At 38.3% G+C, this 72,089-nt stretch overlaps 2 protein-coding genes, 2 long non-coding RNA genes and 1 other non-coding gene across 5 annotated transcripts in view; 3 read left to right on the forward strand and 2 right to left on the reverse strand.

Moving 5' to 3' along the window:
• The window catches only part of LOC147494296 (uncharacterized), a 3,876-nt gene extending 3,564 nt beyond the window's left edge, over window positions 1-312 (reverse strand). The window contains exons 1-2 of the mRNA XM_086568095.1: window positions 259-312; window positions 12-173 (exon numbers count right to left, since the gene is read on the reverse strand). Coding sequence (XP_086424221.1) covers window positions 12-173; window positions 259-312 — 216 coding nt within the window. The remainder of the gene's footprint in view (window positions 1-11; window positions 174-258) is intronic.
• Window positions 313-19,197: 18,885 nt separating this feature from the next.
• On the forward strand, window positions 19,198-20,398 carry LOC147494297 (uncharacterized). Its single transcript, XR_015198541.1, has 2 exons — window positions 19,198-19,518; window positions 20,056-20,398. It is a non-coding gene; the product is annotated as an uncharacterized LOC147494297 (long non-coding RNA).
• Window positions 20,399-21,240: 842 nt separating this feature from the next.
• On the forward strand, window positions 21,241-26,090 carry LOC147494298 (uncharacterized). Its single transcript, XR_015199371.1, has 2 exons — window positions 21,241-22,202; window positions 22,294-26,090. It is a non-coding gene; the product is annotated as an uncharacterized LOC147494298 (long non-coding RNA).
• Window positions 21,418-21,520, forward strand: LOC147494299 (U6 spliceosomal RNA). The gene has a single exon (XR_015200555.1). It is a non-coding gene; the product is annotated as a U6 spliceosomal RNA (small nuclear RNA).
• LOC147494300 (myb-like transcription factor family protein) lies at window positions 25,394-31,932 on the reverse strand. Its single transcript, XM_086567027.1, has 3 exons — window positions 31,337-31,932; window positions 26,590-26,798; window positions 25,394-26,180 (listed from the first exon to the last, which is right to left on the reverse strand). The coding sequence occupies exons 1-3, from the start codon at window positions 31,659-31,661 to the stop codon at window positions 25,668-25,670; spliced, it is 1,047 nt and encodes a 348-aa protein (XP_086423153.1). The 5' UTR covers window positions 31,662-31,932; the 3' UTR covers window positions 25,394-25,667.
• Between the last annotated feature and the right edge of the window lie 40,157 nt (window positions 31,933-72,089).

Below are 72,089 nucleotides of genomic sequence, written 5' to 3' on the forward strand. Positions count from 1 at the left end.
AAATCATATACCTGAGCAGCCTTGTAAACGTGCATAGCATCATCTTTGCGTTCAACGAGGTATCCTTCGTAACCACTTTCAACATCAACATCAACAACAGCAAAAAAATTCGGAGAAATTGAGAAAGTAAACCCTATAAATTTTTGTTGATTGAAAAAGTAAACCCTACTTACCTTTCAATTTTAATTGGAATACAGGAACTTCTTAACCAATTTTCAGCTTGATTACTGATTTGAGAAGATATATTGGTGGTTTCACCATTGAAGCTGCAGAGACTTGAAAAAGAAGAGTGAAAACACGAAAATCAGGCATGGGTTACCCATTCTTGCTGGTTCGATAAGATTGAGGTGATAGAGAACTGAATTCAAAAGGGAATTGATTTCTTTTTTCTTCACAAGTTTATTCTCACGTTTCTGACTTTAATTTGATTAAATTCAGCCATTTATTTCGAGTTTTAGTCACGGCTTAAGACAATACGTCCACAACAGGCCTAAGACAACCGACCTCAATTCACTATTCCAATTGTCTCATAAGAGTGACGAACGAATTCGCACTTTCCTGGGACGTTTCAAGACAAAGCTACTGTCCATAGAGAGCGGCCTCAATCATTCGCCACAGTAACCTTCTCAAATACGATCATGAAAAACACTGATCTCTCCAGGTCGCTCACGAAAGAGCACCCTCAAACATTGGCCGAACTATACGCACGCATGGAGAAGTACATTAAGATTGCTGAAAACATTGAAAAAGAAAGGCTAAAGGCCGCAGGCGAGGTCGCTGAGATCTCAGATAATGCCCCGTCCTCCAACAAGCGACCCAGAACAGGCCGGGTCAGCAGACCGGCAACCGAAATCAAACTAAAAGGGAGTTCGCTGTGCTTACAAGATCTCCAAATTACATACTGGAGAAAATAAAAAACACGGCCTATTACTGACCTGAGGTAAAACGGCCAGAGGACACACTAGGAAAGCCATACTACGCTTTCCATAAAGCAAAGTACCATGAGACCAACGAATGACGAGGGCTCAAGTACTACCTTCAAGACCTCATCGAGGCAGGGTATCTCAAACATTATACCGATATACTCGATGGCGACCTGCGTCACAAACTCATGGCTCGTAGGGAGCGAAGTCGAACTCCACCAAGCCCAAGCAGCTGAGCTCGTTCTCATGAGTGATCGTGTCACGAGCGTCGCCATCACTCTTCTGACAGAGACGCCAACAGAACCATCAACATGATCACCTTCCAAGATGACTCGGTCACGTCCTCCAGAGAGAAAAGGAGACAAGTGGGCGCTCTCCACGAAGTCTACCAGTTCTCCTCACAAGCGGCCCCCATCCCACACACAAATGGCCGCAGCTTAGGAGACATCACCTTCATTAAAGGCAACCTCAACAAGGTGTGCCTCCCACATAATGATGTCTTGGTAGTCCACGTTAAAATCAGCGACTGGACTGTCAAACACGTCTTGATTGATCCAGGCAGTTCTTGCGATATCCTGTTCTATCGCACTTTGAAGGAGATGAACTTGCCCAAATCAGTCATGGTCGATCCCATAGCCCCCCTCTATCGCTTCAACGGGTCACGAGCTGACCCAATAGGTGACATAATTCTACCTGTCTCAGTGGGATCACATGAAGACAAGGTCAGTATAAACACACACTTCAGCGTTCTGGATGTCAACTCGTCTTATACTGCTATACTAGGACGCCATTGGATCCACAAGATACAAGCAGTCCCATCAACACTTTATCAAGTGTTGTGTTTCCCCGACCCCAGAGGCATGATGGAACTCCGCAGCAACTAGCTCGATGCTCACAACTATAATCAGATCCACTCAGTTAGCAAACAAGCTAGGGCTTCACTCAAAAACAAAGGCGAGATCACCAAAACCAAGCTTGCAAAAAACTTCATCTCTGAGGTCAAGACCTTGACCAACACCCACCACAGCGACCTTACTAAAGAGCACATCGGGGGCTCGGTAAAAAACGTCCTTCCTGAAGTCCAGACCCCAGAGGTCGCCCTACCCCTTCAAGTAAAAGAGACACCGTAAGAGACCAAGGCCCCGAGGTCGCTCAGCCCACTGAAGCCGCTACTCCGACCGAGACGAATGAAAAAGTCAACCTAGGAACTGAGGACGACCCCAAGTTCGTTTATGTAGGAGCTAACCTTGATCCTACTCTCAAGGCACAACTTGTAAGCTTTTTATCATTAAATAAAGATGTTTTTGCTTGATCGTATATCGATGTGCCTGGAATTGATCCCAATATTGCATGTCATAAGTTAAATGTTAACCCCAATGCAAAGCCAGTTCGCCAACGACCTAGGAAGCTATCTCTTAGGTTCAAAAAAGCAATAAACGATGAGATCGACAATCTCAAAAAAGTAGGCTTCATTAGGGAAGTGGAATACCCTGAATGGATTGCTAACATAGCAGCAGTCCCAAAAAAGAACGACACAGTTTGCCTATGTGTCGACTTCACCAATGCCAACCAAGAAACCCCTAAAGATGGCTTCCCCTTACCAAGAATCAACCAACTTGTGGACCAAACAGCTGGCCATGAACTCATGTCATTCATGGATGCCTATAGTGGTTACAACCAGATCCTACTGGCAGAAGAAGACCAAGAGAAAACATCGTTCGTAACAAAACAGGGCATCTACTATTACAATGTCCTCCCGTTCGGCCTAAAGAACGCTGGAGCGACCTACCAAAGATTGGTCACCGACATGTTCCAGGACATGTTAGGAGACACCATGGAAATCTACATAGACGACATGGTTGTAAAAATCAAGAAATCTGGCGATCACTTAAACCATCTTGAAAAACGTTCTCCATACTCAAGCGAACTCAGATGAAGCTCAACCCAGAGAAATGCATCTTCGGCGTGTCCTCCGGAAAATTTCTGGGGTATCAAGTATCCTAACGAGGGATAGAAGCGAACCCAGACCAGATTCGAGCATTCTTGGATATGCCCGACCCAAAAACAAAACAACAAATACAGAAATTGTTAGGAATGGTGGCCGCCCTAAACTGATTCATATCGAGAGCGTCAGACAAGTACCGACCTTTCCTACAAATCCTCAAGAAAGGTGAACAATTCTCCTGGAATGATCAATGCCACCGAGCATTCTCTACTCTCAAGGAATATTTGACAACACCACCTGTGATGGCAAAACCAATTGATGATGAAAACGCGGGGCAGACTTAGTCAAGTTTTCGACTTATTATCGGGCCTTCGGTTCTCCTCAAAGAGGACCAGAACACAAAGAAACCGATATACTTCACAAGCAAGACTTTGTTGCCAACTGAGAAGAACTACTCCCACATTGAAAAGGCAGTACTGCATTGCTTTATTTAGCAAGAAAGTTCAGGCCCTACTTCCAAGCACATCCAATCAAAGTACTCACCAACCTGCCACTTAAGAAGATCCTTTTTAAAGCCAATAAGATAGCTCGCATGGCAGTATGGGCAGAAGAACTCGGGGAACACCACATTGAGTTCGCCCCAAGAACATCCCAGAAAGGCCAAGTCGTTGATGATTTCTTAGCAAATTTCCCAGTTGACGACCTAAACTGGGAACCAGAAGAGAACGTCCCAACTTCTAAACAACTGGACCCATCAATATGGTCACTATTCGTGGATGGAGCTAGCAACCCAGGAGGCAGTGGAGTCGGCATAGTCCTGGAATCACCAGATGGCTCCATGGTGGAAAAGTCAGTTCGCATCGATTTTGCGACCTCCAACAATGAAGCGGAGTACGAAGCCTTGATCATGGGACTCCGTATGGCGCTAAAGCTCGATGTTTAGGAGCTCAAGGTCTTTAGCGATTCACAACTGGTCGTTCGCCAGGTCGCTCATGAGTATACCACCAATGAAGGTAACCTTTCTAAGTACCTTCAAGCTGTAGATAAATTATTAATATATTTCAAAAGAGTCACCATATAACATTTTCTAAGGGACGAGAATCACCACGCTGACAGCTTTGCCTATCTCGCGACCAAAACACCGAATTGTGACCCTAGGAAACTACTTATCGAGGTAGTCAACCAACCTGCTTACCAAAATGAGCACGTCCTAGAAGTTACCGACTTATGCCTACTCTCTGAATCTCAGATGAGTCAAACATGGATGCAACCTCTTATAGATTATATCTAGCTTAGCATATCACCAGAAGACCGCACAAAAGCCAGATAGGTTCAGTATCAGTCAAGTCGCTACTGCCTGGTCAATGGCAAACTTTTCAGAAAATCGGTTGGAGGACCCCATCTGAGGTGCATCATCCCAGAACAAGGTTAGACGATTTTCGTAGAAATCCATGAGGGAGAATGAGGAAACCACACAGGAGGTCGCTCTCTCGCCCACAAAGCAATCTCACAGGGATACTTCTGGCCACGAATGCAGATTGATGCCAAGAAATATGTACTCAAATGCATTAAGTGCCAAACATTTGGCCACAACATCATTCACCCAGCATGTGAACTGATCAACATTGCCAGCCCTTGGCCATTTCACATGTGGGGCTTGGACATTATGGGTCCATTCATTTCACAGAAAAGCACAGGCTTTCGATTCATCCTAGTTGCAACAGACTACTTCACCAAATAGGTAGAAGAGATTCCCTTGGCTCATGTCAAAGAGTCTAATGTCAGAAACTTCGTTTGGACCAACATCATTACCAGATTTGGCCTCCCCCACACATTGGTAATGGAAAATGGCTCTCAGTTCAAAGAAAAAATAGTCAAAGAATTTTTGGCCAAATGGAAGATCGTTCATGCATTCTCCACTCCCCAGTATGCTTAGAGCAACGGTCAAGCGGAAGCTAGTAACAAAGCAATTCTGAAAAACTTGAAAAAGAAGATCGAAAAGAACAAAAATCAGTGGCCAATTAATGCAGCTAGAAAACATCTTATGGGCTCATAGAACGATAGCTCGTTCTAGTACACGTGAGTCACTATTCTCACTATGCTACGGTACTGAGGCCATCATCCCTACCATGCTGACAATTACAATGACTCGATCAGAGATCGTCAAATCTGGACAGAACGACTCCATTCTTGCTCGTGAAGTCGACTTGCTTGAAGAACGACGCGACCTAGCAGCCATTTGAGTGGCATCCTACCAACAAACTCTGAGGAAGACATACAACAAGCGAGTAAATCCTCGCAGTTTCCAACCAAGCGACCTAGTCTTGAAAAAGACTAAGGATGACTCGAAACTAACACCGACTTGGGAAAGTCCTTATATAATGGAACGAGTCGTTGGCAATGGATCATATTGGATCAAAACCCAAGATGGACAGGCACTTCCACGTCCTTGGAATACTTTCTTGTTTAAGAAATTTTATCAATAAAAATTCCATTTCCATTAATTCTTTCTCTTAGCATTATTCATATAGTTTTATTCAGCATTAATGAACTGCAGTATCCCAATGCTGTCAAATCTAAGAACTAAAACGCTCTCCAAAGCTTAAACGTTCTCAACAAAATGGTCACTCGAGCTCAGGACTACATAGCCCACAGGCTACTTTGCCTTAACACTTCTCGCTAGTTGGAGACCTATATTTAAGGGTGGAATTCGAGCTAAACAAGCCGAGCTTTACCTTGCTCAAGCTCGGCTCGCTAATTACACGAGCTTTAAATTGAGCTCGAGCTCGGCTCATATATTAAACGAGTGAGCTCGAGCCGAGCTTAAACGAGCCAAGCCCAAGCCGAGCTACGAGCCCTTGGTTATTTTACACTATAAATATGCTATTTGAGCTAAACGAGCCGAGCTTCATCAAACTCATTTGTTACATGAGCTCGAGCTCGGCTCATATAGTAAACGAGCGAGCTCGAGCCGAGCTTAAACGAGCCAACCCCAAGCCGAGCTCCAAGCCCTCGGCTCAAATTCCACCCTTACCTATATTTCTAGGGTCAACTAAGTACAGAATGCTCTCTAAGAGCAAAAACATTCAAATGAACTCAAACACGCTCTCCAAAGCTTAAACGTTCTGAATGACTAAAACGCTCACTCGAGTTCAGGGCTACATAGCCTTAACACTTCTCGCTAGTTGGAGACCTATACTTCTAAGGTCAACTAAGTGTATAGACGCTCTCTAAGAGCAAAACATTCAAACAAACTCAAACGCTCTCCAAAACTCAAACGTTTTGAATGACTAAAATGCTCACTCGAGCTCAGGGCTACATAGCCCACAGGTTACTTAGCCTTAACACTTGTCGCTGGTTGGAGACCTATATTTCTAGGGTCAACTAAGTGCAGAACGCTCTCTAAGAGCAAAACATTCAAATGAACTCAAACGCTCTCCAAAGCTCAAGCGTTCTGAATGACTCAACGATCACTTGAGCTCAGGGCTATATAGCCCACAGGTTACATAGCCTTAACACTTCTCATTGGTTGGAGAACTATATTCCCAAGATCAGCTAAGTGTAAAACACCTTCTACGAGCAACACACTTACTTAAGTTACAACGCTCACACAAGCTCAAACGCTTCATAGTACCTTATGTCTCCCTAGACAAACGGGATGTACATTTCTAGGTCATATGCCTACGAAAGTATATGCAACAAGCATTCAGACAAAGGTAAGATCATACTTCAAAGTACACATGCATTTCATAAGTGCAAGTACAAATTGCCTGAACATACTTAGGAAACCAATTCTTTAAAGCTACCGAACTGCCACTTATATGGAAACCAGTTCATCCCAATCTCAAAACTAAAGCAATAGATAAAGCGAACTGCCCAGGTTTCCCCAGGTTATCAGCTCTTAATGTATCTAGGCCGAGCCCCAACCATTTCAAGAAGCGAACTGCCCAGGCAAGCCTAGAAAACCAGTTCTATTATTTTACAACCACTCACAAATTAGAAAAATATTTAAAGAAACCTCACAAAGGAAAAAGAAATGCAGAAGCGATAGTCAAGCATCAGGAGTAACATGCTTATCTTCAGCAGGAATGGTAGCTTGGTCAGCAGGAGCAGTACTAATAGACGGAGCATTACTAGCATCTCCAGGTACGACAAACACATTCGTACCTAGAGCCCCACGTTCACGCTCTCTTTTCAATTCAAAGTACGTCTCCTCCAGCAACGCGTAATCTTGGCACACTCTGTCATATGCCTTTTATAGCATGACGAGCAGCCGACTTGCATTGCTTGGCGTACTCAGTTATTGCTCCCAGTTTTTCTTGCACGACAACCATCGAACTGACCAGCAACGACCTCTCGGACACAGCGTCCTGATGCAACTTTTGCAATTCAACCAGTTCTTTCCTCTCAGCCTCTCGAGCAAGCTGCATTATCAACAGGTCCTGTTTTATCCTGCCCACATCATTTTCCATAGTTTCCATAACTCAGGCGGAGTGCTTCAGCTTATGATACCCAGTAAGAAACTACAACAAAAACATACATGTTACTCTTGCCAATAAAAGAAAAATGGACCAGAGAATAGTAAAAGCTTACCAAACAGCAAGCCATATCCATGGTCTCCACAGTCTTATCCAAATCTTGGTCTTCCAGCATCTCCTTGTCACCTTCCAAGACAATTCCTTCCAGAAGAATTAGTTATGGGTGCCGAGCTGAGGCTGCAGTTAGATCGTTTTACTGCATGCCTCTTCCCCGCCTTCCCAACGCTCCAACCCCAGAGCTCTCCCCAGCAACAACTTTTTCCCTTACCGCCACAGCACGGTCGCGAGCACCCAGGTCAGCCCTACCCCTTACATTCGGGTCCCTGAACACCACACCTCCAGTTCGCTTGCGTGAACCAGAGGCAGAGTGACCCACATTTTTAGATCGTTTCGTGGCCCTCGTTTCAGAAGAGACCACCTTCTGCTTACCCAGATCGCGTGAACAACATGGCACGAATTCAATCTCCTCCATGATGAGCAGAGAGGTCTCCCTCACCCTTCCCATTGGAGGAACCAAAGAGTCAAAATCATCACCATCTGCCCTAGACATTCTACACTCCGTTGACAGCACAAATTTCAGCAAAAGAAGCGTACTAAGCCTACATATCACAAAGAAGAGAAATGAAAAGAAGTTGGAGCAAACCTGAAATGCTAGAGAGCTTGGGCAAGAGTTTCGACAAGAGCTTTGGCAACTAGTTTGAAGAAAGTGACGAACACTACTGATATTAGCTTTTTCTATGTAGAGATTGAACTCTCTAATTTGGCATAAAAGCAACTTAAAGTTCCTTACTCATGATCTTCGTTTTCGTGAAGTTGGAATAAGGATTCGAACCAACCTAAAGTCTAGGACAACTACAAATTAGTTGTTACAGTTTAGGGAACTAATGAGTAAGGTTATAATACTAATGCTAGGTTTCTTTCCTACACAAACAATAAAAAAAAACATTAAGGTTTGAAATCATGCACTTAATACAAAATACAAATTACTAAAGAAAAGGTGGAGAGCTAATCCTCCTCATGTGAAACTAACATTTAGTTGTTGATTTGAAAAGGTTTATTTGATTCTTCCTAGACTCATAGACAAGCCCTAATGGAAGAAAACTTGATCCCTATCATGTATGGCTCATTAAAGAGTTCATACATGCTAGCAAGTGGAACCAAGCAATGACTTATCTCTAAGCTCATTACTTTGATTCCTAACTAGACACTACACCAACTATCATTTTGGGATAGGATGCAGGTCTAGTTGTTCTTCCTAACAACCTGCCAAGCCAACCACAAATATTCTCCCTCACATGAGATGGATTAACTCCCCAAAAGAGAAGTTAGCTCATGATCCTTGGGATGATGAATTACAAGCTAGAAGAACAAAAGAGAGAGAAAGAAGAAGAAGAAAAACCAATTAAACTCACTTGCTTTTTATTTTCTAGAAGAAAACTAAGGTTTCCTCCATTAAAAACTATCACAAGCTTTCTTACCAAAAACTAAAACTAAAAACTAAAAATAGCTAAGGAACTAAAATAATACAAGGTAAGGAAAATAAGTCAAGGGAGTAAATGGAGTGTCCCCCCCTTATTTTGTTTTCTTCTCCATTTGAAAGACATCTCATTTCCTCCCATGTGAAACATCAAACCACATTTACTTCATTTTTATCCACCACATTAAAACAAAGTGACACCTTGCCTTTTTTTTCACTATTAACACCTAATCTAATTAATTACATGCAAGGTGTCAACTTTGCACCAATAATTTGTCATTTTTGTCTTGACATGCTCCATGATTGATGACTCATCCAATCTTGTGGGCCCATAGTAGTGTCCTATGTGTAGTCCAATGGGCGGTCCGGTCTTTGGGCAATTTTACAACTTCCCCCTATCGTAGAGTTCATCATGCGATTGTCCGAAAGCAGCTCACTTGTCGATTCGAGTCCCTGGTTCAAGAGGTAGAAGCTTCGAAGTTTGATGCTTAAATGTGGATTTGGAAGAATTCATATATATGTCGTTCCTCGTGCTTATTGCAGGTTTAAATCATATTTTCATGTTTACTGCGAATACTTGCAAAAGTATGAAAACATATTTATTTCATGATTATTAAACACATAGTTAACCAAATTTATATGTCTCAACGGGGTTTCATAATACACTTTTTGGTGCTTATCACATTACCCCCAAACGGCACTTTGCTTGTCCTCAAGCAAAAAAGAGACATTAAAACAAATAAGTGGCCAAAAATGTGTAGTCCTAACTAATTCTCGTTTCGCAGAGTGCGGTTGCATTGACCATATGCAACAAGGCCTTAAACCACTAGGAATTCCCTAGTGGACGAGTTATAGCCTCATGAGAGTTTTCCGAAGAAGATACTCACAAACTTCATTTATACTACAACGACTCGGTGATGAAACTTCGTTTCCTAAATTAATATCGATATCCATACATCTCCTTAGCGAGGAACGAGGATTGATTTCTTTGAAACTCAAGTTAATATGTATTCAATAATTAAAACATCTACATATAATCATGCATGCAGTGAACTTTTCATTGAAATGTACTAGCGGGGTTGTTTCAATCCTTTGGAGAGTGTACCTAAATGGGTTCTCACCGGTATATGTCAAAACACAATTTCACTCAAAAATTTTCCACTCAGGTTTTGTTAACTCCGATTAATGCGGTGGGCACACGCTTTCCTCACATCTCAATGATAGTCGAGGAGCCGATGTCGATCAATCACGCCTACTACTTATTATCACACCACCCTACTCCTAATTGAGCTAGAGGTCTTTATTAGGTATTGTGGGGCTTAGGTGATAGTGTACAAGAAAATGGAAATGGATAATTAAAATTTACGAGTATGAGAGAATAGGGTCTTCATATATTTACACTAGAGAAATCTTTGTTTTCTTTCCTTCTTCTCACCGAAGTTTTCCAACCTTGTTCTTAAATGCCTTTTTTTTTTTTTTTTTTTTTTTTTTTTTTAACCGGCTTAAGAACATGATTCTATTTTTCTTTCACTGAAGTAAATAACCCCGACTTTTATTTGGGACAAGTCTTTCTCTTTATTCTTTCCACATTTCATCCTATTTCTCATACTCATCACTTAGGTAGGTTCTTTTATTTGGTTTAATAGATAGGTAAGGAATTTTTTTGGTGAAAGTGAAAGGTTCGATTGGAGTGACTAAGCGGTAAAATTTGTAAATGTAAGAATTTTTAGCTATGTCGATCCAAAGATGGCCTAAATTCTCTAGGGTTGGGTGGTGATCAAGTAAGTAGATCGTGATTTTTCTCTAATCGGAAAACTACTCCTCTGTGTCATCACACACAAATCACCCATGTCAAGGTTTTTTGGTTAGATTCTCCACAGATTTATAGTTTAAGTAACTAACCGTTGGTTCCGTGAAACTTCTTGCTATGTACAATCGATGATACTCAAGTACATGAATGTTCATGAAAAGATGTATAAACTATTGCATACATATTATCTTAAGTTTCTTAAAAACAACTCCTAATTCGGATACTAATGTGAGATTTCTAGACAATTTTCATCATTGAAAAGGAAACAAGACTTTGTCACTAAGTACAATTATTATCATGAAAATAAAAACTATATACAGGTTACAATTTGCCTAATATTTGCTATAAGGTTAAAGCACCCACAATAGAATGATGCTTAGTCCTCGAAGTATCAATAATTAAAGAGAGAAAGTACCTGAGAACCGTGAGCAAAATTAGGGCTAGATTGCTGGAACAGAAAGGTTGGAGAACATAATATATTATTTAGAAAGAACAAGAAAATGTTCAATAGCACACTAAACATAGCACACGAAATAAAAAACAATAGCATACGAAACATGAAAAACAATAGCACACCAAACATAAGGTTTAGCTAGATATATGTACAATAGCAAACTCAAGTTTACCATCCAGCAGGATGTGAAGTTCTGGCGTCCTCTTGAAGGAAATGCATTTCCTTAGCATCGCGCCAAAAGATAATAGTCTGCCAAATTTCTGCCCATTCTTCGTTTCCAGCTTTCCTCAAATATGTCTTCATAGTTTCATCCTTCGGGTAACAATGAACATGCCTCAGGTACCGAGCGGGACGCTTCCATTGCCTAAACCTCAATGAACGAATGATTACGTTTTGTGGGCACATAGAATCTACCTTGACCCGATCATGAAAAGTAGCCGCAAACCGTGGGAAATGTGTCTTCATGATTCGCAAGCGGTGACCGGTAAGAGTATATCTTGATCCCGAAAAGTCGCGAGCTCGTTTTAGGTTGGAGATAACACAACCTATGATGTTAAATAATGTATGACCTTGAGCTAGGGCAATCAATACAACGCATAGCGACCTCGTTGGCGAGAAAAATGCCAATCTCTCATAATGTTCAGGAGTACAAATAACATCGCAGTCCCCATGTTCATGGTCATGCTTGCCAAGGGAATGGTGACGTCAAGCCATGCCACATGGCCATTTCCTTCTCATTTAATCTCAAGACCATCACCGTAAGTTTCACGAAATGCTTGCCACTGAAAGGAACGGTAAGAATTATTATAGATGTAATGCCATGATGCAACAGGATCGTGATATGGAAGATCCAAAGTTATTGCAAGTTGTTGTTCAGAAAAGATATGAGGTGTGTCACCAACTTGGATTGTGAACCCGTCTAAGTAGAAACCATGCGCATGGTTGAATCTTTGGTGTGTCTTCCATATTAGCATAAAAGTATGCAGCCAAACTCGGAGAATAAGTTTGGTCAGGTTGAAGAAGTAGGGAAGATCATCCGATGTTTGTAATGTAGTCACGGAAGAGATGACCATAGGTATTGGAATCCATCATAGACTGAAAGGATTGCTCAGGAATGAGTTTGGGAGGTACCACGTTTGATGAAGATGCAATTGATGAAGATGCCATAGTGGATAAAGTAGAGAAATAGGTAACAACAAAGGCAAACTGGATGGATAAATGAGTATGTAAGAGAATAGACCCTCCTGTAAGCACATGTTAAATTATATTAGTCACAACACTAATGATGACAATCCTATTAAGCATTTCATACAAAAGAAGACACAAAAGTAAGACAAAATGCATAATACGACGAAAAAAATGTAATAACATATATGAGTATTTATTTATGGACTTAGTAATAGTAGAAAATTATGGATTGTTATGTTGATCTTGGAGATGCATATCGTGCACCAGACTGTTTAGTTCTTCCATTTGTTGGTCAAGTTGCATCTGAATGTCCCCTTGGCTGGAAGAGAGTACAGTTTGATTTTTCATTAGGAGAGCGTGATTTTGCAAGGACTGAGAATGAATTTCCAAGATCTCCTCCTGTTCAACATCATGCGTTGCTTGACGATCTTGGAAATCCTGAAGAGTTGTGATGATGATATTCTGACGAGCGAGTAGTTCCCTCAAACCCTGATGAAGAAGTTTAATGCCTTCCATGGGATTAATAATATTCAGCATGACATTTTCATCAAATAAATGGTCAGAATTTGAGCTTGGGTCGTTCTGTTCCTCTATCAGAGTATCAGGAGTCCAAAAACCAACGGAGTAATCTGTTTGGAGTACTTTTATTTGTGCTCTTTGAAGGGGTGTCTCTGGAGAAATTTCTAGATAACCCCAACGCATCATAATCTGCGTTACTAAAGTGGGTAGGTGTCGACCTTCTTGTTTTCTTGGTGATTACGTTCGGAGGTGTTGGATTAGACAAAAGTCATCTCTTTGAGTCCGCAAAAATCCCAAAGTAGGTGAAGTTGAGGTTTTGTGACTTCTGATTGGTGTGATGTACCTACCACATTGTGTCCCAACCAGTGGAGCACAACACGTTGATTCTGTTTCAAAGAGCGTTGAAGAACAATGTGATGTGTATTTCCGACTTCGTCATGAGATACGGTAGCTCATAGTAAAGTTTTGGCGGAATCAAATGATGACTCTTGAAAAAGGGACCCCTGGGTATTCACTGGGATTTGAAATATGTCGGAGATCATTTCCTTAGTCAATTCCGAATGTTGTCCATAGGCATTGAAATAGAATTTTCCATTTTCAGATCCGCTAAATTGGTAGAACATCAAAACCAATTCTCGGGAATAACCAGCTGCTGAATGATATAGAAGAGGCGTCCATCCGCGACGTATGATTTCGGTGTCAAAATAAGGAGAAAACCGCCATCTTCGAAAAAGTTTTCAGGTAGTCTTTCTCTGCCGTTATTTTTCGTGGTTGATCCATTGGTAGTATTACTGAAGGAAGGATAGGGAAAATTGTTTGAATAAGAATGGCTGAAAAAGAAGAGATTTATAGCTAATCTATGAGTCTATACCAATCTGGAGTCCAAGTGTAGTTAATGACCCATGTGATTATGAAAACAAAGATCATAGGGGATCCACAAAGAAGTCTTTGTCATGTCGGATATCCAAATACAATTAATGAGATGGTTTAATGTTAGAAAATACGGAGGAAAGTTTCACAGGGTAGTTAGACTTACACGTAATTTCAGAAATGATGATCATAACTCAGTAATAGAATATGGATAGAATAATCAAGCTGCATGTGTGACAAGTGTTATGCGTACCTTGTAGCGTGCGCGATTTTCTCTGAACACCATGTGTATCCATTAATTATTTTGGTGAGTTTTGGATGGCCTTTCTTTGTTATGGTTTGTTTATTATTTACTTATTATTATTTTATTATTATTTTATTATTATTTTATTATTATTTTATTTTTTTTAGAGAGGAAAATACAACTAATATACACAAATATTTAATACGGAACTTCTCCATTTAATACGTAACCCGTACAAATGTGTGAGAATTATTTAACACACCATACTAATATACAAAATGAAAATCAGAAAAAGAGACGGTTACATAAATCTAGATGTTCCGATCATGTTATGCATGAGTGACAAGAGAATAATGATAAACACTGTTATCACGAATACTGTGATAGCCCATTCGCGTTGCTCCTTTTCCCATCGCTCTATTTGATTCATTATGTTCAAGAAATTGAGAATTTGTGAAAAAGAATTTGTAAAGAGGGAGAGAAGGGAATGAGTGAAAGTGGAAAAGGAGAGTTGTATTTATAACTTGATTTCTGACCGTTGGAATCAGTCCGTTTGGTTCTGACCGTTGGGCTTTGAGAGTAGGCCCAATGCATCAAGGGACAACTAATATAGTAGGAATCCATTATTTTGGGTTAGGTCCAATATTTTTTCCCAAGCCCAAATGATTTCCAGAACTTCCCCTTATGCCCCGAATTGTTCCGAAATTTCAAACTTGGAATTTCGATTCGGTTTAACTCCAAATTGAACCAATGAGATACCAAAACGATCGGCATTAAAAATTCCATCCACTGGAATATGACATAATCACATTCAAACTCAATTTTTTATTTATTTATTTATTTATTTACACTTTTATATACAAATGTACAAGACGAAAAGAACGTGTCAACAACACCGGAAATCCAAACAACACATCACAACAGCTTAACTCAGGCAACTTTCATATCGGCTCTGGGGCGAACCCAATCCTGCCAGACTGTGGCTTAACCTTTATGTTATAGGGGCCTAAGGTTCAGGACGGTACCATCCCTGACCAATGTGTAATGGTCTAGTAATAATATTACCCTTAGTACATATGGTATAGCCTCAAACCGCCTTGATCTGATCCACATAGAAAACTGATCGGGGTTGACCTGGTGGAATCCATTGCCCACACGAACTAGGAAATGTCCGATGTTGCATATCACGACTTTCTTTGGGCACGATGCTTGATGCTAAGGGAAAAACGAGTATATACATGTTGAGTCTTTTAACGTCAGATCCTCAAGACGAATGTGAGTCTTTTAACGTCAGATCCTCAAGACGAATAGGAGTCGTTTAACGTTAGATCCTCAATGTGAGTCTTTTAACGTCAGATCCTCAAGACGAATCCCAACCTGTGGGAACAACGGGACGACGACGGTTTATCCCGGCCGAAATGGGTGTCGACAATAATATACCTTATACCGGCTCATCTCGGATAGAAGATCAAGACCTGGACAGAAAGGAGTTTGACAGTTCATACACCACCCCATCCTTTTCACCCGTCGCTTTCGAGCAAAAGTTCTACGACCATTACCTATTCAAGATGGGTGAGATTTGGACCAAATGATGAGTTGGAGTTTGCGAGGAAGAGAATAGAAAAGGGAGGAGAAAGAAGGAGTTGAAATTTTTGGTACCCATTGTTTTCCAGGAGGCACGTTTGCTTCGATTATCGAGAAGACATTTATACTTCGGTTAAAGTAGAGTTTTGTGGACTATGGTTCCGCTTTGCAACCACACACTCTAGGGATTTAAAGAAAAGAAAATAGAAGAGGGGCCGGCTACCCAAATGGTGTACTTTCTCTGTTTAAACACGTGGAAAGAAGTACACCACCGAATCTATTAGTCTATGTAGATCGGTCATTGAGAAAGAGTCTCTTCGACATCCGGAGAGCGCAACTCATGATAATGTTTAAAGGCGTTGGCCATTTACTTGAAATTATTTGTCATCATTTACGTTTTCAAAGAAATAGCCCCATAAGGGGTGACAACGAGAGATTGTGAAAGGACCGGACCATCGAAGTCTTTAATTTTCTGGAAAAATGTGTAATCTTGATTTGTACAACAAAACTTTTTGACCCACTTTGAATTCTTTTCTCAATATGTGCTTGTCATGCACTCTTTTCATGTTGGCTTTATAGGATTTGAGATCATAGGCATCACTCGAATTTCCTCAAGCTCATTTAACTGCAATTTTCTCTTCACGCCGCGTTAGTATTATAATTGAGGCTTTTGATGGCCCATAGAGCCGCGGTGCTCAAGTTCAACCGCAGATGACAATGTTTTCCAAAAACGAGGCGATAAGGAGACATCCCTATAGGTGTCTTAAAAGTTGTTCTCAGATGCCCACAAGGCATCGGATAATCGTAGAGACCAATTTTTCTAGATGGATTGACGCTTTTTCCAAAATGGATTTGATCTCTCTATTAGAGACTTCTACTTGACCACCGGTTTGAGGATGATACTGAGTTGCCACTTTGTCGTGACTCCATATTTCTTTACTAATGATTCAAAAATTTTATTACAGAAATGTTTTCCCCCATCACTAATTATAGCTTTTGGAACACCAAATCGAGATAAAATATTTTCTTTTACGAACAAAATGACCGTTTTATGATCGTTAGCACAACATGCCAATGCCTCAATCCATTTTGACACGTAGTCAACTGCTACTAGTATGTATAGGAAGCCAAGTGAATTTGGAAATGGACCCATGAAGTCAATGCCCCATACATCAAAGATTTCCACAATTAAAATGGGATTTAAGGGCATCATATTGCGTTGAGTAATGCGTCCTAGCTGCCGGCGGCGTTGCATGCTTTGCAATGTTCATGTGCATCTTTAAACAGTGTTGGCCAATAGAATCCACATTGTAGGACCTTGGCCGCAGTTTTCTTACCACTAAAATGACCACCACAAGATTGTTCATGACAGAAGGATAACACATCATTGTGTTCCCAATCGGGGATGCAACAAAATGGGATTAGTTGGTCGGAACAATACTTGAAGAGGTAGGGATCATCCCAGAAATAAAATTTCACAGTGGATAAGAACTTTTTCCGGTCATTACGAGACCAAGATGAAGGGACTTCTTCGGTAACTAAGTAATTTACTATGTCAGCGTACCAAGGAGACGAAAAAATAGAGTACAAGTGTTCATCTGGAAAAGAATCACAGATAGGTTCTGTATCAGTATCAACATCACTGACAAGTCGTGATAAATGGTCCGCAACCACATTTTTGCAACCTTTTTTATCTCTAATTTATAGAGTAAACTCTTGCAAAAGGAGAATCCATCGGATCAACCTTTGTTTTGCATCTTTTTTCGCTAATAGATAACGAAGTGCCGCATGGTCAGTGTAGACAATAGTTGGAGAACCCACTAGGTAAGGACAAAACTTATCCAAAGCATATACAACGGCGAGAAACTCTTTCTCAGTGGTGGTATAGTTACGTTGAGCTTCATTAAGGGTTTTACTCGCATAGTAAATGACAACTGGCTTATCTTCTTGGCGTTGCCCTAGTACAGCTCCAATAGCATAGTTGCTCGCGTCATACATTAATTCAAAAGGTTTAGACCAATCAGGTGGTTGAATTATGGGAGCGGTAGTTAATGCATTTTTTAAAATTTCAAAAGCTTGTTTGCAATTGAAACTGAAATAAAAAACGGCATCTTTAAGCATGAGATTGGTTAAAGGTCGAGCAACCTTTGAGAAATCTTGAATAAATCTCCTATAGAAACCTGCGTGTCCTAAAAATGCACGAATGTCTCGAACTGATTTTGGTATAGGAAGTGAAGCAATTTTTTCTATCTTAGCTTTGTCGACTTCGATTCCGTCCTTTGAAACGATATGTCCTAAAACTATTCCTTTTGTAACCATGAAATGACATTTTTCCCAATTAAGAACAAGGTTTTTCTCTTCACAACGTGTAAAGACTTTTTCAAGATTTGATAGATAACTATCGAAAGAATCTCCATATATGGAGAAGTCGTCCATGAACACTTCCATAAAACGTTCAACCATATCATTGAAAATGTGAAGCATGCAGCGTTGGAAAGTACCAGGTGCATTACAAAGGCCGAAAGGCATTCGTTTATATGCAAATGTACCAAATGGACATGTGAACGTGGTCTTGTCTTGATCAGCAGGGTCAATGACTATCTGAAAATAACCTGAATAACCATCAAGAAAACAGTAATATGCATGATCAAGGAAAGAAATTGGTACACTGAATAACCATCAAAGAAAACAGTAACCTGAATAACTTGCTTCTGGGGAATCCATTGGTTCCATTAGTGAGATAGATAGTCCCAGAAGAATCCATCGGTTCTCATGATTCTGATAATTTGCTTCTGGGGAATAAAAGAAGGAAAGTCAAACTAACTCACAATGATATGTGGAAACACTTGGATAAAGTAGAGGTTACAGATGAAGATGGAAGTGTTGAAACAAAAGCAGTGTGTAAATATTGCAATGAGTCCATGCCTTTCGAATTTTCAGGCGCTCCCCATCTTAGGAGACACTCTGAAGACTGCATTATGAAAATCACTGCAAATATTGGGAAGAAAGTGGAACCACCTACCTTGGATAATCCTGATTTTGTTTTCGATCAAGCTGTAGCTTGTCGGGAAACTGTTATATTTCTTATAACAGGTGAATTATCGTTTCGAATGGGAGAAGATCCTGCTTTTCTGGAATTGACAGGGGCATTGAATCCAGAATTTAAGCCCATTCCATGTAGAACTGTTATAAATGTGCTACTGAAGTTTTTCAGAGAAGAAAGGCCTATACTAAAAAAATTTTGCAAGCCATTCCTGGAAAGATATGCCTGTCGTCAAACTTGTGGACATCAAACAATGAACGGCGATATATGTGCATAACAGCTCACTTTGTGGATAGTGATTGGAAATTAAACAAGAAAATTATTTCTTTTCCTATGCTGGAAGATGAATCGTTCAATATGATCAGTACTTTTGAGGGGATATATAATAGCATTTCACGCTGGAGCTTAAATGAGAAAATATTTACTGTAACCTTAGACAATGCACTGTCTAGTGATGTTGCTGAAAGGCTTAAAGAGGCCCTATTCTCGAATGCTTCAGGCTTGGGTAAGCAGTTATTTTGTGTCTCTTGTGGTACTCACATCTTTAACATTATAGTGCAAGAGGGACTAAATGGATTCCGTCACTCTCTTAAATGCATCAGAAAAACTCTAATACACATTGAAAGTTGTGCGGATGTGCAGCAAAAGTACAGGGAACTGTGCAAGACTGAAGGCATAGATTTCAAAAGATTACCTCCAGATTATCAACTTCATTGGAATACCACTTTTCTCATGTTGGATGTAGCTCTACCATATCAAAGGATTTCGGAATTGCGTTTATCTGATTCTAGTTATGAGTATATTCCTACTGTTCTTGATTGGAAAAATGCTGCCATTATGAGAGATATCCTGAAAGTTTTTTATGAGTCGACCAAGCTGTGTTCGAGGTCCAAGTATGTTTCGTCAAGTTCTTTCTTCCACCAGTTAAGTAATATCTGTTTGGTTCTATCCAAGTATGAAACTGATCTGTCTTATGCAAGTATTATTGGTAGCATGAAATCCAAGATAACAAAATGTTTGCGTGAAATACCTGTTGCTCTAGGATTGGCCACATGCATGGATCCAAGGTATAAAGGTATCTTTTCTGGAAGTATGTTTTGAAATAATTTATGGATACGAAGAAACCCATAGGCCAGGGGGGAGTTTAGAAGTGGTCAGAATTGCATTGAAGGAGCTTTATGATGAATACGAACAAAAACTGGTAGGAAGTCTTCCCATGGAATCTACTGTCGCACAAGAAGAGGATCCAACGTTTGCCATTTTTGCAATGCGTAATAGAGCTTCCTCTCAAAGTAATGCATCTGAGTTGCAGTGGTATTTGGACCAACCTTCACTTGTGACCAGTAACAGAGAAACATTGGATGTACTGGGATGGTGGAAAGCACAACAAATTAATTACCCTATTCTTTCCTTAATGGCAAGAGATTTACTAACTGTTCCTGTTTCTTCTGTTCCTATAGATGCAGCATTTACCACTAGTGAGCAGACATTGAACGATTTCCGCATGAATTGGCCACCACTTATTGGGGAAGCTGCAGCATGCTTGAAAGATTGGTTTGAAGCTGAAGCAGGATCACAGGATGCAAAGTTAGATGAACTTGAAGATATGATGAGAGATTTAGATTTAGTTTCTGATTGTGATCCAGACTTAGATTTAGATGTTTGATTATGTAAATGGTGGATACTATGTATTATGCATTTATGGCGAAGGTGGGCTGCTAGACGACAATTCGAAGCTGAATGGAGTTTTGATGAAAGCAACTGATTATTATCATTTTAATGTTACCTTTGATGTTTTGATTACCTTTTTAACCTTTTATTTATTGTTTCGTCTTGTTCCTTGATTTTCCCCCTTTGCATCAATTTATTTATTCGCGGTTTCCTCCATAACTGATGCACAGCTGATGCAATCAAATAAAAACTTGGTAATGAACCTGATTTCTGTATAACAAGTTTTAGAAATATGGAGCGCTGATGGTATCAAAACCTTTTTGGGAAGAAAGGTGCATTAAGAACCCAGGTAAGATCACTGCTCTGTTATTAAGCTCACATAATTTGACCTAGGACATTTCAAAACTGTGTTGTCAGATCCTTTGCAAGATTGTTGTAAGACAAATTTGTTTTCTTAGTCCACGACCATTGAAAATGTATTACTATACCTTGGCGAACATTACATTCACTAAGACCCTCATAATTGCACAATGATCTATAGAGCTTAAAATTCAGCTTCTGTTCATTCTCTACACGTTCACTTGTGGCTGTCAAAAGGACTGGAAAACTAAGAAATTTCACCTTTTCAATTGAGCCAGGCCAGCTGGGCAATGGAACACTATCCATGCACAACCCATTGCCCAGACGATTTCTTTTAATCACATTCATCGGCATGGAACAAGTACATTTGGAAACTATATCCTTGTAGTTTAGAGCTTCAAGGTATAGTGTTGCACTACACTATAAAACAAAGCTCTTTCTACAATTTACCACACGGTTTAGTACTGAAATTAGTCGAAGGTACTCAAAAGTTAATTTCCATGATCCGTCTCAGTGAATGTATTGTAGAGGTCCTTGCCGCTCTCGCACAATCTCATACCTCATGCATGCAAACGAGCTAGATAACGGCAAACAAAACTGATAGTAAATGATGTTTATATTGAAAACACACGGAAAAACGAACGAGCTATATTAATGCTCGACTCATATGCTCTGGCCAACTTTGTGCCTAAAAGCCTAGAACCAGGTTAACTATATTGAACTTTAGTCCCACATCACTTTCGGAAACTGTAGTAGCTATCTTTAAATTGTTTTGGCAAACAGATAGCTTTGTCCCTTCGGGGACATCCGTTAAAATTGGAACGATACAGAGAAGATTAGCATGGCCCCTGCGCAAGGATGACACGCACAAATCGAGAAATGGTCCAAATTTTTTTCTCTTTCTCATCCTATACAGTGGTCATTTTCATAAAGTAGACTGTTCTGTTTTAGCTCATCCTGTTTAACTAATTAAAACATGTTGCCAACAGTCTTTAAGTCGTGTCTAGTAAGACATATGACATATCATCGCCATATTCACGTCCTGTCATCTCTTTGAACTTGTCATTCACAAGATTAAAGAAAGACAAAAACGAAAAAAACAACAAATTCTGCATCAAGTCCTCATTTGCAAGTAGCTACATAACGGAGAGATTTTGTTCCTAAGTAAATAAATTGGGTTTCAGTTTTACAAATTCTGTTGGCAACATGTTTGATTTCTCCCCCTAACCCTTTGATTCATTTCAGCTATACATGTGATGCCAAAATCATTCACACTTTCTCGTTTAGCAGCTGGTCTGTACAGTTCACCTTTCATATGCTGTCCTGTGGTCCTCATGTCATTAATGCAATTCTGAGCTTGGTTTGATCACACATGTTGTCTTCAAAAACTATGAAGTTCTTTGCCTTTCATTCCTGAAGCATGAACTGCGGGATTGCAGATGACCATGCATGTTCGTAAGTGGAGATCCAAGCTTTGTCTGCAGCAAGTATCTCCTTCACATTGTAACTTATAAATCTGAGTTTGAACAAGCCATGCACCCATCGCCATGGTTTTTACAAATCCTGCAGTCCCAAAGTAATGGTCCAGTGTTTCTTTATTGCATTTGCTTAGGTAGCATCTAAGACGCTAACATTTACACTGCTGCTTTGTGCTTTGTCATCTCTAGGTACAGCTTTGTGTAAAAGCTTCCATTCAATGCCTGTTGCCCTGGGATTTATGTGGCTGCTCCACACCCAATTGCCCCACCAGACCCTGCTTTCCTTCTTCCTGACAATTTCAAAAGCTGAGCTCACTGTGAAGTCACCCTCTTGTTCGGCTTCTACACTCTTGAGTCTTGTCCTTCTGCAATATATAGGTGGTTGAAGCTGATGCAAGTTCATGCCCAACCTGGAGAAAATAGAATGTATGGGAAGCGGTATGTCTCATTCAGTATATCAGCAATAATTAAGATCACAGACCTGGACCTTCATGCCAATCTAGATAATATCATGCACCAAATCAAATACTGAGTGTAGACCTGCTCAAGTATCTCTTCACAGATCCACCTCATTACCATAACCAATTACCCTCCCTGTGTTTCTGACATCTCAGATAGAGTCCATACAAGTCCTTTTCCATGTTGATGAGGACTTGTACTCTTGTAATGATGGACCTGCCCAACTTCAAAATGGGCATGCATCAATATATACCACAAGTTAAAAAAATACTCAAGGTGCAGCATTGGGATAAAATTATGGAAAAGAGCTTATTTGGATTCACCATCATATGAAAAAAAAATGTAATTGTCATTTACATAAATATAATGCGATATGAACAAAATGCTATTTCTTTAAAAACAAAAAAGAATTTCCTACCATGTTTCCCCATAAACACACCATAATGCTAAACGATGAACGTGATAGTTGGACTACTATCAAAAACAACTTTGCAACTTTTTTTTGTTGACAATAAACATCATATATACATTAAGAAGAGTTAATTACGGAGTCTCCATCCTCTTGCAGAATGTCCCTAAGCCATATAGGAGGGTTTAGTAACCATTCTACAGAGTTAGAGTTTGTTTTACCAAAAGAAGCTATAGCGTGAGCAGTTTTGTTTCCAGTTCTACTGACCCACTTAATACAAGCTTTGTCTAGTAATGACAGAATAGATAGTGCATCATTTAGATAGGTTTGAGAGGTCATGAGATGTTTCCTTGTCCCTTCTCCAAAAAACTGCTGACATTTTTACAGTCAGTCTCCACTTCTAGTTACGGTAGGTTGAATTGTCTGCTCCATCTGATTGCTTGGAGCATTCCTTGGCTTTCTGCATCTTCAGTTGTGGAATCTCGACCATGCCCAAGTCCTGCAGCAACAAACTCACCATTAGTTTTCCTGATAATATATCCATAGCATGACAGTTGTCCTTGTTTGAATGAAGCATCAGTGCTTAGTTTGAAGAAGTTGTTGGCTGGTGGTTTCCATTTATTGTTGGGAGGAACCACTTGGGTGGGCATTACATTCCTTGGGATGTCTTCTGGGTGATGTGGTGACTGAAAGAACTTAGTAACTAACATCTGCAGTTTGACGATGTTAGGTTTCAATTTGGTATGTAATACATTGCATCTTTCAAGCCATATATGCCTATTCAAATAGAGGCAGAACTCAGTCCAAATATAGGGACCCCAACAATATCATTATCAATAGGCCACACAGAAGATGGGTGGAACCATAGGTCAATCCATTGTTGCACCTGCAAATGTTCAAAAAGAGAGTTGGAGATTCCAAGGGGTGTAGTACCTAAGAGATTTTTGGTGAAGTGGCATCCTAAGAGAAGGTGGTGTATGGACTCATCATGCATATTACACAGCAGGCAAGTTTTATCAGGCACATAAAAGAGTTGAGCTAGGTGAACTTTATTAGGCAGAATATCATAATAACATTTCCAGGCATGTAGAGTGGATCTAGGGCAGTTCTTGTTCTGCCAGAATGCAAGATTGGTTTTAGAGTGTGAGTTGTGACTCATGAGTGGTGAGAGCTTGGTACATAGATTTCACTGAATGTGTCCCAGTATTGGTCAAGGTCCACTTTATTCTATCTTCTGACTGGTATCTTGAAAGGTAAATATGTTGAATCAGATGACTGGTATGTATGTCAAAGAGTTGATCTAACAGAGGTATATTCCAACTCCTAGTATCTTGGTTGATGAATTCTGAAACAAACTCAATGTCAGGGTTTGGGGGTGGTGGCACAGAAGTTACTTTGCCCATAGGATTCCCAGGGACCTAAGGATCCTTTCATATGTTAATATTATACCTGTACCTACCTGCCGTATAGAATTATTCATAATATGTGATTTAATATGTTGCATACCCTGCCAAAACCAAGAAGAGCCTGGCTTTGGGACACTACTTGGCATATTTACAGAGTTAAAGTACTTACATTTCAGAAGCTGAAATAAGAGTATGATGGGTTAGAGATTATATGGCAAAAAAATCAACTTAAATGAGCATGGTTATCTAACTCCATGTTTCTAATACCTAATCCTCATGATTTTTTTGGTTGGCAGATGAAATTCCAAGTTTTTAGGTATAGAGGTCTAGTTTTTCCATTACTAGTTCCCCACCAGAAGTCTCTTTCAAGAGCATTTATAGTGTATGTGACACTCTGGGGTAGCAAGAATGTACTAATGTGAAAAACAGGGATAGCAGATGATATAGATTTTATGAATATACACTCTGGGGTAGCAAGAATGTACCATGCTATTGTCTAAAAGTGAATATAAAAATTAAGATGCATCATGTCAGGATTACTGATGTGCTTTACACTGAAGTTACCCTCTCTAAATCCTCGCAGATGACTGAAATATTGCTCTATTTTCAGAAGATCTCTAGTACCTGGTAGTCTGTAATTAACATTACGTGCAAAATCTACTGATTGGGCTGTAACACCTACAGAAATTGAAAGGCAGCTTCATCACCCCCCTTAAAAAGGTATTTTTACTTGAAGTGCCGGTCCGAAAAGACCAAGACCAGCTAAAAATTCAGACTGCCACCTGTAACTAGATTCAATTCTCACTTTTTTCTTTCTGGATGAAGGACCAAGTTCTATTATTTTGTTTTTTTTGGTAACCACTTAGTTCTATTCAACTGCAAATTATTGAGCTTCGCAAACCAGGGAAACGCCCTCCTCACCCATACATTGAGGTGCGCAGTCATATTACATCGGCCACCTCATACAAAACCACAAAAAAAAAAGTTCACAAACATAAACATCTGACATCAAAGAAAGGCAAAGACCCTAGAACTACTGTTATAAATCAATCAATTCCAGAGAAATAGTATGGTACAAGGTAGAGAAGACGAGGCTTTCACTTTTCAAGGGTTAAGCTGGTCTCCTACTAATCAACTTAATTTATTAAGGAAAACTACAGTAAAATAATAATAAAATAACCAAAACATAAAAACCAAAACTGCACATTATTTGTTTTGTATTAACATGAAACATGCAGGTTTTACGGTACCATTCTAACCCATCATTTTAGGCCCGACAAAGAATTTTTTTAAACTGCGTGGATTGTGCTCTTGCTTGATTTCATGCTCGAGCTGCTTGTCGTCGGGTTAACATGAAATGCCGACTGTCTAGCAGTCCCTTCCACTAATTTTCGAGAGAGTGATGAAGACCCCGAGTTACCAATGGACTCTCCTTCTAGGCTCAGTTTCGACATGCCCACCAGCTCGTCAACATTGATTGGACTCTTTGAATGCACTGCTGTAGGCTTAACAACTTCATGTGCCTCTTGGATCATCGGCTCTGTTGTATATCCTGGCCAGAATGGGAAAGAGAATGGAAAGAATGGAGAAACAAAGGCAGGAAAAATCACAGGATAACTGCACTGTGAACTCTCGGGATTAGGTAAACCAGCTTCTCCATCGTTAGAGTTGGTAGAATCCATCGATTCGCATTCTTCATCTATTGCGGGAGTTGCTGCTAAGGAAGGGTTCCCCGGTGTTTCCGCTTGTAGGTGGCTGATCGGAAAGAGATCTTGTGCTAAGACTTGGGGGGTGTCTACTTGCTGCGCAAACATAATTGATATTAGATGCTAGTGAGGTAATAAATCACACAAAAAGCTGATTTCTTCAGGAAATGTATGCATGAAACTTGCTAATCTAGACAAACGCTTACCATCGTTTTTCTACAGTTTTGGCGCTGTTAGCAGTTTTGAAAAATTAAGATCACTATGAAAGTATGATAAAAGAGATACTGCAGGAAGTCTCTAGTCAAGAGTTTAAAACAGACATTCATCTGTGCAATGCAGATTTTCAAAAGGTGGCTACTCCAAGGGCCCATTCATGGCTCAGGTGTGGCAATTAATTTAGAAAAAACATAGTCAAACACGGTGTACAAATGAGAGTAAAATAATGGAGAGCAACACACAAAAGGACAGAGAGATATGAATCTAACATCACAAGAGAAACACTAACCTCATCTGCTGTAATGTCAAAAAGGCTGGACCGCCTTTTTCTCCTGGACATGTTTGTTTGCCTGATGAAATGCTTTTGGGCGTGGCTAGCCACCTGCGTAGGTGTCCTTGATATTACATAATTACGTGCTATTCCACGCCAATCACCTTTGCCTAGCTTCTGTAAACCAAGTAGAAACATCCTGTGCTCTTCTTCGGTCCAAGGCACACCTGAAAATCAACATCACAAATGCTGTTTTACAGAATCCTCTAAAAATGAAATAAAAGGGACCTCGCAGAAAAGAAATGATAAAAGTAAGATGCAGTAATAAATTGTGTAAGAACATTGGTTTCAAGGATGGTCTATCGGCAAACACATGAAGGATATGAACATTGTGCCAACAATAAGCTATAATCCGGGAATTCCAATGATTACAAGCAAAATAAGCTTTAATGCACAGTGACCCCTAAGTACATTTTTGGCAGTGCTGCATGTTAGCATATTTAAGGAAACATTAACCCAAGTAAACTACTATGTTGACAACCGATCACCTAGGCCAAGTAGTATCTCTACAGATCTATCAGCCATAAAAAGTTAAGAACATATAGATGGCAAATCACCAGAATCACTGTTTTTATAAGCAAGGAGGCTAAGCACTGGCACAGTGTGCCAGTGCTTAAGGGTGGAATTTGAGCCAAGCGGCTCGGGTTCAGCTCGTTTAAGCTTGGCTAGAGCTCAGTCATTTAGTTAAATGAGCCAAGCTTGAGCCTATATTATAGCTCGTGTAACAAACAAGCTTTATGAAGCTCGGCTCGATAAGCTCAAATAGCATCTTTGTAGTGTAAAATAACAAAGCTATTCAGGCTCAGCTTTGGCTTTGGCTTGGCTCGCTTAAGCTCGGCTCGGGCTCGTTCATATAATATATGAGCCAAGCTTGAGTTTATTTCAAAGCTCGCTAAATAAACAAGCCAAGCTTCAGCATAGTAAAGCTCGGCTTGATTAGCTCGATTTCCACCCTTAACTGGCAGTATGAGGACTTATGGAATGTTAACACAATATGAAGATCATTGTATCTTGCGTTCTAAAGAATAAGTATACACAAACAAGATTAAATTAAACTCATCCACTTCAAATACACAATGCCCTCACGTATACGATTTGTATACCAAAGCCTATTTCCTCGTGTATATGGTATACCAAGCATCCCAGCCCTATTTACAGAGCAAGCCCAAAGAGAGAAGAAAAGATGCAGTCCAAGCACAAAGCTATAGGACCAACAGCAGAAAAAGAAAAAAGAAGCATCCTAGAAAGAGCCACCTGGCTGAAAAAAGCAGTTTCCAGCGCACCACTCTCCACCCCATCATTTCCCTGTTACCACCAGAACACAGCCCTTCCTCCAACAGCCAACTTTCATATCTACCCTCCCCCTCAGCTCTTCCTCAGTTTCACGTATCTCTCCCTCTTTGTCAATTTCAAACTCTTCGGAACACTAAACATCAAGCCTCCCCTCTTCCTCGCCGTCCTCCAAATCACCATAGTCTCCATCACCTTGCATTGATCCATCTCATGCACGAGTTTCAATAGCTTTCCTTTGCTCTTGGTCACATTAAACCCCATATCTTACCAAAATTTAGCAAATGGTCCTACACTTCTCCTGGCTCATTCAGTATAACCCTTTGTTCAATTCTTTTGAACCTTTCTCCTGAATTTCCAACTTCCTTTCGCTCCTTCAGCCCCTTCTCTAGTCTGATATTCCCTTTGTCAATTCCATCCCATTTGCTATCACTGCGAACACCTCTAGGATCTGCTTCCCCAGCCTTCCTTCTTCTTTCTGTTTACTGGTTGCAGCCTATACCCCTTCAACCTTCAACCTCCGATCTTCATCCTTCCAAATCTCTTCAGTTTTTGCTTCGTCCAGAACAGCTTCCAATCGCTCGTCTAAAGTTTGGTTGTCCTCGTGCTACTTATAAGTGTATCTATACTTGAATCTCTCATTTCTAGTGTTTTTAGGGATAGAGAGGTCTACCCTCTGGCTTGGGCAAACCTGGGGTTCTATCCAAAGCAGCACTCACATTAAGTTTCAATCTCTCAGGATCAACCAATAACAACAGAAGTTACAGAACTAATGCTTGAAGCGATAAGGTCATTATATAGAATAATACTAGACATACTCTTAGTAGAATTTTCAAACAGGAAACTGCCCTTCTTTTTTTTGGATAATGAACAGGAAACTACCAAAGACTATTTTCTTCTTTTTTTTTTATCGGTAAAAGATATACTTCAATCCAATAATTAAAACCCATATTCACAAGATATCTAGAACTTAGTAAGAGTAAGAAACAACGTCTAGATCAAAGTATCTCCCAAGGATAAAACGATCCCGTTACATATTTATGTCATCTCAACTACAAATGAAATCTTGAAGGACTCCCTAAGGGAAGTGACTCCCCTTCACCAATCATGTAAGACTTCCTTGATTTCCTCCAAGATCTTGTGCATAGCCTTCTCCTTGTTCTCAAAGATCCTCCGATTTCGTTCATTCCAAAGCACCGACACTATTGTCATTGGCAAATGATCCGAGATCCCAAGCTCGGTTAGCCTTTCAGACCCATACTAAATGGAGCACATCCTCCCCCACCTCCCTACATTCGTTGTCGATATCCATTCCTTCTCAACAAGTATGTCAACTGATTGGATATGCCTAATATAAGCCATCCAAGTAAAGATAGCCACTCTATATGGGAAAGAAAACACTCAAATTCTTCTGTATTGAAAATTGACCATAAGTTCACAATGTTTTAGCTTCTCTTGTACATGAATCTTTGCTAATACCCCTAAGACTTCACAGAGATCACCTTGCCCTTGTCCCACTTCCATCTCTATTATCTTCCTCCCCAATACCCAAACTTTCTTGATAAATACTTGCCAAAAAGTCGGTAAGAAACTAATCAAAATAAAACTAATTATTTTATATGAATTAAAGAAGCCTTCTATGTTGATAATTTAATCTTCAAATTCATCAAGAAACTCTAAAAATTGGGAAGGTTTCTGCTGGAATTCAAAACAATCTCCTTGAAAATCATAACTTGTTCTCCGACCTTAACATTCTTTCTCATTCTCGGTTCATCTATACTCGAAAGCTTACAACGAGTTAGAGTGGGCAAGGCCGAAATAAGCCAACGGTGTTAGCAACAGTTTTAGAGGGAATGACTGGTCAGCGGTTCTTGTATAAGAAACAAGATTGCAAATAATTCGTAATTTTCTCTACATTAGAATAGGTTTTTTTGAAAAAGAAAGACTACAGAGTCCTTTGCTATAGTTCCTAAACCTTCACACCCATAAATAATTTTTTTTTTTAAAGTTGGTATAGTTGAGCCGGTAAAGAGGCTATTTTGTAGCCAAAATTTTGACTGTTTCCAAAGAAAAAAAAAATGCTTTCTACCTTTTTACTATCAACTATTCGTGGGGAAAGGACTCAACTCGACTGACTCCTTTCTCATTCTATCGAAACAAAAAAAAAACACTCCGCATCTCAGGAAGCCAGAAAAGAAGACGTCATCTTCCCCTCTTCCCCAAAACCCATTGCAGGAAGCCTATGTTGTTCTCGTGGAAACCATTCCTCTCTAAAGATGTAGCACCAAGATGATTGTTTCCTCCCATTTTCCTTTTTTCTCCATTACAAGGTTTCTTCTCTCTTTTCCATTAGCTCAAGCAGTCAAGCTTTCTCTCCTCTGTTTTGTAACACACTATTTCTGTTACTCACAACTGATTGCAAAGAGGACTTGATGTGGCTGATTTAGATTTTAAGGTTTTCATGTTGAAATCCAGTCGTCAGAACTATGCATGAATCCATGATAGTTTCCTTATTAATTGCAAGTCTAGATACCCTAGTTATCAGATTCAATCACCTGTCAAAGAAATTTGGACATAATCAACATAATCATCAATGAAGGTTTAATCAATTCCAAAGATCTTTCTTGGGTGGATTGTTGGTAACCATCTATAATCCTTCTAAAGTACCAATTTCTGTCGCAACTTTTCATTTTTAGAAGAATATCAATGGCAAGTAGGTCTGTGCTTCGTGAGGTTTGGGATGACTTTTAACTTTTGCATCTTACTGCACTCGCCAATTAACCCACATCGGCATCCCTAACATCCTACAACTTAAATTACTTACATAAATTGCCTAAAATTTAACATTTCAGAAAGAATCAATGCCACCTAAAAATTGCAAGTGAGCAACACCAATCAAGCCATCTAAAAGACATATTTCACTTTCATGTCTTACTATTTCTCCCCAATGTCCACCGCCAAAACAAACAGCAAGGGGTAAAAATAAACCTATGAGCCCATAATGACGTCAACCAACAGCCAAATAAAAAATTCTCGAGCAATAAACCACAGAGAATAGACCTAACCCAAAAGACCTTGTAAAGTAGCTTCCATTATAGGTGCTCGCAAGACTTGGGGGGACAATTCTTCTCCACAATAAACGTCAATACTCAAAACCATAAACATATAGAAATTTTCAAATAATTCACTTTCCCACTAACAGAGAATATAATAAACATCATAAAACTACCTCCCTTCTATCCGAAAACACAAAACTCGCCCACTTCTCTCATTCACTCAAGTATCAACAAGCAATGAACAATACATAAATACAATTCCACTTTCTACCATAAACAAATCAATATCTCCAATAAAATCAACTTACTATTCAACAAGACAATATTCTATCATAACAATATCATAAAAAGAGACATACCCTTCTTTCTTTCGCGACAACTGGAAGAAGAGCCTTTAACAAAATCCTCAGAAGCATAACCACCATCATCACCACCAACACCATGTTCAGGTGTATCACCAGGTGAAGAACTCAAATGATTATTATTACCACCACCACCAAGCTGACTTAAACCACTCCCAACACTATTACTATTCCCATTATTATAATGACTTAAATTCCCCATACTAGCACTTTTCCTAATTGATCCATCTGTTAATCTTACACCAAATAATTTCACTCCTCTATTTGGACATGTTCTTGAATTATGTCCATTGTTACTACAATGTGAACACCTTCTTGTCATTCTTTTGACAAAAAGATTCAATCTTTGTTACCAATTTTTTAAAAATTACATCATAGGGAGGGAGTGTTTTTTAGGGTTTTGTTTGCAGAGGAGAGAAATATTTTGGAAATTTTAAGGTTGGGGATAAAATAAAAATAATTTTTTGATTGTTTTTATTTGGAAAGAAGATAAAATGGAAAGATGTTTTTATTTATAGGTGAGAGAAAGGATTAGGTGGAGGTTGGAGTAATTTAGATATGCTACTCTTGTTTCAGACTGTGTAGTCAGTCAGTCAGTGTGGAAAATGTTGAGAATTTTGATCTATATTGAGATTCCGCAATAATGTTACGCGCTTAGTCGTCTAGTCTACACGCAATAATGTTACGCACTTATTAGTCGTCTATTCTACACGCGATATGCCGAAGAGCGTGTGTACTTTTCTTAACCAAGACCAGTACAAACATTTGCATAGACATTCACATTCTTAACTCCATAGCACATCCCCTGGTCCTTGGTCTAGATGATCCAATCTTTACGAGAACTCAAAATAAATAGGCCATGTGGGACGAGTTTACGATGAATGAGTATATTCCAAGCATAAATGAGCATACAGGATTTATGGGATGACTGAATAAGACCCAACTAAAAAACCTTATCTTATCCATGCTCAAAGTAAGACTTTGTATCTTCTTTATGTTCGTCCACGCGAAGTAGGTCCATCAAAAGTAAAGTCAAAAATCAAATTCGTGTCTTTGACGGCTACCAGTGCTTTTGGATTTTATTTATCGAATTGACCGTTTTACCCAAGACGCTTGGATTGGTTAAGGGCTATCTTTTGATAGGAGTTGTGGCAATGGCAAATTTTGCCACCATGTCACAAATATAAATAATTTATGACAAATTTATATTTGTCACTGTTTGATGATATTGTGGTAAATATCATTTGACATGATTTGCAACAATTTGCTAGTGTTTGATTGTCAAAATTTGTTGCGACAAATATTTCATTTTTTTGTGTTTTTAGAATATTTATTTAAGATTTAAAAATTATAGCTACTCTTATGGTTAAGTTCCTAACTTCACCAAATTCAAATCTCCTATGTGCTGTTCAGGTTCCCAACTCTCATTTGCCAAAGTGGTTTTCAAGTCGTGGGATTTCGTGAATAAAGGGATAATTTCACCAACTTTTACATATTCGAGCTGAACTTTCTTTCGACCTAATCTTGGTAAGTGTTTCATCTATAGGCATAGGGGTAGTAACACTTGATCAGAGGGCATGCTGAAAGACGACAATATACAAGTTAGAGAGCATGTTGTTGTTTTTGTTATACGTTATTCATTGTGCGTGCTTGTATGTTGTACTTGATAATTATTCAACTAATATAAAGTGTGCATATCATACATAAATTAAATGGAACACAGTGAGTGAGCAGAAGAAAAATATTTACATTTATTTCATACTTCAAATTTCAACAAAAACTTTTTTAAACAAACAAGTAGTCTTTATAAGATCGTAAAAAAGAAATTTGAACTGCATGATCAGTAAGGGCTTTAAGCTATAGAACTGTAAATGCCACTTCAAGGTACCAAAGGTCTCTCCTCTAGCTCAATAAATTGAAGTATCCCCTCTCGATCACCAAGCAATCCTCCAAAGGCAAAACTATACCGCCAATTCTTTGCAACTCACGATTTTGTAGAGATGGACGCAATGAAACTATTGGTTGCCTAGACAATAAATGGGCAATTGTTTGCAATAAACAAGAGATTAAGTATAACAACAACAACAACAACAAAAAATGTATAGACTTCATGAATTATTCAAACCCAAAAAATGGGTGTATATTCAGTCCCAAATCGATTGAAGCCTAAAGTAAGTGAACCAATGCAGACATAAAGGGAATTGGAAGGGCAGTACATATAATTTGAAAAACTTTTAAGTTGTTAATAGCTAAGAGATTATCAAAATTCAAGGTTAAGAACTCAAGATGTTGGATCCAAAATATTTAGTCACACATTTTTTTCAAACACACAAACATGTAGGCCACTAGACAGAGAATATATCATAAAACATTCCATGGTAGAAACATCCACAGGTTATAAAACACAAATAAAGTAATTAAAGGAAATCATACTTGATCAGAACTAGCTAGAGTTGGCAGAGCACTTCATGCATGAAAAGCTTAAGTGTTGCTTCACATGATTGGAATTGATATGTCAGCTACAAAACAAGAACACTTCAAGGCTAACAATTGGGTGTTGCATCATACTTACAACAAGATAGGTATCATTGAAAATAATATAATTGCATACGAAAAATTAATCTTGTCATAAGTATACTTACAATCGAAAATTGCAGCAAACTAGGTAAACATGGCAACACCACCACACACCACAACTAGAACTCCTGCAACCACAATTAATCACAGCACCACAATCCATTCTACACACACACACATTTTTTAGAACAACACACAATACCCCATTACAAATACTTGTAACACAGAACATATGCACCTAATACATACACACACTTGCACACATAACATGGAACACACAAACCTACCCAAGTCCACAGCACACACACACACATTAACAAGCAATTTGTTGAAAGTTTACAAGAAAGATACTCCAAAATTCACCAATGCCAGAAATCCCGCACTCCTAAGACTTTAGTATATCGCAAATCACATCACTTATCAAGATACCTGTGAGGGACATATATTGTCATCAATATATTTGCGACACGTGTCATTGCCATTAATCATATCTTGAGACTAACTTATTGGATCATTTCAATTGGTCATCTCAAGAGTCATGAGTTACCAAATGGTTACAAAATGAACATGAATACATGCATAGCTATCAATGCAATACTAAATATCATCAATAAATGGAGCACCAAAAGTGGATCTCATTCAATTGATATGAATGGATCACCAAAAAGGGGGGGAGGGAATTCTATATATTTCCTCTCCACTCTCTAACAAAAGAGGAGAATTCGATGCTTCTTCTCCACTCTCCATCTTCTCAATTCACCATCGATCATTCGATCAACCAAATTATAATACGAACTACGAACTGACTTGATTCCAATTTGTCAGCGAACTGGATACGTAGGCAGTTCGATCATTCGAACTCAATCACAACATCATTCTCCCTAAATTTTCTACACATGTAAGGTATGCCCAATTATTACCTTTACATTGGCGCCGTCCGTGGATCGAATTTCTTAGAAATTCAGTCTACTTCGAGAATAATTTTCCACACAAACTTTCATTTCCAAGCCCATGAAGCGTTGGTGAAAAGTCATGTATGCTGTTGATGAATATTGAAATTTCAATGTTAACGACTACGATGCTGCTGATCAACATTGGATTTTTCTATAGCCAGACTCGATCTTCATAAATATGATGATAAGTTTCTCTAACTATCTTTTATTCAAAACTTCACATGTGAATTAAAGGCTAAAACACACATTTCAATTATCAGACTCATGCTATCTTGTATAAGACAATTTTTTTCATTGTCTTGTTGAATCACATAAGCATACACAAACTAGCAAGCATACATATGGGCATATGGCCTAATTACGTTATTACTACCCTCACATCATTGATGAATATGTATTCTAGATGTACCATTAGTCTACAAGACACCCTAGTTTCAGTTTGATATAGCAGGTCGGTATATATCTCCAAGTTAACAGGTCGCTTTGCGAAACTCCTAGCTGAGCCTCTCATCAGAGTTTCTTATCAATTGTTTAGTATTCAGGAGCACTACATTCAATGGATGACAATAAGCTTAATCGGTTTAGGATGACATTGGTCTATGTGGTTTAGCATGCAAAAACAAGTTCTTTAATATTGCCAAAGCTAGACCTCAATCGGCATGGACCCTTGAGTATCACTTCTATTTTATCTAATTCATATATGATGTTCATAACTTGCCTTTCAATTTCTTTCATATATACACTTAGTTCGAGACTATTGGCAGACAACAAGCGAAAGCAAATGCAAAAAATGCAGCAATCACTCGCTTCATTGCGAACTACTCAGTTCGAGACTATTTGTTCACTTCTCAATTTACAATGCATTGTACCTAGTCGCATTTACTGCCTAGTGCTGGTGAAGTCGTTAGTTCTCAGCACCAGAATCCAAAATTTTAAGCTGGTCAAGGTATTTCTACAGAGACATATCTTCTGCAAACTGTTTTTTACTTGAATACAATTTATCTTTGTTTAAAAAAGCCAAATGGAGCTGGTAATACTTGGATTACTTAACTTCTCATTAGTTGGTGAGGGAGGCCGTTCAAAATTGAACAAGGGGCTTTACACCTTTGCCAATCTTGTATAAAAACAGTGATTATTTGCATTCAATATCATTTCACATGAAGAGTGGAATATGCCATGTTAGTCCTTCCTATGCCCTTGGCTAGAGACGACTCTATCAGGGCTACCATTACTTCTGGTCTCCATTATTTTACATGCTGACCTGAGCATAGTACGTATTCAATCTGGTGGCCCTTACCTACCAACATATGACCTGTTGCCTGTTGTGGTAGCCATGGATTGAGAATGATAAATACCAATGATATAACTCAACGTTTTGTGGGAGCATGCATACATATCTGCAGAAATTATGCATAATCTACAGGAACTACTAATTCCATTGTGCACTGGTCAAGAAATCAATTGTGGTCAGTCAATCAAACAAAAATTCAGCTCGCTCATGGAATCGGCAAGCTATTCGCTTTGAGTAGCCGTTACATACACTGAGGATGCTATTTCTGTTCTTGGACTAAATCTTTTATTATGCTGTAATAAGGTTTAAGGGCAGTAACAGAAAGAGGACGTGACTATTTCTAATACATTTTGGACGACCTCATCTACTAATGACCTTTCTGTTATAGATGGATGGGTGCTTTGCAGGTTGACTATACTTAGAACATATAGGTGCCTAGCTGCATTAGCTGTGCAGCTTGCTCCTTGGAAGGGCGCTTACACTCCGAAGAGGCCGGGGCCAGCTACAGCCACATGCACACATACAACCTAGCATTTTGAGTTCAATGCTCGATTTATTGACGAAAGTACCATTTATTTTGTTCTAATTCCTTTTCGGTATTAGTTCGATCTAGTGCAGGTCATTCAAGCTCCAAACTGTGGGCTAGAAAAAACCATCTCCAAACTGGGGCTATTTATTGCCATCTAGACACATTTAATTCAGTTATTATTTGAGCTCAATGCTCAACACATCTCCAGAATTACTACTGTTAATTTGTACTAACTTTTTGGTGCTAGCTCTCATTTTCACAGGTCAATTAAACTCCAAAAAGGCTAGCTATCAACCAATTAACTTGATGCCCTACTAAAGATCAAGTTCGGTTCAATTATAGTAACGCCAATTTAAGACTAGCTATCAATTGCGATCTCCAAATCAGAACGCTCACTAGAGCAACATGCCCACTCGAACTCAAATGCTCCCTAGAGCTAAAATGTTCTATACAAGAAAATGCTCACTCGAGCTCAAGGGCTACATAGCTCAACCACTTCTCCCTAATTGAGGACCTACACTTCTAGGATCAATTCAGTGCAGAACGCTCTCTAAGAGCAAAACACTCACTCGAGTTCAAGGGCTACATAGCTTAACCACTTCTCGCTAATTGAGAACCTACACTTCTAGGATCAATTTAGTGCAGAACGCTCTCTAAGAGAAAAATACTCACTCGAGCTTAAAGGCGACATAGCCCACTACTTCTCACTAGTTGGGGACCTATACTTCTAGGACCGACTCAGTGCAGAATGCTCTCTAAAAGCACCAGGCTCCCATGGGCCACATCGTTCACTTGAGCAAAATGCTCACTCGAGGGAAATGCTCACATAAGTGCTAAAAGGTTCATTGACCTACTGGAGCAGAACGCTTACATAAGCGCTAAAAGGTCCTTTGAGCTACTGGAGCAAAACGCCTACATAAGCGCTAAAAGGTCCCTTGATCTACTGGAGCAGAACCCTTATATAATCGCTAAAAGGTCCCTTGATCTACTGGAGCAGAACGCTTACTTAAGCACTAAGAGGTCCCTTGACCTATGCTCACTCAAGAAAAATGCATACTTAAGCACTAAGGGTCCCTCGACCTACGCTCACTGGAGCAGAACGCTTACATGAGCGCTAAAAGGTCCCTTGACCTATTGGAGCAGAACGCTTACAGAAGTGCTAAAAGGTCCATTGACCTACTAGAGCAGAACGCTTACATAAGTGTTAAAAGGTCCCTGGACCTACTGCAGCAAAACGCTTACATGAGTGCTATAAAGTCCCTCGACCTACTGGAGAAGAACGCTTACATAAGCGCTAAATGGTCCCTTGACCTACACTCACTCGAGCAGAATGCTTAAGCACTAAGGGCCCTAGACCTACGCTCACTAGAGCAGAACACTCACACAAGCTCCAACACGCTCACTGTTCCACTTAGACACGTGTCAAATTATATCTCTCGTCAGATCGTTCTTACGAAAGCACGACCTAACGAGAAGGGGCTGTGTGAGGGACATATATTGTCATCAATATATTTGCGACACGTGTCATTGCCATTAATCATATCTTGAGACTAACTTATTGGATCATTTCAATTGGTCATCTCAAGAGTCATGAGTTACCAAATGGTTACAAAATGAACATGAATACATGCATAGCTATCAATGCAATACTAAATATCATCAATAAATGGAGCACCAAAAGTGGATCTCATTCAATTGATATGAATGGAGCACCAAAGAGGGGAGGGAATTCTACATATTTCTTCTTCACTCTCTAACAAAAGAGGAGAATTCGATGCTTCTTCTCCACTATCCATCTTCTCAATTCACCATCGATCATTCGATCAACCAAATTCTAATACGAACTACGAACTGACTTGATTCCAATTTGTCACCGAACTGGATACATAGGTAGTTCGATCATTCGAACTCAGTCAGAACATCATTCTCCCTAAATTTCCTACACATGTAAGGTACACCCAATTATTACCTTTACAATACCTTAGTATATAAAGTCTTCCAGAAAAAAAAATGAGTGAAACAACAAAGAATTATTTGACAATCATCAAGCTTGAAGATCAACAAGGAATCTGATCAATGAACCATATGATTATACTAATCGGAAGCTTAATGAGAGACATCACATAATTCGCCAATCCAACAGAACAGAAATAGTAGGGGCACAAGCAACTAATAACAGTCCCAAGAATCCATATGATAGCACTAAGAACATAAAGAATCAATGCAAGAAGAACAAATGGAAATCTAATCAAGAAACCCAAAAGTACGAATTTCTACAAATTAGATAAAGCATAACCCTAACAATATGAAATGTGAGATGGGTTTATGTTGAACCTCCATTTAAGTTATGAGAAAATAGAATTTGACAAAAAACATCAAAAAATTTACAATTTGTTTTGACATCTACCTAAACCTAACAAAGAAAAATAGGAGGGATGAAAGAGAGTGTTATTTTGGCCATTTTGATATTGTTCGTTAGAAGAGAAGAAGGGGCGCACACTCCCTCCAATGCCTTTCCCAAGGCGCACACGCCCCTTAGCCTAAGAAAAGAAGTTAATTTTTTTTTTCTTTCTTTTCACAAAGTGAAGGTACTGGAAGTTGGTCAAGAAGAAGGGGCACACACGCCCTCCAATGCCTTTCCCAAGGCGCGCACGCGCCCTAGACTCTACACACCAAGTTTCAATTTTTCTCCTGTAAATCGAGATTGTGTTTTTACACTGAAATTTTGGCCCACTATAAAAAAACAGTTTGGGTTTTGACCAAACTAACTTTTTCTTTGTGAGATAGTGAAGTAGACTAGATTAGAGTATCTCAAAGTTTGTTTTTGACGTGGTTCATCCTAGATTGTTTAAAGTTTGAATGATGGGAGTTTGAAGGAAGAAGGTAAACTCTTAGTTTAGAACTAGTTTAGTTTATGAATGAAAAACATTAAAACTCAAGTTGTTTAAGATGGAAATGATTCAAAACAATGAAAGAAAGTATTGAAATGAAGGTTGAAACAAAGAACAACAAAATAAGATTAATTGATTGATTGAAATAAGCAAAATAACAAGATTGAAATGAAAAGAAAATGAAGAACAATAAAGTAAAAAGACTTGAAAAATAAATGACTAGAAATTAAATCCTACATGACACTAGATTAAGTCTAGGTTTCTTCTCTCTCCCTAACTTTTAGATTATATACCCCTACTTTTACCTTTTACTGATTTGCCCTTCTCTGTTATAATTGAAACACTTCATACTTCACTTTTTGCTTTTGCTTTTGCTTTTTGATTTCTTCTTGACCAAGATAGGTTTTGGAGAATGCCATATTTTAAGATAAGGGCCTCCATCTCTGGTCTTATGAGTTGAGGGTTTTGACCTTTGATTTTGACCGTTGACTTTGACTTTTTCAACACTTTTTCATAGCAACTTCTAGTCTTCATAATAAGCATGATTAAGGCTCCTTTTAGTGCTAAGAGGCAGCTTTTATGATAAATAATCTGAAATTCTCAGTAACCTAAAAAAGACAATAAAAGCTATGAGTTGTTTTTTCATTAAGCGTAAGAAATACTGTAATACAGTAATATAAGGGTAATAAAACACACATGTAGGAGATGATCATATAGTCGAGTCTAACTTTTTTCTTTGTAAGAAAGTTGAGAGAACTTAACCTAGAACAAAAGAGAGATTTGAGAGAGAACATTTTTTGTGAGTATTAGTGAGAAATCATTCTTAGTGAGCGAAGTGAGAGCTCCTCTTGTAATCCTCTATCTTGTTCATCTAGTAAATCATTGATTTCACGGTGTGGACGTAGGCACATTGCCGAACCACCTTAAATCCTTGTGTTGTGGTGTACGTGTGTTCTTTACTTGTTAATATGATGCTTGTTTGTTGATATTGTTGTTGGGTTGTTGCTTGAGGTATTTGTTGGAACCTTTGTCTTGTGTGAAAGATCACATCTTTGTGGGTGATCTAGTTGTTGTTGTTAGCTTCCGCGTTTGTGCACAACAATTGGTATCAGAGCGAGGTTTACGACCTTGGAATTTGAGTTTTGGGTTAACTTCCATAGTGCTCAAGTTTATGAAGACAAGGTGTTTGATAAAATTCCCAATTTAATTTCTTTGTGGGTTACTTTGTGTGACTTGTTGAAATGGATCCCAAGATGTCTAGTGTGAAGTTTGAAGAAGATAAGTTTGATAAAGAAGCACAAGAATTGACGGCAAGAGTGAGGTCGAATGAGAAGACTTCCATAAGTAAGTGGAAGGATAGTTTTAAGAAGCCTTTAAAACATGTACAGTGCTACAATTGCAAGAAAAATGGGCATTATCTAAGTGATTGAATTACCTTAGCCCGAAAAGAGTAACAAGATGAGTGATAAGTTAGAGAATGAGGATGTTAGTGAAGCAAGTCTTGCTTCCGGCTTCGATGGGGATGATGTAAGTCTTTCGGTGTCTACACAAGACGACCACATGACCAATAAGTGGATTCTTGATTTCGGGTGTTCTACCACATATGTCCAAATAAGAAGTGGTTTGCTACCTATGAGAACTTGAGTGGAGGTTCTGTTTTGATGGGCAATGACGTTGTTTGTAAGACGGTTGGGATTGGAACTATACGAGTCAAGATGCATGATGGTGTGGTAAAGACTTTAACCAATGTGAGGCGTGTTCCTGAATTAAAGAAGAACCTCATTTCTCTTGGTACCTTGGATTCCAAAGGCCACAAGTTTATGGGAAATGGTGGAGTCCTAAAGATCTTAAGTGGCTCTTTAGTCATTATGAAGGGTCAAGGATATGGAAACTTGTATACTATGTTGGATATTACAATGATAGATGATGTAGTAGTGGGTACATGTGATGATAATTCTGAGTGCACAAAATTGTGGCATATGCGCCTTAGGCATATGAGTTAAAAGGGATTGTTTGAGTTATGCAAGCGAGAGCTACTGAAAGACTTGGAGAAACCAAGTATGGAATTCTGTGAGCATTATATTGTGTCTATGGCAAGCAGTGCAGAGTCAAGTTCGATACAAGCAAGCACAAGACGAGAGACATCTTGGATTATGTGCATTCGGATGTGTAGGGACCCTCTAAAGTGGCTTCTAAAGGAGATAACTGGTATTATGTCTCTTTTATCGATGATTATACACGCTATGTGTGGGTATATCTTGAAGTCTAAGGATGAAGTTTTGAGACATTTAAAAGGTGGAAAGCAATTGCTGAGAATCACACAGAAAAAACGATAAAGACTTTGAGGTATGATAATAGTATTGAGTATACCTATAGTCCTTTCAAGTAATTTTGTGTGCAACAGGTTATTGCTAGACACTAGACAGTAAGGGGCACGCCGCAATATAATGGGTTAGCAAAAAGAATGAATCGCACATTACTTGAGAAAGCTAGGCGTTTGCTTTCCAATGCCAATCTTGGCAAATAGTTATGGGTAGATGTAGTGGCCATGGCGTGTTACTTGTACAATAGATCACCAGTTCCAGCGATAGACTACAAGACACCTTATGAGGTGTGGACAGGGAAACCAGCTGATTATGATACTTTGCGCGTGTTTGGATCTAGTGCTTACTACCACATGAAGGATATTAAGCTTGATTCTAAAGCTAAGAAAGCTATATTCTTGGGCTATACAAAGGGAGGAAAGGGATACAGATTGTGGTGTCCTAAGAACCACAAGTTCCTGGTCAGCAGCGAGGTTACCTTTGATGAGACTTCGGTGCTACATTTTAGCAAGCCGGAGAAGGCTAGAGATAGTGGTGATTTTATAGAATCTCAAGTGGTTGAGATGGAAGCATCAGAGGATGCTATATAGAGTGAGGTTCTTATTGAAAGAACTATTCAACAAGAAGTAGAGCTACAACAACTTGAGTAGCAAGCTTTGGCTAGATCAAAGCAAAAGAGAAGTGTGAAACAAGTTACGAAGTATGGGCATGATAAGCCAATGAAGCATTATGGTCGACCGGACTCAGTTGCCTACACACTGAATATCAAGTGTGATGAACCAAACGACTTCAAAGAAGTTGTTAAAGATGGTCATTGCAAAGATTGGTTGGTGGATATGCAGGAAATGGTGGAGGCTCGTGACAAGTTTTATACTTGGGAATTTGTTTCATTGCTTAAGGGCAAGAGGGCTTTGGGTTGTAGAAGGTTCTCTATGGAGTTGAGTTCCAACATCGGTTGGAGGTACTCCACTTCTTGCATTGTTGCCTAATGCCTTTCATAGGCATGGCCTATTGTGGGAATTATTGCTCTTTGTGAGCATGACTCTCTGTGAAGATAGTCCTTTGTGGGCAAGACTCTTTGTGGGTATGGCTCTTTGTGGGCAAAGTACTTCGGGGCAATTGACGGCGAGTTTGAGATGTGGTTTGAAGACTAGTGATTCTTGGTGGATCTTGTGTTCGGCTCAATTTTATGTGTTAAAATCTTTCCGAGGTGGAGAATGTTGTTTTGGTACTGTTCGTTAGAAGAGAAGAAGGGGCGCACACGCCCTCCAATGCCTTTCCTAAGGCGTGCACGCCCCCTAGCATAAGAAAAGAATTTTTTTTTTCTCTCTTTTCGCGAAGCGAAGGTACTGGAAGTTGGTCAAGAAGAAGGGGAGCACGTGCCCTAGCCTCTACACACCAAGTTCCGATTTTTCTCCAGTAAATCGAGATTGTGTTTTTACACTGAAATTTCGGCCCATTATAAAAAGAAGAGTTTGGGTATTGACCAAACTAACTTTTTCTTTGTGAGATAGTTGAATCTAACTTTTTCCTTTGTGAGAAAGTTGAGAGAACTTAACCTAGAACAAAAGAGAGATTTGAGAGAGAACATTCTTTGTGAGTGTTAGTGAGAAATCATTCTTAGTGATTGAAGTGAGAGCTCCTTTTGTAATTCTCTATCTTGTTCATCTAGTAAATCATTAATCTTGCCGTATGGACGTAGGCACATTGTCGAACCACCTTAAATCCTTGTGTTGTGGTATGTGCACTTTACTTGTTGATATGATGCTTGTTTGTTGATATTGTTGTTGGGTTGTTGCTTGAGGTATTTGTTGGAACCTTTGTCGATCTTGTGTGAAAGATCGCATCTTTGTGGGTGATTTAGTTGTTGTTGTCAGCTTTTGCGTTTGTGCATAACAGAGAGAAAAGAGTGGAACGAACCTGTTAAAGAGATGAAGTGATTTCTTCCTCCTCGAGAAAGTTGCAGGTCAATGGTTTTCTCTTGAAGGAGAGACGAAGGTGGGTTGGAGAGATGGTATTGGGCTTTTTTCTTTTTTGTTGCGTGGCAAATCCATGTGTTATTTTGGCGTGGCAAAATTTGCTTAACTCCCTGATAAAATGTAAAATGATAGTTTTACCTACGAATAAGTGTTTAAACTCAAATGTAAGTAAAACTTAGACTATTTTCGTGCTTATATATCAAAGATTCTACTCTCATTATCAATGCAATATGTTTAGAGTAGAGAATTCGTTCCACTCCTAGTTCGTTTAGATGTGAAGTTTCCTAGTTCGTGTAAGCTAACAAAGTCGTGAGAGTAATGGAATTGAAATTGACTACGATGGTGAATCAACTAATCAAGATGCGATAAATAAAATGACGACAATTCAATACCAAATTGACAATATGAGAATGAATTAGGGGAATTTGATTCCACTTTGATTCGACTTAATAAACTAACGAAGAATTGTCATAATCCGAATTGCAATGTTTTCGCATAACAATTGGGTTTTTCTAATCCCTAATTGTTCATGGTAATCTCTACCAACTAACAATCAGCATGTGAAACAATCAAACCCATTCTCATGGAGAACTAATTACTTTCTAGAATGGAATAGATTACTACAACCATTTCTATGCTAATCCAATCAAGTTTCATCAAGGCTTCCTCAAACCCCTCTAATGGAGGTTTTAGCCTTGAATCATTAAGCTATCATTTCTAACACAAGAACAACAAGAACAAGTCATTATTGAATAAGTATTAAACTTTATTAATCTAATTGAATAATAGTATAATGATTCAAAAATGAATTAAAACTGAATTTAAAACTAAGATTATGAATAATGAATTATCAATTTAAGACAAACTAAATCTACGAACTAATTTATTGATAATTCACTAGATAACTTGAAATTAACTAAGTAATTGATTCTACAAACTAATTTCTTGTTCTAAAAACTAATTGTATGAAAAATAACTAGATAGCTTAAGAGCTAAGTCTTAGTCTCTTGATATAGAAGAGGCTAGATCCACAATTTCGTGCATGGGCTGAGGAGCCATGTTTTGGGCCAGAAAATCGAGCCAAAAACCTCATTACTTCAGTCCACAAAGGGGTTTTCAGCTGGAAATGACTTCAACAGTCTTTTTGTCCACTTTTACTCCTGTGATTGGGTCAAGGCTTGGACCATTATAAATCTCATTCTGAGCCGGTCCTTTTGACATATGGTAGGCCCAATTCCGAGGTCTGACTCCAAAGATACGACGCTTCGTGTTAACGACTTTTTGCGCTATTTCTGCCTGCGTTGACTTTGACTTTTCAGCTTTGACCGGGCTTTAAAAAGGCTTTTTCTCCTTGAATCTTGGCCTTTAAACATAGAACTTCTTAGCAACCAACCTTTGCTCCTTTATCTCGCAAAAGGGACGCATTTCTGCACATATTCGACTCCAATGCCTGAAATACATAAGAACACGATAATAGTACTAACTTTTACTTATTAATCACATAATTGGTTTAAAAGTAATATTGTTAAGGGGTTAAAACTACTGTTTTGGGCTCTTATCAAACCACCCCCAAACAGCATTTTGCTTGTCCTCAAGCAAATATGAGAAATTAGAATAAGTGACCAAAAATAGAGTTCTAACTAATCTCGTTTCGCCGAGTGCGATTGCATTGACCATATGCAACAACGCCTTAAACCACTAGGGAATTTTCTAGTGGACGAGTTATAGCCTCGTGAGAGTTTTCCAGTGAAGGTACTCACAAACTTCATCTATACTACAACCACTAAGAATCATTACGCAATCATTTCCGATTAAATATAAACTAAACATAATATAAAGAATTGAATTTACTAATCTAAATTAAACAATAATTAAAATCTAATTAATAACTAAGAATTGAATAACAAGTAATAAATGAAATCAGATCTAACAGAAATGTAAATGACAAGAATCGAAATTAACAAACTAGCTATTTTATTAATCAAACTAATTAAGAGTAATGATTCTAAGAGTTTAATCTAAAACAAGAATTGGATTTGAAACTAAACTTAATTAAAACAATTAAATCTAGATCTAGAAGCTATTCTAATGGCTACTTTCTATTTTAAGCTACTTTCTATCTACCATTCTCTACCATTAACAAAGAGTTAAGCTTTGGTTTTTATACTTTCAGATCCAAAAATCGTGCATGGGCTTGGAGCCATGTTTTGGGCCAGAGAATCAGGCCCAAAACCTAATTCTTTCAGTCCAAAAAGGCCTCTTCAGCTGCAGTTGGCTTCAACAGACTTTTCGTCCACTTCTGCTCCTCTGATTGGATCAAGGCTTAAACCATTGGAAAGCTATTTCCGAGCCGGTCGTTTTGACATAAGATAGACCCCATTCTGAAGTCTGAGTCCAAAGATACGGCCTTTGGAAGTTCTGACTTGTGTCTTTGTTTTTCGCCCACTCGACTTTTCAGCTTTTGACCGGGCTTTAGAAAGGCTTTGTCTTCTTGAAACTTGGTCTTTAATCATGGAACTCCTTAGTAACCGACCTTTGCTCCTTTATCTCGCTAAAGTGGCATATTTCTGCACATAATGGACTTTGAAGCCTGAAATGTATAAAAATACGTAATCAGTGTTAACTCTTAATTATTATTCACATAATTGGTCTAATAGTATGATTGTTCTGGGGTTAAAACTACAGTTTTGGGCTCTTATCAAACCACCCCCAGACAAAGATTTTGCTTGTCCTCAAGCAAAGATGAGAAATTAGAATAAGTGACAAAAATGGAGTTCTATCTACTCTCGTTTACTTGAGTCGCGATTGCATTGACCATATCTGACAAGGCGCTTAAACCACTAGGAATTCCCTAGTGGGCGAGTTATAACCTCATGAGAGTTTTCCAAAGAAAGGTACTCACAAACTTCATCTATACTACAACGACTAAGAAATAAAACTATTGTTTCCTTATTCATGCCCTAAATTAACTATACCTCTCACTAGCAATGCATATAGAGTAATCAAGTCGAAACCTAAACTAATATATACATAATAATCAATCATCTACAATAAACATATATACAATGAGTAATACTATGAAATGCCTAGCGGTCCGTTTAAAAACTTCGGAATAAGCGTCCTTAAGTAGGTTCTCACAATAATAGTCAAGATCTGACACTCGATTTTTCCACTCAAGTTCCATTACTCCGATTAATGCGGTGGGCACACTTTACCTTACAATCTCAATGACAACAAGGAAGCGAGTCGATCAAACACATCTGCCACTTACTATCACACTAACCTATTCCTAATTGAGCTAGAGGTCTTTATTAGGTGTTCGCGGGGATTAGGAGATGGTTTAAGAAGGAAAGAAATGGATATTCAAAAAGGACAAGTCCGAGATAATAGAGTTTTCATATTATGTAACTTAGAAAAACCTTGTTATTTTCTTTTTGCTTCTATACTTTGTTTCCATCCTTAGCCATATTTTTTCTTTTTCTTTGGTTTTGACTCCCTTTTTATTCTATTTTTGGAGTTTTTTTTTTTTTCTATTTTTTTTTTTTTCTCTATTTTTTTTCTTTCTTTTCCTTGGATGGAAACTTCTTTTCTTTTAAAGCAACTAACTAATTTTTGTTTACACGGTTTTCTCTTCTTCTTTCTTCACTCATTCTATTCTCAAACTTATTCTAGATTGGGTAAGTTGAATTTTTTATTTTGTTTTGTTTTTGTAATGGGTAAAGGAATTGTGGTTTATGAAAGGCTAAAGAAAGGCTTCGAGGGGACTAATTAGCGGAAAATAATTCATAGGTTTGAATTTTTGGCTATATCGATCCAAAAAGGGCCTAAATTCTCACTTAGGATATGGCATAGTGATCAAGCAAGTGGACGTGTGATTTCTCTATCCGGATTTTACTTCTCCCTTGTGTCATTTCTCAAATATTTCACTCATATAAGGCTTTAGGCTATATTCTCACAGGATTTGTAGAATAAGTATATTAGCCTAGATTTCAGAAACTTACTGTCAATACAGACATAGCTACTCATGCAATATATTTACAAAAAGATGCAAAGATTATTATCTACATATTAACCTAAATTTCTAAAAACTATTCTAAATGCAAAAGCTAACGTGAAACTTCTAGATTATTAAGAGCATAGAGAAAGAAAACAATACCAATATTCCTAAGTGTATAACATAAACTTTTTATTTATATTTTTTAAATTTTTGTTTGTTTTTTTAGAAAACAAGTGCATATTGTACATATCTATATCCTAACAGATGCCTTAAATTACGCGTGTTTCTATACCACCCCCAAACAAAAAGCATGCTTTGTCCTCAAAATATTGAAATAAAAAGGGCAGAAAAATATCATGGAAACGCGTGAAATTTTAGAACATCTGCAAAACAAAGTTAAAACATACTAATATAGATAAATAAAAACAGACGCAACTCTATATGAGTTCCACCCGTTATAGGGTAACAAAAAGGTAAATTGCTTGGGACATAAGCAGACACGAACAAAAATAAAAACTTACCTCATATCTAGCATTTAGGCGTTGTCAACCTCTTCTATAAAGAAATGAGGTTCCTTCGCATCCTGCCACACCATGATGATTTGCCAGGCTTCACTCCATTTATCATCTACAATCGCTAACCTGTTTAGCACCACTTGGTCGGATGGGGTGTAGGGGGCAACCCAATGAGGTTGTAGCCTCCACCCCAGCCAAGTCATTGCAAGAGAAAGAACGAATAATGAAGTTGGTGGGTCGAACAATGTCGACCCAACCCAATCTGTGGAACGGGCACAAAAAGCGGGAAAGAAACATAGCATGATACGACAAACTAAAATAGGCATAAGAAGATACTTATGCCTCATACTCTGGGCTCGTGCTAAACTAGACATTAATGTCTTGGGAAGGTCATAAAGCAGATGTCCCTCAGCTAGAGCAAGGAAAACATTGCAAGTGGTGTCATTCGTAGAAGAAAAACGCCACTCCCCTAATATGTTTAGCATGATAAAGAACATCACCATGCCCACGTTAAGGGACAAGCTACCAAGGGCTACGTTATATGTCCCTTGGTCCTCTACACAGAAAATTCCGGCCCTATAAGTCTCATGCAAAAGTTCATAGTTGTAGGTAGAGAAATTATCAACTACATAGCCCCACGAGTCTTGAATCTCAGCAGGCATAGGAAGCTCAACAACAAAAGCCAACAAGAACTTAGTTATGTCCATGGTTTCGTCATCAATGGTGATGGAGAATACGTGTTCTCCATTCATCCGATAAAATAATTTACAATGTTCATAAAAATACGCTGTAAGTGCAGGAGAGTAAATTTCATCGGAACTTACCATTAAAGACTGCCATCCTACTTGTATTATCACTTCGCGAAACCAAGATCCGTACGTGTCGCTCGAGAACAAATTTTCGAAAGATTGCTCCGGTATGAGTGTAGGAGAGTTCATCATCATAAATACACTCTAGAAGTGATGCAAACAACCTTGGAAAAACTCACAAAAAATCAGAAATTTAAGTGGTTGCGAAGGGCAAGGTGTGGGGTGCGCTTAGAATTGGCCTGTATAGGGCGCGGGGTGCGCTCCTGTCTTGGTCGAGGTCTAGGCACTACAGTGCAGGGTGTGCTCGGATTTTGCCTATTAAGGGCGCAGGGGGCGCTCTTGACTTGATCGAGTTCCAGAGGCTTCAACGCAGGGTGCGCCTCAATTTTGTCTAACAAGGGCGCAGGGCGCGCTCTTGCCTTGCTCGAGTTCCAGGGGCTCAAGTGCAGGGTGCGCTCGGATTTAGCCTATATAGGGCAGGGGGTGCGCTCCGTATAACTTGAATGCTCTGCAGTGAAAAACTAAGAGAAAAGTGAGGAGTGAAGGGTGAGAGTGCAAGGTGAGAGGTGTGGGTTGTGAGTGTAGAGTGAATCAAGTATTTATAGGGTTTTAGTTTCTAAAACGAATATCCACAAGTTGCCAAAATTTTTAAAGCAATTGCCGGAAACAAAATATTCTCAAACCAAAATAGAAACAAGTTAGGTGTATATTCCAAATACGAACCAATAGCTTTTTGGTTGAATTCAAAATAGCAACTTCCTAATTCTATTCATTGAAATTCCATCACCACAACGATATATGATCTTAGCCACACCAATATCGGCAACATTCCCAACAACTCATATTTCCACGATTTGCAAATTTTAACTTCTAAAACGGTGGATATGATAAAATCAATGCAAAACATAATAATACCACCCCCAAACAATTCGGGAAGGTGGGATTCATGGAAAAATCATCGCATGCTTGGACAAAAACCAAATTAAATTAAAAATTCAACTAACGATCAAATATTCGAAAACGATTACATAATACAAATCTAATTAATAAACTAAACAACTCGAAATAAAATTCTACGAAAACAGGGAATTTCCTAAATCCAAAACAACTACACTACTCGCCATGAGAGGAAGATGGTCCAGTGTCGTCAGTCCTGCATCGACGACGCTTATGCCTGTCAGATTCGTCAAAAATAGGACTCTGACCCCGTGGCAAGCTTCTTAGGACTTCGTCTTGGAACCGCTGCTGTCCCTCCATAAATTCCCTCATCTCAACCCAACGCTCATCCTCGGTCTTCTGCAGGTTCACATTTTCATCATGAATGGCAACCTGCCTATTCTGCAGGTCTTCACAAATATGGTTCAGGGAACGTAAACCACGATGCAGCACTAACATGCGTTCCATATCCAAATTACACCTCTCCAAGGCATTGGCATCAAAATATGTCGTGTCCTCCTCCTCATCATCCGAATTAACCTCTTCCACAACCCTATCTCCAGGCAATCACCACATTTTCTGAACACATTACATATAAGCAATTGCATTTGCATGCAATTTCAACATAGTCCGCTCAGTTCTTGGTTTCTCACCAAAAGACAAGATTATCTTCGTAATTAAAACAGAAAGGGTGTGGTACTCACTCCAACTCCTTTAATCATAGTTAACAAGAAGTCAATGATACAAAAATCATACCTCTGTTGCTGTAATACCCAGAGTATGTGTAGACAGTTTAGACTGATGTCACTGAACTTCTCTTTCCCAATGACATTCTTACCAACCCATCAACTCTGACCCGGTGGTTGGTCCTCGAGACGATTTGTCGACGCCTTGAATGCGATTTTAGGTTGTACTGTCCCTCCAAAACAGTCTCTCTCATCAACACCTCTACCCCCCCATACTGGGATTCCTGCACGGTGGCTACAAGCTGGCGTTCTGGCATAATGCCCAGAACGTGAGTCAACATCGAAGCACACACTTCTTTCTTCGCACCATTTACCTTCACAAAAATCTTCCTCCCCTCAATTTCCCGCTTCTTGTAAAAATTCAAAACCAAATCCTCATGGTAAAAATCATTATTCATATACCACAACCATTGCCAATTCCTACGTTTCATCTTGTCATATTAAAACGGTGCAAAATGTTCTGGGAGGATTTTGCTTTTTTGGCCCATTGATATAAAAAATCGAAAATGGGTTTAGGGTAAGGTGGAGGAGAGGTGTTGAAACAATAAATCAAACTTTGGTTTGAGTGGTGGTTTGATTTGGGCAAAAATTTGATTTTTTTTTTGTCGAACTGTTGGAGAGAGAAGTGAACTGGAGGGGCGAAATTTGGTGTGGGTGGGTTGATTTGAGTGGAGAAGAATCGGTGGTGGTTTAATTCGGTGGTGGTTTTTGGTTTTTTTTTTCCTTAGGGTTTGGTTCGTTAATGGAAGCTGATGGCGTGAGGAAGAAGAAGAACGCGATGCGTTCTTGGGTTTTACTGTGGACTTAGGCCCAAGCCCAAACAATTTTGGAAATACCCATTTTGTCCCTATGCATGCAAAATTAAAATTAAAATTCTCGACTCGTTACCGGTCTGATTTTTGCGAATGAGATATGAAAACGATTAGGAGAGAATTTCCAATCCAATGATTCATAAAACACTCTATTCTAACCGTGGTTGACATATAAAAGGTGGAAATACCTCGAAGTGCGTGAATGACGTAGCGAATAAATGAAATCTAAATTCATAATGTCAACCCGAATCAAATTACGAATAAGCAACAAAAATGGAAAGTTGAGCAATCAATGATGGAAAGACCAACACCCCACCCCCAAACAAATTTTATAGAATAGAGTTTAGAAAATTTGTTTTAAACGTGAGTTTTTTAAAGTCAGATTTCCGAGACTTCCTAGATTACTATTTTTATGGTTTTGATATTTTTTACTTTTTATGAATGATGATTTAATATAAGGGAAAACAATAAAGCAGTAAAGACATAAATCACTCTATAGATAAACATGACTCAAAAATCGAGAAAACATGCGAGAGTGGAAATCATGAATTACGTTAAACGTGGACTTAAAATCTGGTACTTGTAGCCACACACTCCAATAGGAGGGCCCGGTTACCTGAATGGTGCACTCACCAAAATATAAGATTGGAATGGAGTACACCGAAGAATAAAATGAGTCTTTTATAGTCAGATACTCAAGACTTTATCTAAAACATATGTATATAATGAATATCCAGTTTACCATATATCAACAATCGAAATAGTTGTGGATCGTTCCATAAATAATGATCACAGAAAACACACCCAAACACAATCAAGCACAATGATTTCCCATGACGTGGCGTAACAGAATTAGAGTGAATGCAGATAGACCTAGAACCTAACCTAGCATGCAAAGTCTTCTTTTTCCTCCAACGAAAGGGTGGCCAAGTGAATGATTGTGAGAAAATTGATGGTTGTGGAAGATATGGTGGATATGAATGAATTTTAGAAGTAAGAAATAGAGAAAATGAGAGAGTGGGTTTGTCACAAAATTCATTGGTAGAATGGGTTGGTATTATCACACATCTGAAAATGAAGGTCTCAGGTGGCACTTTAGGTAGTAGTTTTTTACTAGGAGAATGTAGAAAATCATGAAGTATAGTAGAAACAAGAGGGTCAAGTGAAAACTCAAGGTTCCTTTGAAAAGGTGGAGGGCAGAGAACATTGATGGAAGGTGAATGAGTGACAGGATAATGTGCGGTGGGTGAATGGTGTTCAGCTAGAGCTCTCAGGTCTATATCATCAAAAGTTTTTAGATATGCAAGACATTCTTCAATAGGTGAGTTAGAAGAATCATTGGGATAATGTGTGAAAAATTCTTCTTCTGTTATGGCGTCAATGTTTGAACTTCCGAAGGAAAGAAATTGGTCTGATTATCAGGAAACGTATTGTCGAAATAATCTTGAGCTAAGCTCTCGATCATGCTAACTTCTCCATCCGAAGTCGTATCTGGGAACTGTTTCGTCATTTTAAATACATTTACCTCCACAAAAAGATGGCCAAAAGACAAGGACATCGAACCATCGCGGTAATTTATAAGTGCTTTGGCAGTTGCCAAGAAAGGGTGCCCTAAAATGATAGGAATAGAGTTGTTAGCGACTTCTGTATCGAGGATAACAAAATCAGCAGGATAGTAGAAATCCTGAACCTTTACTAGCATGTTTTCAACAACACCCTTAGGATAATTAATAGACCGATCAGCTAATTACAACGTCATTTTAGTAGGTTGCATTTCTTGTAGACCTATTTGTTTATAGAGATAATAAGAGAGTAAGTTAACACTCACCCCCAGGTCTAATAGTGTGGTCGTCGTGTGGGAATCTCCTAAGGTGTATTGTATAGTAGGACGACCAGTAGGGTCCTTGTACTTAACGATTCCATTATGTTCGGTTAAAGCTGGAAACTATTCAATTAAAAAGGCGTCTTTAGGAATATTTGTTTTATGCCTAGTAGTGCACAACTCTTTAAGCAACTTAGCATGGTGAGGTAACTTTTTAATCGCTTCAAGAAAGGGTAGGTTTATCATTAGATTTTTGAAAACTTCCCTAATCTCATCGTAATTTGTATTCTTGGTTAACATGGCTAATCTCTGGGGAAATGGTGGTTTCTCTCTATATTTAGCATATGGATCAACAGGATGTCTAACCTTGGCTTTTTGTTTCTTAAGTTGTGGTTTAACTGGTACATCTACAGGGGTAGGATCTTCAGTTACTACTTCGGTATCTAGTACAATATCCGGTGTAGGGACTACTGGTGGGGTAACTACAGGCATAATTACGGCGTTATCAACCACTCTGCCAGAATGGAGAGTGGTGATGACATTTAGCTCACCTACCTACGTTTCCATTTTCATTACTAGTATTACCGTTTACCTCAAAGGCTGTGTTTGGTGTTTTAGGGTTAGGTATCGCTTGACCTATAAACACACCTTTTGGTTGTACTTTCTCGTGTTAACTGTTGTAAGGAAAGTTGGATAGACTGTAAAATCTGTTATTGGGTTTGCATAAAAGCGTCTAAATGATCCGGTTGTGGATGTGTAGTTGTTATAGGTGGTGTGACAAGAACTATCTCACGTTGATTATTAACAGGTGTGTTATGATAGTTATGATTAACCAGAACGATACCTCTATTAGCATTATAATTATTATTGTTATAATTATTATAATCCCTTGTCCTTGTCCTTGTCGTGGTGGAGCTTGGTTGTAATTGTTTGCTGGCCTAACATTTTGATTATTATACCCTGGAGGTGTAACTTGTTGATTATTTCTCCAACTGAAGTTGGGATTTTGTCTCCAAGGGGCGTTAGGAATAGGATAGCTATTAATGGAGCAGACATTATCTAGTTGTGTTGTTGTTCATAGGCGAGAGGACAATAAGAGTTGGGATGCTCTAGACTCAAACAGAAATTACATGGAATAGAGTTGACATTCATGACGGGGGTAGGCTTTTGTTGAATAGAAATAACTTCTACCTTTTTAGTGAGAGATTCAATTAAAGTTTTAATCTCAGGATTGGGTTTAATCTCAAGCATATCGGCAGCCTTAACTGTTGAAGAAGAACTAGCAGAGCGGGGGATATCGTCACTACCCCCCCTCCCCCCCAGTTATTATTACGCTTTGTTTGATATTCTAAAAACCTATAAGCCATTGAGGCTCCTTTACTGAGGAAACTACCCCCATTTATTATATCAATGACCTCTTTATGGTAGTGTAATAGTCCCTTGAGAAAGGCACAAACTAACGTGTCTTTCGCAAGGTTATGATATGGACACTCTATAAGAAGATCAGTGAAATGATTCCAAGCCTTTGAAAAGGATTCATGAGGATTCTGGCGGAAAAAATGAATCTTGGAAAGCATTTCACATGTCTTCAATGGTGGGTAAAAATGTTACATAAACAATTGAACAAGTTTGGCCCAAGAGTCTACAGAATTAGGCGCTTGGGCAGTTAACCAAGACGCCGCCTTATCGGCTAGGGTGAAAGGAAACACCCTCAGTTTAATTTGTTCCGCACCTACTATAGGATGATGGAATGTGGTAAGAACTTGTTCAATCCTATGCATATGCTAATAAGGTTTTTCATGGTCTAACCCATGAAAAACTGGTAACAAATTAAATATATTAGGGGGGATTCGGAAATCCCCCACTGGGTCTGCAAGAACGATGCAAGATTTTGGGCTATCGTTCAGGGCTTTGTAAAAGTCAGAGAGAGGAGACTCTCTTTCTTCAGCCATTATTTCAGGTATAGTGTGTGGTATACTAGATAGGTGTGTGTGTTAACGTTCATGATAGATTACGTTAGTCGTTTTTTCTCTACCTGACCTTAATCTCATGTAAGGCTAACTCCAATATTAAAGAAACACGACAACAGTCAAAACAACCCTGATATGCTAGTATAAATCCTCTAATAGGAGATGTGAGGAGTGGAAGAAAGAAGTACCTGAATGCCTCCTTACTTCGCTTATGAATAGTGTCTTGTATATGCGAGCTCAGTGTATTTAACAAGTTAGAAACACTGAATAACTTGAAGAAATGGAAATTTGGACTAACCTGTGAAAATAGGGCTGTTCAGAAGAGGGCGCGTGGTGCGCTCAGATTTTGCCTTTCAAGGGCGCGGGTCGCGCTCTTGCCTGACTCGAAGTCCTGGCACTTCAGTGTGGGGTGCGCTTTGAATTTGCCTTGGAAGGGTGCAGGGTGCACTCTTGCCTTGGACGATGTCCAGGCACTTCAGCGCGGGGTGCGCTCTGAATTTACCTTGGATGGGCGTAGGGCGCGCTCGTGCCTTGGACGCTGTCCATGCACTTTAGCGTGTGTGCGCTCTGAAAATAGGCTAATGAGGTGCGGGGCGCGCTCATTGTATTTCTACAAAAAAAAAATCAGTTCTGAAGCAAACAACCACAGTTAGAACCAAACAAGGGTGGGTGGGTTTAATGGGACTTTGGTAGGATTAACACTACTAAGGGAAATATAACTAAACACAACTAAGATGGCAGCGACGCCATTTGATAAACTGTAAAATGATAGTTTTACCTACGAATAAGTGTTTAAACTCAAATGTAAGTAAAACTAAGACTATTTTTGTGCTTATATATCAAAGATTCTACTGTCGTTATTAATGCAATATGTTTAGAGTAGAGAATTCGTTCCACTCCTAGCTCGTTTAGATGTGAAGTTTCCTAGTTCGTGTAAGCTAACAAAGTCGTGAGAGTAATGGAATTGAAATTGACTACGATGGTAAATCAACTAATCAAGATGCGATAAATGAAATGACGGCAATTCAATACCAAATTGACAATATGAGAATGAATTAGGGGAATTTTATTCCACCTTGATTCGACTTAATAAACTAACGAAGAATTATGGTAATCCGAATTGCAATATTTTCACATAACAATTGGGTCTTTCTAATCCCTAATTGTTCATGGTAATCTCTACCAATTAACAATCAACATGTGAAGCAATCAAACCCATTCTCATGGAGAACTAATTACTTTCTAGAATGGAATAGATTACTACAACCACTTCTACGTTAATCCAATCAAGTTTCATCAAGGCTTCCTCAAACCCCTCTAATGGAGGTTTTAGTCTTGAATCATTAAGCTATCATTTCTAACACAAGAACAACAAGAACAAGTCATTATTGAATAAGTATTAAACTTTATTAATCTAATTGAATAATAGTATAATGATTCAAAAATGAATTTAAAACTAAGATTATGAATAACAAATTATCAATTTAAGACAAACTAAATCTATGAACTAATTTATCGATAATTCACTAGATAACTTGAAATTAACTAAGTAATTGATTATACAAACTAATTTCTTGTTCTAAAAACTAATTCTATGAAAAATAACTAGATATCTTAAGAGATAAGTCTTAGTTTCTTGATATAGAAAAGGCTAGATCCACAATTTCGTGCATGGGATGAGGATCCATGTTTTGGGCCGGAAAATCGAGCCCAAAACCTCATTACTTCAGTCCACAAAGGGGTTTTCAGCTGGAATTGACTTCAATAGTCTTTTCGTCCACTTTTGCTTCTTTGATTGGGTCAAGACTTAGACCATTAGAAAGCTCATTCCGAGTCGGTCGTTTTGACATAAGGTAGGCCCAATTCCAAGGTCTGAGTCCAAAGATACGGCCTTCGAAAGTTCTGCTGACTTTTGTACGCTATTTCTGCCCGCGTTGACTTTGACTTTTCATATTTGACTGGGCTTTAAAAAGATTTTTTCTCCTTGAATCTTGGCCTTTAATTATAGAACTCCTTAGCAACCTACCTTTGCTCCTTTATCTCGCAAAAGGGACACATTTCTGCACATATTTGACTCCAATGCCTGAAATACATAAGAACACGATAACAATACTAACTCTTACTTATTAATCACATAATTGGTCTAAAAGTAATATTGTTAAGGGATTAAAATTACAGTTTTTGGCTCTTATCACTCCCCCCAATGTAAATTTTATCACAAAAATTATGGCAAATCCAAAAGTGTGGCAAATCTTAAGAAAATTTGCCATCGGGTTAAAACCCTAAACAGCGGCAATTAGAAGCTTTTTTGCCTTTGCTATAGCAAATAGGGCTATCAAACACACCCTAAAATTAGGGCTATTCTCGGTCCGGTTTTTATCTATTTCTATAGAAACATTAGACCGAACCGATAGATTTACTCGGTTTTCTAAAAGTCTAAACCGAAATTGAACCGAATTTGGACAAAAATCGAGATGAAACTCAACCGAAAGTTCAGTTCGGTTGTCAATTTGGTCCTTCTATCAAGCTTCAAATCGAATCCTATATGGGCCTACTGATCACCATCCAAGTGAATTTTAATAAATACATTGTTGCCAATTTAGGCATGTTGACAAGTTACAATGCGAAACACAAGAAGCAGTAGATATTCAAGTGCTCAATAACATTAATCATTTAGCCAAAATAATAATAATAATAATAATAATAATAATAATAATAATAAAAAAGCTCTAAAATTTCTATATATATGTAGCACCCAATTCGGTTTGGTTTATATCGGTTAACCGAACCCCCAAACCAAAAACCGGACATAACCAGTCAGTTTTGCCTTTTGAGAATTGGCAACCGAACTGAAAAAGTAAAAAACTATTAATTTCACCTGGTTCGACTCAGTTTGGTTTGGTTTTTGGTTTCCAGTTTTTTTTAATAATGCCATTGCACTTTCCCTGTAGGGGTCCTAATTATTGCGCAAGCTTTTCGCTATAGTCTTACCATTAATGTTCCATTAGGATTTGAAATTTAAGGTACTCGTACAAAGAACAAACTGAGGAATTATGAACGTCGAGATAAGCTTTCACTTATCTAGAACCAGTATCTTAGGTTAGAGATTTTCAAATGAGATGACTTTTTGTGGAGATGTTATCTATAGTTAGTAGATCATTTCTACAAATTAATAGCACTTAACTCATCTTATAGGGGAGGTGGTATACTCTATGGTATAAAAAGTGTGGTAAATGGAACCTACTCGGGGTATATATATATTGTTAAAAGTAAAATAATCCCAAATAAAGGCATTTTTTTTTCGTTAAAGACCAAATGGAAGATTAGATAATGGAGCGCCATGTGACATGGGATTGTGGGGATGAGCTTGGAGAGGGCTTTAGTTGTTGGATGGCTAGAGGACATGGTGATGTCCTATTATGGGCCTTTTTTAGAACAAATTAAATTTATTTGGGCGATTGGAATTTAGACTATATAATATATTTTTCTCCCAAAAAAGTACCCTAGGCTTCAACCTGAGGGCTCAGCCCTTGTGTAGGGAGGAACATGCATCATGTTGAGGGGATAAGCTAGATAGAACTATTATGTTGAGGTGTAGATGATGTAGTAGCATAAGTTTGGATTGTGTTTTGTTGATTTTCGATGTTGCAAAACGATGAATAATAACACAAGAGAATAAGAGTATCATATTGATTCAATGACTTCAAGGCGCGGAGAATCGGCTGTCTTTTAAGCAAAATTTCTCCCCTCCGGTAGAAACCGCGAACACACATGCAATGGGGCCTATAAGAAATATGCTCTCAGGATACAATGAAGCCCCAATCGATGGTTCGCCAAGTGTCGGATTGTGTATTATTCGACTCGACCGAGAAACACTCAATAGAAAAAACTAATGCCAAATGGCTTACTATGAAATTGAGTTTTAGTGAATTATTTATAGAGAGGTCTCTTATGTTCGGTGGATTGATCAAAGATTTGTGCTAAGAGGTGCAATGTTTCTTTGAATAGACATTGTGTCCCTTAAACACCATTTCGAAATGGTGCAATATCTCTTTGAAGAGATATCTTGTACTTGGACACACTAGACAACCAACGTAGTGGTTGACACCTCTTACACCCTTCACCAACAGTCACATGTCCTTTCAAATATAATCCTTTCAAAGAGTGCCAAAAACTAACCATTTCAAATGGTAGTTCTAGGTAGTTATTGTTGCGTCAAACTAACCATCCAAATGGTAGTTATTGGTAGTTATTGTCTTATAAACCAACTAAAGACACTACCGACTATGCAACAACATGTTCATTCTTTCATTTAATCACATAACCTTATAACCATTGTAAGACTAAACAAACAAGAACATAAGACATATCATATTTTGAAAATTTCCAACATTCCCCCACTATTTTCAAAATTATGACACTCCCGGCCCCCACTATTTTGAAAATAATAATTTTATTAATATATAACTTTACAAAAATTGACTTGCTTAAAATACAACATATATAACAAGGCATCATCGTAGAGACGAATACATAGATGATAGGTAGTTTTTGGCTTTGAACCTACACTTAGTGCATTGCTACAAAGCCATATTGAAGCGTTGTGGTGAACAAATCTTGAACCAAGGACTTCATAGTGATAAGCAGGGAGCGCGTGCACATACTCGTCTCCATAAGTAGAGTGTTCCTTTAGCTTGCACATTAATGGCCTTGTGCAGTATCCCAATTTCTTAAGTGCTTTAGAGATGGTCTAGTTCTCATGGCATGGGAAACGGCTTGATTTCCTCACTCATATAGGTAAGTCTTATATAATGATCCTGCGAGTCATCATTTATAATAGACTTATTAAGGATCTAATCTAACCTCTCCTCATGCATGAATCCACACTAGATATCATGAATGGGGTAATTAAAATTTTCTAGTGTATCCACATAGCCACTCAATTAACATGTTAGTACCCATTGAACTTATTTGTCTATTCTTTAAGACATAAGTCGGGTTGTCGTTAAATGTGACTGATTAAACAATAGACCTTAGTCCCATTCGATCCGACATTTGAGGTGTCGTATCTCTTGGTAGTCCTTTCGGCAAAGGATCTGCCAAATTCTTCTTTGACTCTACATAGTCAACTGTAATTACTCCATTCTTGACTAATTGCCTTATATATATAATGGTGCCTAAGACTGATATGTCTAGACTTTCCATTATAAGTCTTACTTGAGACTCTAAACAGTGTAGCCTGGCTATCACAGTTAATCATCATAGCTAGGGATGGCTTTGGCCAAAGTGTTATGTCTACTAACAAACTCCTTAGTCATTCTACTTCTTTACATGTATCTGCCAAAGCTATGAACTCTGACAACATGGTGGAATCTGATATACATGTCTGCTTCTTGGAACCCTAAAATATTGCAACACCTCCTAGTATAAAGATCCATCTAATTATGGATTTCAATTTTAGTTCTACATTGTTCCAACTAGCATCGCTATATCCTTCCAATATAGGAGGGAATCCAACAAACTGTAGAGCAAAGTCCATAGTTCCCTTTAAGTACCTAAGTACTCATTAATTGAAACTGCCTTCCAGTGTTCAGGTCCTGGATTACTTGTGAACCTACATAATAATAAGAGCCCAAAACTATAGTTTTAACCCCTTAATATCATTACATTTAGACCAATTATGTGTATAATAAATATGAGTTAGTACTGTTTACGTGCGTTTATGTATTTCAGGCATTGGAGTCAAATATGTGAAGAAACATGTCACAGATAAAGGAGCAAATGTTGGTTGCTAAGAAGTTCTATGATTAAAGGCCAAGATTCAAGGAGAAAAAACTTTTTTAAAGCCCGGTTAAAGCTTAAAAGTCAAAGTCAACGCGGGCAGAAATAGAACAGAAAAGTCAACAAAACTTCCGTAGGCCGTATCTTTGGACTCAGACCTCGTAATTGGGCCTATTATATGTCAAAACGACCGGTTCGGAAAGTGTTTTCTAAAGATCCAATCGGAGGAGCAGAAGTGGTTGAAAAAACTATTGTAGTAATTCCCAACAGAGAAACCCTTTTTAGACTTATGTAATTAGGTTTTGGGCTTGATTTAAAGGCCCAAAACATGGCTCCAAAGCCCATGCACGAAAATGTAGACCTAGCATCTCTTATATAAATAGGACTAAGGCATAACTTTCCATATACATAGACTTAGATAGATATAATTAATTAGAGATAGAAAGTTAGGATTTAGACTTAGTTATTAGATTAAACTTAAGTTAAGTTATTGTTCTTTAGTATTCATTTGATTAATAAAAGAAAGTTCGTTCTTCATTATGTTTCATTCTTATTTAAATGTTTATGATAGTCTAATGACTTCTAGCTAAACCTCTATTAGAGGGGTTTGATGAAGCTTGATGAAGACTTGATGTGTTAGTTAGGATTATTGTGTTTAAGAATTTCACTCTAGTAGGATAGTTGATTCGCTATGAGAATGGGTTGGACTTCCTCACATGCTAATTATTAGTTAGCAGAGATTGACATGAATAATTAGGGATCAACACTTAATCTTAGTTGATTAGAATAACAATAACCTACACTAGCATATTAGGAGTACATCAAGTGGATTCAAATCTCCCTAATCCCTTCTCCATATTCACATTTCAATATTCTATTATCATAGTATAAGTTAATACATCTTATTTAAGTTAAATTGCTATATTAGTATAATTTCATTCATTACTCTCATTTATTTTGTTAGTACGATTACACTAGCGGAAACTTACGTTTAAAGGACTAGGAGTGGAACGAATTCTCTACTTTATTTATTACATGATTCAAGAGAGTAGATAACTTTGATAGTTAAGAGTAAATTACTATAGCTTTACTTCTGTTTAAGTTTAATTAGTTAAGTAGGAGTAAAACTAGAGTTTTTACACCTATCAAATGACGTCACTGCCATCTTAGTTCTGTTTAAATTCGTTTTCTTTTGTACTTTCGTCCGTACCAAAATCCCATTAAACCCACCCACCCTTGTTTGGTTCTGACTGTGTTTGTTTGGTTCAGAATTTTTTTTTCAGAATTCTACACGGAGCACGCCCGCGCCCTTAGTAGGCTATCTCGGGAGCCCTAAGCCCTAAAACACCGACATTGGTTCAGAGCAAGAGCGCCGCCACTTTTTAAATTTGCCCGATTTTCACAGGTTAGTTTCCAACTCATTTCATTTAAGTTATTCAATGTTTCTATCTTCGTGAATACACTGTGATTGCGTATACAAAACGTTATTCAAACGCGTAGCAAGGAGGCATTCAGGTACTCTTGTTTCCACTCTTCGCCTATTCTGTTAGAGGATTAATTCTAGCATATCAGGGTTGTTTGACTGTTGTTAGTGGTTTGTTTTTTATTGGCCTTAGCCTTGTATGAGATTAAGGTTCGGTACTAGTAAACCATCTTTTGTTATTTATCGCAAACGTCAACGCACACACCTATCTAGAATACCACACACTACACCTGCACCAATGGTTGACGAAACAGAGACTCCTCTCTCTGATTTTTACAAGGCCCTTAACGATAGCCCTAAGTCGTGCATTGTTCTTGCAGACCCAGTGGGGGATTTTCGAATCCCCCTGAATATATTTAATTTGTTACTAGTTTTTCATGGGTTAGACCATGAGAAGCCTTATCAACATGTGCGAATGATAGAACAAGTTCTTACCACATTTCATCATCCTACTGTTGGTTCAGAGCAAATTAAATTGAGGGTGTTTCCTTTCACCCTCGCCAATAAGGCGACATCTTGGTTAACTGCCCAAGCGCCTAATTCTATGGACTTATGGGCCAAACTTGTTCAATTATTCATGGAACAGTTTTACCCACTGCTCAAGATAGATGAAATGCTTCAAAAGATTCATTTCTTCCGCCAGAATCCTCATGAATCCTTTTCAGAGGTCTGGAATCGGTTCACTGATTTTCTCATTGAGTGTCCACATCATAACCTTGCGAAAAACATGCTTGTTCGTGCCTTTTTCAAAGGGCTTTTACATCACCATAAAGAGGTTCTTAACATAATGACTTGGGTAGTTTTCTTAGTAAAGGTGCCTCTAAGGTTTATAGGTTTTTGGAAGATCAATCTAAATGTCAAAATAACTAGGGGTAATGACATCCCCCGCTCTAGTAATTCTTCTTCCACAGTTAAGGCTGTCAGTATGTTTGAGGTTAAATTTGATCCTGAGCTTAAAAATTTAATCAAATCTCTTACTAAAAAGGTAGAAGCCATTTCTGTCCAACAACAACTTACTCATGTCATGAATGCCAACACTTTTCCATGTAATTTCTGTTACAGCCTTGAGCATCTCGACTCCTATTGTCCTCTAGTCTATGAACAACCATCCACTCAACCGGACAATGTTTATTCTATTAATTGCGAACCTAACGCGCCTTGGAGACAACATTCCAACTTCGGTTGGAAAAATAATCATTATGTTACACCTCCAGGGTTTAATAATCAAAATGTTAGGCAAGTGTCAAATTACAATCAAGCTCCACAGAGACAAGGACAAGGACAAGATAATTATAATAATAATTATAATGTTAATAAAGGTATCGTTTCGGTTACTAATAACTATTGCAACCCACCTATTACTAATCAACATGAGATAGTTCCAGTCACACCACCTGTTCTCACTACACCTTCAAAACCGGATCGTCTCGACGCCTTCATACAGGTTAGCCAACAACTTTTCCAATCCATGACTCAATCTAACCAACAGGTTTTACAATCCATTAATCATTCCATCCAACAATTAACTTAAGAGAATGCCCCACCAAAAGGTGTGTTTCCAGGTCAAGTCATACCTAATCATAAAATGCCAAACACAGCCTTTGAAGTAACATGTAATCCTAGTAATGAAAATATCATTGTAGGTGTGCTACATGCCATCACCACTCTCCGTTCTGGAAGAGTGGTTGATAACGCCGTAACGATGCCTGTTGTAACCCCACTAGTGGTTCCTACACCTGATATTTTACTAGATACCGAAGTAGTAACTGATAATCCTACTCCTATAGAGGTACCAGTTAAACCTTAACCCAAGAGGAAAATGGTCAAGGTTAAAACTCCTATTGATCCATATGCTAAATATAGAGAGAACCCACTGTTTCCCTAGAGACTAGCCATGTTACACAAAGATATTAACTTTGATGAGAATAGAGAAGTTTTTAAAAATCTAACGATTTACCTACCTTTTCTTGACGCTATTAAAAAGTTATCACAACATGCTAAGTTTCTAAAAGAGTTATGCACTACTAGGCGGAAGACTAATATACCAAAAGACGCCTTTTTAACTGAATAGTTCCCAACTCTATCTGAACATAATGAAATCGTTAAGTACAAGGACCATGGTCGTCCTACTGTACAATGCACCTTGGGGGATACCCATAAGACGACTGCGCTATTAAACCTGGGGGCAAGTGTTAACTTACTCCCTTATTATTTATATAAACAAATAGGTTTAAAAGAGATGTAACCAACTAAAATGACGTTGTAATTAGCTGATCGTTCTATTAAGTATCCTAAGGGTGTGGTTGAAAACGTGCTAGTTAAAGTTCAGAATTTTTACTACCCAGCCGACTTCGTTATCCTAGACATAGAAGTCGTTAACGACTCTGTTCCTATCATTTTAGGGCCTTCTTTCTTGGCAATTGCCAACGCGCTCATAAACTGCTGTGATGGTTCGATGTCCATGTCCTTTGGCCATCTTTCTATTGAGGTAAATGTGTTCAAAATGATGAAACAATTCCCAGAATCGTCTATAGATGGCGAAGTTAGCATGATCGAGAGTTTAGCTTAAGATTATTTCAAAAACACGTTTCCTGATAAACAGATGCACAAATTCCTTTCCTTTGGAAGTTCCAACTTCGACGAGGACTCCCTGGAAGTAGATGAAATTGAGGAAGATTTTCTTCACCTTTTTTGCAACTCTTCTTTGCCACCTCGCAAGTTCCTTCCTCTTGATATCTATTCCTCCCTTGACGCCATGACAGAAGATGAATTTTACACCCACTATCCCAGTGATTCTTCTAACTCACCTATTGAGGAATGTCTTGCATATCTAAAAGCTTATGATGATCTAGACCTGAGAGCTCTAGCTGAGCACCATTCACCCACCTCACATCATTCACCTCCATCAATGTTCCCCACCTTCCACCTTTTCAAAGGAACCTTGAGTTTGTACTTGACCCTCTTGTTTCTCCTGTGCTTCATGATTTTCTAAACTCTCCTAGTAAGAAAATACTACCTAAAGAGCCACCTGATACTTTCATTTTCAGTTGCGTGATTATACAAACTAACGCCACCAATGAGTTTTGTGATAAGCCCACACTCTCATTTCTTCTATTCCTTAGTTATAAAATTCATCCATATCCACCATTTCTTCTACTACCATCCATTTTCTCACAATCATTCATTGGGCCACCCTTCCATTGGAGGAAAAAGAAGACTTTGCATGCTAGGTTAGGTTCTAGAAACATTCGTATTCACTCTCATTCCGCTACGCCACGTCATGGGAAATCATGGTGCTTGATTATGTTTGGATATGTTTTCTGTGATAATTATTTATGGCAAGATCCACAACTATTTCGGTTGTTGATATATGGTCAACTGTTGGTTATTTATATATATATTTATTTGATAAAGTCTCGAGAATCTGACTATAAACGACTCATTTTCTTCTTCGATGTACTCCATTCCACTCTTATATTTTGGTACTGCACCATTAAGATAATCGGGCCCTCCTTTTGGAGTGTGTGGCTGTAAGTATCGGATCCTAAGTCCATGTTTAACATAATTCACGTTTTCCACTCTTACATATTTTCTCGGTTTTTGAGTCATGTTTCTCTATGGTGTGAACTATGTCTTTATTGTTTTATTGTTTTCCCTTATATTAATCCGTATTCATAAAAGTAAAAAAATAAAGAAAACCATAAAAATTGTAATCTAGCAAGTCTCGGGAATCTAACTTTAAATGACCCACGTGTTTAAACAAATTTTCTAAACCCTGTTTTCAAAATTTGTTTGGGGGTGGAGTGTTGGTCTTTCTATTCTTGTTCTCTCAACTTCCTATTCTTGTTATTTATGCCGTTTAGTCATATTTTGATTCGGGTTGACACTATCTATGAATTTGGATTCCTTTTGCTCTCATAACTTATATCATGCACGCACTTTGAGGTATTTTCTATTTTCTTATATGTCAACCACGGTTAGATTTGAGTTTTTTTATAAATCATTGAATTTTACTCTCTTTGATGATCATTTTCATAGCTCATTTACAAAAATCAGACAGTTAACGAATTGGGAATCTTAGTTTTAATTTTACGCGGATTAGGACGGAATGGGTATTTTGAAATTTGTTCTGGGCTTGGGCCCAACAGGTTAAACCCCACGCGTTTAAACCCCTTCGTGTTCTTCATCTTCTCCACGCCTCCAAAAATAGTTAGAACCATAAATATATATATATATATATATATATATATATATATATATATATATATATATATATATCCAAAAAGCCATGCGCCCCACTCCAATATTTTTCAAAAGAGTTCAATTAAACCTCTTCCCCACCAGCATTCACCCCAAATTTGAATTCCAAACCCCAATGGCTTCTCAAAACCGAAAAATTCTTCCGGAACAAGCTTTCACTACAGACCATTTTACACTCTTTTACAGTGATGAGATGATTAGTAGGACATGGCGGAAGTTGTGGTATTCGACAAATGATTTTTATCACACCGATTTGGTGTTGAATTTCTATAAGAATAGGGAGATTTTTGTGAAGGTGAATGGTACGAGGAGAGAAGTGTGTACAGCTATGTTGTCTAGGATTCTGGGTGTTGAGGCAAGACACAACCTCGTAATCACAATGAAGGAGTCGCAGTGGGGTGGGATCAAGACATTGATGAAAGAGACTGTATTAGAAGGACAGTACAATGCGAAATCACATTGTGTTCGACAGTCATCTCTGAGAACCAACTAGCTGGCTGTAGCTCAGTGGCTTGGTAAACACATCATTGGCACCTCGAAAGTCAGTGACATCGGCTCGTCTTGTCTGCACGTTCTTTGGGTCCTTCAAGAGAAGAGGTATAGGTTTTGCATCCTCGACTTTGTGATTGCTGAGCTTAGAGGCGTTGGAATATATAATGCACCCTTCCTTGTTTTGATTACTAAAATCATGCTGCATTTTGGAGTTGTTCTGAAAACTCAATGGTTTATGTTAAAGTTGCATGCAAATGCAAAGATTTATAAAGACTGTACTCAGAAGACGTGGCGGTTGCCTGAGGATAGGGTGTTGAGACTAAGTTGGAGGATGATGATGATGAGGAAGACACGGCATGTTTTGAGGTCGATGCCTTGGAAAAGGCTACTTTTGATATAGAACGCATGGCATTGCTACATCGGGGCCTGCGTTCTCTTAATACCATTTGTGAGGATCTGCAAATTAGGTAGGTTAACATCCATCAGAATTTTGAGGAGCTCAGTGCTAGTAACCGGGAGCTCCTGGCTAACATGGAAACCCTAGTCCAGTGTGATAAGGAGCGTGAGGACTCCATGAACGCATATATAGCTGGACAGCGGAAGTTCCAAGTAGAAGTTCTATGACGCTTGCCACCTTATCAGAGTTCTACTTCTGACGATTCTGTGAGGCATGAGCGTCATCGACGCAGGACTGATGACTCTGGCCCATCCTCATCTCGTGGCTAGTAGTTTAGTTGTATTGTGTTTAGTACATTTCCCTATTTTTAGTAGAATTTAATTCTTTAGTTGTTTAGTTAAGTAGTTAATTGTGGATTATGTAATTATTTTCGAATATTTGGTTGTTAGTTGAATTTCAAGTTTAATTAAATTTTTGTCCAGGCATGCTATTGTTTTTCACAGGCAATTCCTGAGCGCGCCCTTCACAGGCAATTCCTGAGCGTGCCCCGCGCCTTGGCCTTTGCAGCACTTCCACTTCTGATTTTTTTTTTGTGGGTTTTTCCGAGGTTGTTCCAGCAGTTCTAGAGTGTGTTTGTTTGATATGAAGTCTCATCCGATTATACCGGAGCAGTCTTTCGAGGATTTGTTTGCAAGCGACACCTATGGGTCTTGTTTCCATGACTTGATCATAAAGGCGGGATGGTAGCCTCTAACGGTAAGCTCTAATGAACTATATTCTCCTGCGCTTACTTCATATTTTTATGACCATTGTAAGTTTTTCTATCGCATGGATGGAGAAGAAGTGTTCTCCGTCACCATTGAGGATGAAATAGTAGATATAACCAAGTTCTGATTGGCGTTTGCTGTTGGGCTTTCTATGCCTGCTGAGATTCAAGACTCATGGGGCTATTTGGTTGATAATTTCTATGCCTACAACTATGATTTTTATATCTTACATGAGACCTATGGGGCCATAATTTTCCGTGTAGAGGACCAAGGGAAATATAACGTAGCCCTTGGTAGCTTGTCCCTAAACATGGGCACGGTGATGTTTTTTTATCATGCTAAACATACTAGGGGAATGACATTTTTCTTCTGCGAATGACGCCACTTGTGACATTTTCCTTGCTTTAGCTGAGGGACGTATGCTTTATAACCTTCCCCAGACCTTAGTGTCTAGTTTAGCCCGAGCCCATAGTATGAGGCATAAGTATTTTTTATGCCTGTCTTAGTTTGTCGTATCATGCTATGTTTCTTTCCTGCATTTTGTGCCCGTTTCACGGATTGGGTTGGGGTTGACATTGTGAGACCCACCAACTGCATTATACACTCATTCCATGCAATGACTTGGCCGGGGTGGAGGATATAACCTAATTGGGTTGCCCTTTACACCCCATCCGACCAAGTGACGCTTGACCGGTTAGCGATTGTAGATGATAAATGGCGTGAGGCCTGACAAATTATCATGGCATGGCAGGATGTCAAGGAACCTCAATTCTTTATTGAGGAGGAGGACGACGAGTAAATGCGGGATATGAGGTAAGTTTTATTTTTGTTCGTGTCTGCTTATGTCCCAAGCAATATACTTCTTGTTAACCCCATAACGGGCGGAACTCATATAGAGTTGCGTCTGTTTTTATTTATCTATATTAGTATGTTTTAAATTTGTTTTGCAGGTGTTCTTTAATTTTCACGAGTTTTCATGGTATTTCCTACCCTTCTTATTTTAATACTTTGAGGACAATGCATGTTCTTGTTTGGGGGTGGCATAGAAACACGCATAAATCAAGGAACCTATTAGGATAATACATGTATAATATGCACTTGTTTTATAGTAAAAAAATTCAAAAATTCAAAAATAAAAATAAAAAATTTATGCTATACACTTAGGAATATTGGTATTGTTTCTTTCTCTATGATGATAATAGTCTAGATATTTCACGTTAGTTCTTATATTATAATAGTTTTTAGAAATTTAGGTTAATATGTAGGTAATAATCATTGTATCTTTTTATAAATATATTGCATGAGTATCTATGATTGTTTGGTAGTAAGTTTCTGAAATCTAGGCTAGATTACTTATTCTACAAATCCTGTGAGAATATAGCCTAAAGCCTTATATGAGCGAAATATTTGAGAAATGAAATAAGGGAGAAGTAAATTCCGAATAGAGAAATCACGTCCACTTGCTTGATCATTATACCATATCCTAGGCGAGAATTTATACCCTTTTTGGATCGATATAGTCAGAAATTCAAACCTATATGAAATTATTTTCACTAGTCGCCCTTCTGAGCCTTTCATAAACCGCAAATCCATTACCCTTTTACAAAACAAAATAAAAATAAAAATCAGCCTACCCATTTTTGGATGAGTCTGAAAATAAAGATGAAATGAAGAATAGGAAAGAGAAAGACCTGTGAAACCAAGAATTGTTAGTTGCTTCAAATAAGAAAAAAAAGTTTTATCCAATGAAAATAAAATAAAAAGTTAGAACTTTAAAAACAAAATCAAATGAGTCAAAAGCCAAAAGAAAAAGAAAAAAAATGGTTAAGGATGGAAACAAAGTATAGAAGCAAATTAAGAACAAGGTTTTCTCTAGTTACATAATATGAAGACTCTATTATCTCAAACTGGTTCTTTTTGAATATCAATTTCCTTCATTCTTAAATCATCATCTAATCCCCGCAACACCTAATAAAAACCTCTAGCTCAATTAGGAATAGGTTAGTGATAGTTAGTAAATTGATTCTTAATTATCTATAGATGAATATAAACAACTAATGATCAACTACCTTATCAATATTATTCCTACTTTCAATTCATTATGCAATATATAGAGTACGAAATCGTTCCACTCCTAAACTACCAAGACTAAATAGAATCCAATTAATCAAACACAAAGAAACAATGGTGAGAGTAATATTATGTTGAGAATTTATACTACGAGATAATACTATCAATTGATCTTATACTAATATTAACTAAAGTAATTATTTATAGGTGAATCAAATATGGAGAAAACTAGAGAGAGATTGAAATCCACTTTTAATTTCTTAACATGCTATCATAGATTTGTATAGAAAACCCTAGTCTACATATTCTCACACAAGGCTAAAATATAAAGACTAGACCTTTAATGATCCCTAATTACTTTATACTATCTCTAGTCATAAACTAATTAGCATGAAAGAAAGCTTGTTCCTATTCTCATGGCAAACTCACTATTCTCTAGTTTAGGTTAAACTTTTCTTATCTCTAAGTCAAGAAAAGCCTAAACTTAAAACCGTAAACAACAAATCTATACTAACAAATCAAGTCCTCTCAAAGCTTCATTCAAACTCCCTCTAATGGGAGTTTAGCTTTGATTCATGGGACTACCATGAACAAAAGAATGAAAGGAAGACATAATGTAAAGAAGATATAATTGAATTGAATAAACTAAAACTTTTATTAATAGATTCTAATGGAGACTACAAACTAAACTCATAAACTAAAACTAACTTAAACTAAATAGGGAGGGAAAGAGAACCCTAATTTAAAACTAAACTAAAGAGGGGAGTAGCCAAGTTTTGTTTAGCCTTAAATCTCTTTATATAGGAGAGGGTTAGGTTTACAATTTCATGCATGGGCTTTGGAGCCATGTTTTGGGCCATGAAATCAAGCCCAAAATCTAATTACATATGTCCAAAACTTTCTCTGTGTGAAATTACTTCAATACCCCTTTTTGTCCACTTTTACTACTTTGATTGGATCAAGGCTTGGACCATTAGAAAGATCTTTCTGAGCCGGTTGTTTTGACATATAATAAGCCCAATTCTAAGGTCTGAGTCCAAAAATACGGCCTGCGGAAGTTCTATTGACTTTTCTGTTCTTTTTCTACCCGCATTGACTTTGACTTTTCAGCTTTGACTAGGCTTTAAAAAGGTTTTTTCTCCTTGAAACTTAGTCTTTAACCATAGAACTTTTTAGCAATCAACATTTGCACTTTTCTCTTGCAAAAGTGATATATTTCTTCACATATTTGACTCCAAGACCTGAAATACACAAAAACACGTAAACAATACTAACTCTTATTTATTATACACATAATTGGTCTAAATGTGATATTATTAATGTGATAAAAGCCCAAAACTACAGTTTTA

This window comes from Coptis chinensis, chromosome 6 (assembly GCF_015680905.1).
Source record: "Coptis chinensis isolate HL-2020 chromosome 6, ASM1568090v1, whole genome shotgun sequence".
Classification (NCBI taxonomy): Eukaryota; Viridiplantae; Streptophyta; class Magnoliopsida; order Ranunculales; family Ranunculaceae; genus Coptis; species Coptis chinensis.

Bases quoted from the DNA above. Each gene is read 5' to 3' on its own strand.
- LOC147494300 (XM_086567027.1), bottom strand. From the start codon at position 31,661: ATGACAAGAAGGTGTTCACATTGTAGTAACAATGGACATAATTCAAGA. The intron at 26,799-31,336 runs GTATGTCTCTTT...GTTGATTTTCAG, and splicing joins TTGTCGCGAAAGAAAGAAGG to GTGTGCCTTGGACCGAAGAA. The intron at 26,181-26,589 runs GTTAGTGTTTCT...ATGTTTGCGCAG, and splicing joins TTGACATTACAGCAGATGAG to CAAGTAGACACCCCCCAAGT.